The 60948-nt window shown below is 51.9% G+C and overlaps 2 protein-coding genes, 1 long non-coding RNA gene and 1 other non-coding gene across 5 annotated transcripts; 3 read left to right on the top strand and 1 right to left on the bottom strand.

Moving 5' to 3' along the window:
• Nucleotides 1–1290: 1290 nt before the first annotated feature.
• Nucleotides 1291–12093, top strand: Pcyox1l (prenylcysteine oxidase 1 like). 2 transcript variants are annotated; one of them, XM_052742275.1, is made up of 6 exons: nt 1292–1496; nt 5436–5642; nt 6748–6922; nt 9793–10004; nt 10226–10366; nt 10834–12093. In XM_052742275.1, the coding sequence occupies exons 1-6, from the start codon at nt 1409–1411 to the stop codon at nt 11493–11495; spliced, it is 1485 nt and encodes a 494-aa protein (XP_052598235.1). In that variant the 5' UTR covers nt 1292–1408; the 3' UTR covers nt 11496–12093. The 2 variants fall into 2 exon arrangements, with proteins under 2 accessions (XP_052598236.1, XP_052598235.1); XM_052742276.1 differs by lacking the exon at nt 10226–10366 and having other exon boundaries at nt 1291–1496.
• A 190-nt stretch (nt 12094–12283) lies between these two features.
• On the bottom strand, nt 12284–19877 carry Il17b (interleukin 17B; the record flags this gene model as incomplete). The annotated part of the gene is made up of 2 exons (XM_052742765.1): nt 12284–17359; nt 19471–19877. Coding segments are annotated over 2 exons (639 nt in total), but the record flags the coding sequence as incomplete, so codon positions are not given.
• LOC128113139 (U6 spliceosomal RNA) lies at nt 19037–19143 on the top strand. Its single transcript, XR_008219359.1, has one exon. It is a non-coding gene; the product is annotated as a U6 spliceosomal RNA (small nuclear RNA).
• Nucleotides 19878–42249: 22372 nt separating the features above from the next.
• LOC128112880 (uncharacterized) lies at nt 42250–59246 on the top strand. The gene is made up of 4 exons (XR_008219216.1): nt 42250–42424; nt 54410–54526; nt 56767–56904; nt 58918–59246. It is a non-coding gene; the product is annotated as an uncharacterized LOC128112880 (long non-coding RNA).
• Nucleotides 59247–60948: the final 1702 nt, after the last annotated feature.

The following is a 60948-nucleotide window of genomic DNA, read 5'->3' as shown; positions in this document are numbered from 1 at the left end:
AGGCAGAGGCAGGTGGATCTCTGTGAGTTTGAGGCCAGCCTGGTCTACAGAGCGAGTTCCAAGACAGCCAGGGCTATACAGCGAAACCCTATCTTGAAAAACAAAACAAAAAACTAGTGGGGAAAGCAGAGCTCTAGATTCAACAATCACAAAAGACCCCAGTGTTACAAAGTGGAGAGATAAGATGAATTTTAAATATGATAAAACAACAGCACTGTAAGTGGTCAGCACATAAGAATACCTGACACAAAATGATAAGTAAATGCTTGTTTAAAATATGGAAGAGAGGCTGGATGGTTGGAGATGGTTGGGCAGTTAAGAGCATTTGTTGCTCTTGCACATCAGGGATCCAGGTTCAGTTCCCAGCATCCACGTGGTGGTTCACATCCATGTGTAGTAAATCTGGCTCCAGGGGATCCAGTGCCCTCTTCTGACCTTGGAGGACATCAGGCTGCACGTGGTGCACATGCAGACATGCAGGCAAACTCATCAATTTTAAAATACGCAGCATGGTGGCTCAGACCTGCAGTCCCAGCAACACAGAGCCTGAGAATCACCATGAGTTCTGGCCAGCCTGGGTTACCAAGTGGGACCCTGTCTCCAAAAATAGGAGGGAGCGGGGCGAGCATGTACATAATCCTAGCATTTGAGAGGTGAAGGCAGGAGGATCAGGAATTCAAGATCATCCTCCACTGCTAGTGAGGGCCAGGCCAGCCAAAACTACATGAGAGCTAGAGTCTAAATAAGTAAACAAATAACTAAGTAAAAACAAAGGAAGGGAGAGACGGTAGAGGGCAGGTGGAAGATGTAGAGACTGGAAGCAAAAACAGAATCAAAACGAAGAATCCAACACAAACGTGCTTGTTTCAGCACTTTTACAAGGAAGCGCTTGACTAAGCGGGTCGCCAGCTCGGTCAGCAATTCACAGCCCTTGAGGGACTAACAAGCCCCCAAAGGGATTTCCCCTCTGTTTTCTCACGTGATCATCACAACCTAGAAAGGCAGAGCCTAGATATTCTGCGCCCCCTGGAACCAGACACCAAGAAGGCACATCACGAAGCTGGTAACTGTGGTTGAACTCCCTTCCTGGGTATCTCCTCACTGGGCCCTGGTCCTGATGTTGAGCTCCAAAGACGCGCACACCTGCGCCTGAGCAGAATGAGCCAGCCAATGAAGAACCTGCATCCAAGGAGGAGGGACAGGGACGCTGCCAATGACGGAGCCCTCCCTGAGACAGATGTAGCTAATGGAGATCTCGTACTGCAGAGGGACGGTTGCTCGACCAATGAAAGGCTGGGACCGACCCGGCTGCAAGGCCAGCCGGCCAGTGGGACGCCAGGGCGGGGCGCGCAGTCGAGCGCCAACCGCGAGCGGGGATCCGCAGCGTGCAGCCCGGTCACCACCCGCCATGGCCCGCGCTGCCCCGCTGCTCACCATGCTGGCCACGCTTCTCACCGCCGCCGCTGCAGGCGGAGACGCCCCGCCCGGAAAAATCGGTGCGGGAAGGATGCGGTGGGGTGCTCACTGAGGAGGACGGGAGGGAAGAGGCTTTGCAGCTGACGCGGGGGGGGGGGGGGCAGGGGAGGACGGCTCGGGAGAGGAGCTGGATGCAGGAGACACTAGGAGCCGGTGGGCGCGGAAGGAGAGTGCACAGGGGAGGTGCTGATGGGGAGGGTGGCGTGGTCACGGGGAGAGGACCACCTGGGAAGGAGGAGGCCCGGGCAGGAATAGCCACTGACAGCTGTCCGCATGGTCACGGAGCATTTGCTTCTTGAGAAGCTCTCGGGTAACAAGACAGGAGCTGGGCGGTGGCGTTCGCAGGGGTCGGCTGAGGGCCCCCGTGTGTGGCAGCAGGCTATGGCTGTGGCTCCTTCAGGACGCCAGGCCCTTTCCTGGGATGAGAAAGTTCCGTGTCTGGAGGTTTGGCAGGTTCCGCGGGCTCTAAGAAGGCTTCCTAGAAGTAACATCTAACCAGAACTTCCGGTCTGTAGAAGGTAGTTCCTTCCGCGGGATAGAACAATAGCTTGCTGGGGGTGGATTTGCTGAGTGACAGAGTGAGGACTTTTTTTCTTTCCCTCTCTGGCTTGCTAGACAAGCATTCTACTGCACAGCCCCGCAGCCCAGTATGGAGAACTCTTAATGGCAGTCATTTTTCTTTATTATCATTTGTGTGGTTTTACCCCAACATTTTATTCCGAAGTTCTTCAGACATGCAGCAAAGTTGAAAGAACTTTACAATCTCATCCGTGTGCCCACCACCCACTCTGCTATTTGCTACTAACACTACTCACATTTTGGTGCATTTCAAAATAAATTGCAGGCACCAGGACACTTCACTAAATACACAATTGTGTAGTCACTCCCTGGTTCCATGTTTGTACACAACTTTTTTTTCCTCTTTGTTTTGTTTTAACTCTGCATGACTCAAAGGTTCTCAAATCTCTTTGCACATGAATTCCCACAACCAGAAATGCTCAGTTCCTAGTTGTGGGGAGGGCAGAGTAAATAATTCCACTAGACTGCCTCCATGGACTCCAGTTGACAGGAGTGCCTTGGGACATCTGAGAGAACATTGATTTGTCAGGGCCAGTACAGTGCTAAAGCTTAATTGTGTAAGAAAACTACAACAGGCCGCAGAGGGTTAAGGCCGAGCGAAGCATACTGGAAATGGATTTATGACTAAGAGTCCTCGGAAGAGAGAATCCTGGGGGGCTCCAGTATTAAGAGGAGGCCTAATGGAGGTTGACTTGAAGCGGACTTGGAAGGATAGGGAAGAGTTGGGCAGGCAGGGACCAGGGGTGTGCAGTACTTTTTCTTGGGGAGAGGCAGCAAGGACTCCCCGCCTCCCCCAGTAGAACCAAATGGTGATTCCGTAGCTTGCGGCCTACTTTCTTCCAGCTTGTCCCCAGACACACCTCCCCCAAGTCTTCCGGATCGATGACAAGCTGCCCTTTAGCTTTCCTGAAAGCCTTCATCCCCTTGGTGGTTTGGACTGGACTAGGAAGGAGGACAGAGTGCTTCCTGTTAAAGGTCACAGTCCTTGGGCTCCGTCGGGATCCTATCTCAGTGCTTCTGAGGGGCCGGAGGACCCTTTCGAGTCCCCCTCGATGCCCTGCCCATGCTGTTCTTTCTCCTCTCACTGGCATGCAGGTTTTTCTCTAGGGTCCCGCTCAAATGCTCTCTCTCTGCGAAGCCTGTATCTGTTGCTTCCTTCTCAGGACTCCCTGAAAGCCTGTTGTCCTGCTTGGTTATGGATTGTTCCAGCTGATTGTGCATGGGTCTTCCCCCATTGGCTGCTTAGGCTCCTGGGAACCAACACCCTCCTTGGTTCGTCTCAGAGCCTTGGCACATCTTATAGGACACAGAGCAGTGTCTGTTCTGTCTGTTCCATAAGCCTGCTCACAGTGATGTGCCATCTTCCTTATAGCCTGGGGGAGTGGGGGTTGAATGTGGCACCCCCAGACCTTGCAATGTCAATTTGTTTGGAGAAAATAGGTAGTTTGGGACTCTCCAGAGAAAGAGGAGGGGAAGAGAGCAGCATGGTTGAGAAAAAAAAGTGAAGGATATTCCTGGAAGTGATTCTTAAGTACTGAGAAAAAGGTGTTGGTTATTTCAACATGCAATAGATATCTCCTGGACTTTGTTATCTGCCAGGATCTGGGGATAGCATAATCCTGCTTCCTCCCTGTCCTCAAGCCATTTGAATATGGTGTGACAAAGGCAGAGTGAGCTGCTGGAACATGCATGAGAAACAGATACCTGTCTCTCCTTAGAAGGTGTCTCTGGCAAGCTGTGCTAAAGACATCCCGGGGATTTCTCCTGGGGACTGGAGAAGTCTTCATCTTCTTGCCTGGCTGGAGGGGAGTACTGGGCTGTCAGTGAGAGGAAAGCCGTGTTTCAGGTGTTGGGCAGACAGAATTGCACTGAGGCAATAGCCCAGCCCAAGGGTTTCATAACTAGTTCACTCTCCTCCCTCAGCGATATTTGTTGACAACTATCTGTCTAGACAGAGATTCCTAGCAGCATCAGGTGGTAGGCTGGACTTCGACCAAAAGGCCTGTAAAGGGCCAGAGAGTAAATACTTTGGGTTTTACAGGCCATTTTAAGGTATTTTCCTGCTGATAGAAAGTAAAAGAAAGGGTGTGGCTTTGTGGGCGGATGTCGTCAGCACCAGGAGGCTGAGAGGGAGACTCACTTGAGCCCAGGAGTTCAAGGCTAGCCTAAGCAGCATGGTGAAACCCTATCTCAAAAAAGAAAAGAAAGGCCGGTCGGTGGTGGCGCATGCCTTTAATCCCAGTACGTGGGAGGCAGAGGCAGTTGGATCTCTGTGAGTTCGAGGCCAACCTGGGCTACAGAGTGAGTTCTAGGAAAGGCTCAAAGCTACGCAGAGAAACCCTGTCTCAAAAAACCAAAAAGAAAAGAAAAGAAAGAAAGCCTGCTGTACATGGTGGCAGATTCCTTTAATCTCAGCACTAGGGAGGCAGAGGTGGGCAGATCTCTATGAGTTCAAGTTCAGCCTGGTCTATAGAGGGAAGCCTTGTCTCAAAAAAAAAAAAAAAGAAAGACAGACCTGTGCTATAAAACATCTAAAACAAGCCTATACTTGGATTCTGGCCTATGGGCTGTAGTTTGTTGATCCTGAATTGAGGAAAGGAATGGTTTCCAGCCCACCAACGGAAGTGCGTGGTCAGTAACTGCTTTCACCAATTAATTCTTAAATAAGAAAAATGGAGGGTGTGATTCTTGAACATTGATTGATGTATAGAGGGGCTGCATGCCTGCCATGGCACTCGTGTGAAGATCAGGGGACAGCTTGCAGGAGTCGGTTCTCTCCTTCCACTACGTAGGTTCCAGGGGTCAAACTCAGGTCAAGAAATAGACTTGACATCGAGCCATCTAACTGGCCCAATTTATACATTCTCTCTTTGTCTCTGTCTCTCTCTCTGTCTCTCTCTCTGTCTGTCTGTCTTTTGGTTTGGTTTTTCAGACAGGGTTTCTCTATGTAGCCCTGGCTGTCCCAGAGCTCTCTGTAGACAAGACTGGCCTTGAACTGAGAGATCTGCTTGCCTTTGCCTCCCGAGAGCTTGGATCAAAGGCGTGCACCACCACCACCACCCGGGCTCAATTTATTCTCTTTTAAGAGCATTCTGAATGTTGAGATTCTTTCCTTCTCTCTTGCCGATAGGGTCTTCCTTTGTCTGATGAGGATGGCAGTAGGTGTGTTGGGTGCGGAATGAGAGGGCAGCCTTTGATTGTTAGGCTTAGAGCATCTGAAAACTCAGACTGTGAACTCCCCCTTTGAAACTCCATAAGCCTGCCACGTACGTGCAGGTGCCAGCAGCCCCCGCTCTGCCCGGGGTAGCGCGTGAGTAACCAGCCTCTCTCCCATTGTGCCTTCTCTCCTGCCCTGCTTTGTTTGCTGGGCTTGCCGACAGCTGTTATTGGAGCTGGGATCGGGGGCTCTGCTGTGGCCCATTTCCTTCAGCAACACTTTGGACCCCGGGTGCAAATTGTCGTCTATGAGAAAGGGGCTGTGGGTGGCCGCCTGGCCACCATCTCCGTCAACAAGCAGAACTACGAGAGCGGGGCAGCCTCCTTCCATTCCCTGAGCCTCCACATGCAGGACTTCGTCAAGCTGCTAGGTGAGTGTCCAGCGCTGGGGTCTAGTGCCCGGTGCCTGAGGCGCTTCCCAGACTCCCCCCCGATCCTTACGGTCAGATAGTCATTTAGCTCCATCTCCTCGTTTTACAGATGGAGCAGCTGAGACCAGAGAGGGGAAAGAACTTGCCTGAGGTACACAGTGAGTTAGTTGCAGAGCCGGGATTAGAACTGAGGTTTGACTCCCAGGCCAGTCTTTCCCTTTCAGTGTACTGCCTCTTAGTTATTGCAACCATATCTGTGTCCACATCCCGTTGCCCACCAGATCCTTGGTACTCTACTAGGTGGTATGTGGACAGTTCCTCAAACCCAATCAGCCTTCAGGATGAGAGACAGATCTCTCTGTAGAGAGGCTGGAGCTCAAATCATTAGTATCCTTCTCCTAACATGATAAAGTTGGGGCTCAAAGCCAGCATCATCTAAACTCCAAATACACATGCTGTCTGCTGAAGAAGTTCGGGTTCTCAGAAGTGGTCCTGCAGGACCACGTCTTGTAGATCTGCCAAGTGCATACATGCAAGCTCATTGGCTCCAGCAGGGTTTACCAGAGCAGAAGGTTGAAATGCCCTCTCTGCCCTCCCTCTCTGTACTTGGGATGAAACAGAATGCCGTGGAAGTCTACAGTGGACTGCCCAGGATGCAGGGTGTTGTATATGTTATGTCGGGGTAGAAGGAACTAAATCTTGGCCATATACATATTCATGAGTGGAGTGTTCTTTGAGTTGCAGATTGCTGAGAAGCTAGAAGGAGCTAGTGTGAGTTCAGGGACCCAGATCAAAGCTAGCCCTGCCCTGTGAGCCCTTTAACATTCTGGAATGGTAGCATTTCCCTCCCTCTTGGGTGAGCAGATCCCTGTTGAAAGAAATACAAAATGGTACACTGTTTGCATTTTCTTGTTCACTGGGAAGGGCAAACGTTTTTCTCAGTGTATTCATTAGCATGCTACTTATAGACAAGAAGCACAAAGGCACAAGATAGACAGACAGCTCCAGCCATGTGCGTCAGGAAGGCCCCAGTGCAAAAAGCTCAAGTACTGCTGGGCCTCCTGGGGGCCGTGAAGGGGAGCTGAGGGGCTGCTGGTCTCTGCAGGGCTGAGACAGCGGCGCGAGGTGGTGGGCAGGAGCGCCATCTTCGGCGGGGAGCACTTCGTGCTGGAGGAAACCGACTGGTACCTGCTGAACCTCTTCCGCCTCTGGTGGCACTACGGCATCAGCTTCCTGAGGCTGCAGATGTGGGTGGAGGAAGTCATGGAGAAGTTCATGAGGTAGGGCCGGGCGGAGCTGCAGAATGACGGTAGGAGGCCAGAGAAGGTCTTAGGAAGGAGTTGACTGATTGGGAATTGTGAAAGAGGATTGAAGGGAGTAGACAGACGCAAGGACCCTGAACGATTTGGCGCAGGCTCGGTGTAAGCCCCGGCCTGAGGAGTGTGTGGTTCAGGGTCCCGGGCTTTCGAATCTTAATCTTTATTCCTTCCTCCTACTTAATGCATGGGTTGCAAACTCAGTCACTTACAAAGGCTAAAATGGGGTTAAGTAAGCGAGGCTCCTGGGTGGAAGAGAGCAGGGGGGGTGGGGGTGGGGGAGGAGTAGCCTGAACAGTAAGGCCATCTGAGGGAGGCAGCAGCTGCAGCACACTGTGGCCAGCCACCAGGGATCGTGTCATGAAATATTCCAGCTTTTCGGTGTTTATCACCAATTGATTTTGTGACCCAACCAAGTAAAACATTCATGTAGATCTGGGGGTCACCCATTTGCAAGCTTTCTGTCCCCACCTTGTCTCTCTAGGACAGTGGTTCTCAACTTTCCTAGTGTCGTGACCCTTTAATGCAGTTCCTCATGTTGTGGTGACCCCCAGCCGTAAAGTTATTTTGTTGTTACTTCATAACTGTAATTTTGTTACTGTTGTGAATCGTAATGTAAATATCCAATATGCAGGATAGCTGATAAGGGGTCCAAGGGGTCAAGGCCCACAGTTTGAGAACCCCTGCTCTAGAACAATTCTCTTAGCTCTTCTTTTCTCTTGAGTGCCAGGCCTATCACCTGGCACTCCCTATCACCTCCAGATACAGAGGACACGTGGTCTGCACCTGCTCTGTCCTCACATGCCAAGCAGCCAGCCACTCCTCTTCCGTAGGCCCCCTGCTTCCTGGAGCCCTGAGCAGAGGCTGTCCCTCTGCCCCCATCACGGACTCTCCTCAGTGTCAGATGCCCAGGTGTGGTCCCATGGCATGCTTCTCTGCTTTCTCCCATTCTCTACTCCCTCCCCGCTCTGTGATTAGCCCATACGAGGTGACACGTCTTCGTTACGTTCTCCAGATGTCCCTCAAAGTTTCTGTACTCTTTCCTTTTAAACTTATTCCTTGATAGCTTTACACATGTATGGAATGCGTTCTGGTCACAGTCATCCCTCCTCCCTCTCTTACGCTCCTTCCACTCCCAACGAGGCCCCTTCCCACCATCAGGTCTTCTGTTTTTTTTTTGTTTGTTTGTTTTGTTTGTTTGTTTGTTTGTTTTTGGTTTTTCAAGACAGGGTTTCTCTGTGTAGCTTTGCGCCTTTTCTGGAACTCGCTTTGGAGACCAGGCTGGCCTCGAACTCACAGAGATCTGCCTGCCTCTGCCTCCCGAATGCTGGGATTAAAGGCGTGCGCCACCGCCGCCCGGCTAGGTCTTCTGTTTTGATTTTGGTTGGCTTTGCCATCCACTGGGTTTAACCATGGCTGCTCCTCTGGAGCGTGGGAACCTCGCCGTCGAAGACGATGACTTCCTCTTCTCCAGCAGCCCTTGCCTGTCTTAGCTTCCTTGGGTGAGCCGGGGCCCCTTGAGCCCCTCACCACCTATGACTGAATGTTCATAGGGCTCCATCTTGTGCAGGCCCTATGCAGGCAACTACAGTTGCTGTGAGTTTGGGAGTGCCACAGCCGTGCCATGCCCATAACACTGTTGCACAGCCCTTCTCCCCACCACCCAGCTCCCCCCCCCCTTTCTGCCTTTGTTTAACACAGAGTCTCACTGTGTAGTCCCGACTGGCCTCAAACTCACAATACCTCTGTGACACCATCCAAATTCCTGGGCTTGCACTACTTCCGTTATATACTCAGTCATACTCGGTCCCTTCTTCTCTCTGCTTTTCTCTCTTGTCGGTTTTAAGTGGCTCTGCCATGCTGACCATCTCCTGTTGTAGAAGTAAGTTCTACCAGTCTTCTTCCAGTCCTGCATCCCTGTCTTCTTCCAGTCCACATCCCTGTCTTCTTCCAGTCCACATCCCTGTCTTCTTCCAGTCCACATCCCTGTCTTCTTCCAGTACACATCCCTGTCTTCTTCCAGTCCACATCCCTGTCTTCTTCCAGTCCACATCCCTGTCTTCTTCCAGTCCACATCCCTGTCTTCTTCCAGTCCACATCCCTGTCTTCTTCCAGTCCACATCCCTGTCTTCTTCCAGTCCACATCCCTGTCTTCTTCCAGTCCTGCATCCCTGTCTTCTTCCAGTCCTGCATCCCTGTCTTCTTCCAGTCCTGCATCCATGTCTTCTTCCAGTCCACATCCCTGTCTTCTTCCAGTCCACATCCCTGTCCACCCTCTGGACACTTCTGTCTAGTGGCCCAGTTGAAAACCAGCCCAGAAAAGACAGCAGTTCAAAGACAAGCTAGTCCAGAATATATCCGCAGGTAGTTCCCATCTGTGCTAGTTCTGGGGCCGGCATGAATGATAGAGAGACCAGACAGGAGCTCTGAGCAAGTGCGAGTCTGCCAGATCAAGCCAGAGGGGAGGACAGTGGTGTGGTATGAGGCTATTACCATCAGGCCCAGCTTGGTCTTTGAAGCCAGGACAAACTAGAAGCTAGTTTAAAAAAAAAAAAAAAAAAAAAAAAAGCCGCTCATGTTCAGAGACATATCAGCGCCGTGTGGGGGAAGTGTGATGTAATTGGCATCTAGCCACACTAGGAAGCAAGGTTCTTTGGGATCCTATTTTTCTTTATCTCTGCACTGTCCCTGGCCACCAGTGAGGAGGTACAGACAAGCCCACTGTCGCCACAGAACAGGCCAAAGGGGTAAAGTGGCAGGCCTAGAGGACCTCATGCTGGGTGGTCAGCCCCAAAGCCCTCTTGCACGAGACTCCAGTCCCACGTGTCTCCTAGGATCTACAAGTACCAGGCTCATGGCTATGCCTTCTCGGGCGTAGAAGAACTGCTCAACTCACTGGGGGAGACCACCTTTGTCAACATGACCCAGCGTTCGGTGGCCGAGTCCCTGCTCCAGGTGGGGGTCACACAGCGCTTTATTGATGATGTTGTCTCCGCTGTCCTACGGGCCAACTACGGCCAGTCAGCATCCATGCCAGCCTTTGCCGGTGAGTGTACAGCCCTCAGCCTGCCCGTCCACCCTGCCCACATACTCAGAACAAGCCGGGCCCTATGAAAACCTTGTTCTGGCTTATTACCCCCACCCCGTTCTTTCTTTTCTCTCTTTTTTTTTAAAATCACATTGTATTTTATGTGTGTTGCCTGTGCTCATGGTTGGGAGGAGTCTTGTCTTGGCAGGAAGGCCCAAGATCTTTCCTACCTTCCCCAGGAGCCATGTCACTAGCTGGGGCTCAGGGCAACCTGTGGTCCGTGGAAGGGGGCAACAAGCTAGTTTGTTCAGGTTTGCTGAAGCTTGCCAAGGCCAACGTGATCCATGCCACAGTGACCTCTGTGACCCTGCACACTACAGGTGAGTGAACGGAACAGGAGTTAGGCCCATCCTGTTCCTAGCCAGCCCTCCTCCTTCCTCTTCTGTACCTCAACCCTGGTGGTTCCTGCTGAGAAGTATTTCTCAGAAAAATCAGTGGAAGGCCCAGCAACACTAGAGGGCACTGTCGTGGTTCGTGTAGAAGCTAGGAAGCTTCCTTCAATGTTATCTGCTATTCCTTTGACCACTGAGAATTTGAGTGGCATCCTTGCCTCTGCCAGTCAGCAGCAGAACCAGAAGAAGGACTTAGGCCTTCTAACGTCCAGACCAGTGCTCACCCAGCAGCAGCAGCAGCAGCAGCAGCAGCAGCAATATGGAAAGAAGGGACAGCCGAGCTGCCCCTGACACCAGACTCTCACTACACCCCCGGGGCTGGGTCCCAAATGGAAGGGAGATCAGTGGGTAGAAGCCAAGGAATAAATGGATGTTTGTGTTCTCTCTCCTGCTAGAAGGGAAAGCCCTGTACCAAGTGGGGTATGAAAGTGACAAGGGTAACAGCTCTGACTTCTACGACATCGTGGTCGTTGCCACGCCCCTGCACCTGGACAACAGCAGCCACAACCTCACCTTCGAAGGCTTCACTCCGCCCATTGATGACATTCAGGGCTCTTTCCAGCCCACCGTGGTCTCCCTGGTCCATGGCTACCTCAACTCTTCCTACTTCGGTTTCCCCGACCCTAAGCTTTTCCCCTTCGCCAACATACTCACCACAGATTTCCCCAGCTTCTTCTGCACTCTGGACAACATCTGTCCTGTCAACATCTCAGCCAGCTTCCGGCGGAAGCAGCCCCAGGAAGCGGCAGTGTGGCGAGTGCAGTCCCCGAAGCCCCTCTTCCGGACTGAGCTGAAGACCCTCTTCCGTTCCTATTACTCAGTCCAGACAGCCGAGTGGCAGGCCCACCCCCTCTATGGCTCCCGCCGCAGCCTCCCCAAGTTCGCGCTCCATGACCAGCTCTTCTACCTCAACGCCTTGGAGTGGGCAGCTAGCTCCGTGGAGATGATGGCTGTAGCTGCTAAGAACGTGGCCTTATTGGCTTATAACCGCTGGTACCAGGACCTGGACAAGATTGACCAAAAGGACTTGATCCATAAGGTCAAGACTGAACTGTGAGGGTGTCCAGAGAGACTCCAGGAACTCTGTCCCACACTGAAGATGGAGCCCACCCCAGCAGCAAAGGACCGCCTAAGCCACATTCGTGGGCTGCTCTGCTCTCTCTGCCCTGTGTATGGAGCAGATGTTCCCCGCTGTGGGTCCGGGTGATTCACTATCTGCCTAAGGATCCTTAGAAGCTGCCTTTTTTGTTTTCTTGGGGTTTTTTTTTTTTTGGTGTTTTTTTGTTTTTGTTTTTTTGTTTTTGGAGACAGGATTTCTCTGTTTGGCCTTGGCTGTCCTGGAACTCTCTCTGTAGACCAGGCTGGCCTCGAACTCACAGAGATTCGCCTGGCTCTGCCTCCTGAGTGCTGGGATTAAAGGCGTGCGCCGCCGCCGCCGCCGCCGCCGCCGCCGCCGCCGCCGCCGCCACCACCACCACCACCACCCGGCAGCCTTTTTTGTTTTTTAAGGGAGAGATTAAGAAAAGGGAAGGAAATTCAAGTCAGTGTTTGGGGGTATTTTTTTGTTTTGTTTTTGTTTTTCGTTTTTTTTTTTGTTTGCTTTTGTTTTTTGTTATAATTTTTCAAGAAGAAATAAAAATTCATCCTCCAAGCTACTTCCGACTTCATTTTCTCACTAGAAGCCCAGATGACTGTGAGAAGGAATATAAAGCAGAGAACTCAATTTTCTTTCGTTTCTGTCTTCCATTACCACCTCCCCAAATGCACAGCCTACAGGAAAACATTTACAACCAGCTATTTAAAAGAGAAAGCAAGATCAGAAAATGTAAGCATTTGGACGGGCCATTTGGTGTGGGTCCTAGTTCAGAACTTCTTTCGAGACCATCTCCACACCTCCTAGCAGCAATGCGTATGACTGTTACGACATTTACCTGAACACTGCTGTCAGTAGAGCTCTGGGCTACCTGTCAATCGGGCAGGCAAAAAAAAAAAATGGAAGTAAGCTGAACTATAGGAAGAAAGGAAGCTTTTGACAGCCCCTGGAGGGATTGGCCGCTCTCTTTATGTAAGGGTACAGGAGTCGTGTGATGGATCTATCTTGCAAAGGAGGCAAGTCCTTGGGTGGTAGAGAGTGTTCCTACCTCACCTCCAAACTTTCCCCCGGCAGGGGAAAGGAAGGTGTGGGATGGAGTTCTTCGGGGGTTAATCTGGCGCTTTCTCTGGCACTAGCTTCGTAGACAGAATTGTACTTGGTTTTCCCTGTGACCTGGAAAGATCAGTAGATTGGAGCTGGAGATGCAGTTCAGTAGTAGAGCGCTTGCTTGGCATCTGTGGGGCCTTGGTTTTGGCACCGCCAAACCATTACATAATTAGACAAGATAAATATTGAGGATCACAGGCGTAGCTCAGTGGAGGGCATGGATTTGGAATGCATGAAGCCCCCGGCTCAAGTCTCAGCACCACCACACCCCCAAATCAGTTTTTGGAGTGGAACTTGTCTTCATTCCTTTGGACCTGTGCGTTTCTGCGGAGGGAACACACAGAGGAGTGGAGCCAGTGTGGGCCACCCATCCGCACTCACACACACGCACACACACACACACACACACACACACACACACACACACACACACAAACCACTCAGACTTGTTAAGCTGCGCTTTAGGGGAGAGGCTTGGGTACACAGAGAAAACATGGCCACCAGAGGATCCTAGCCCAGAAACTTGCCCAACAGACAGTCCTGAGATTCATCTGGCTGTTTCCTGCCAGGAAGACAAGAGCTCACAGTGAGAACGTAACTTGTCTGAGGTCTCTGCTAAGTTTTATAGAACAACCCAGATGTGGAGCTTCGCCTAAATTGAGTTCAGCATAGAGCAGAAAAACCCCTCCCATGCAGTTAGGCTCACACTGGAATGAAGGTTCGTGTTTACCAGGTGATGGTGATGGCAGTGAAGAGATGGTCTTTAGGGTACAAGTGATCTGTGTGTGGTGGATATTACAGGAGCCATAAGACTGGCACATCAGTAAAACAAGTCTTGGTTGAAGTAGAAAAACCACAAATGAAAACTCTAAACAATGAAAACATTACTGGGTAAAATGATTCGAGGCCATGTGCTGAGCACAAGGCAATCCCCCGGTCCTTCTTACAGCCAAAGACTGCAGTGTCGACAGGTCCCCCAGTGGGAGGGTCTCCCACAGCCACTGAGCTGAATTTCTAATGTAGGCCATGGGGACCAGCCCTGCACTGATACTTGTGGCCAGAGAAGGGCCAAGTGCTGATTGGTTGGGCTTCAGACACCGGACCAGTAATGGGATCATAGAGTAAACTGATTTTCGTAGAATAACAGGCTCTGATAATGGTCTTATCCAAATGTCACGACTGTGGAGGGACCTATGCCTCCCCCAACCCCCAAGTTCAGTGACGTCAAAACGTGATGGTACTCAACGGACTCTGAAATACAGATGGTACAGGCTGTCTTTGTATGCTCGGTATTGGGCCCGAGGACCAAAAACAATGCAAAACATACTCTGCTAACTCCACTCTCTTGGGTCCCTAAGGAGGATGTGGCGTAGACAGGGCAGGTCCTCTGCTGGGCTGGGGCTTCATGTTAAGGCTGAGCTGGCTGTACTACCGAGCCATCCTTTGCCTGAGTAGGCAGGCCTAAACAGCTCCAATCCAAAGCCACTCCCAAGTGGCTTGAGGCCCACTTGCCCAAGCCTTCAAGTCTTCTGGTCTCATCCTTTGCAGGACAGATCCCAGAAAGGGGAAGACAGGCCAACCGAAAGCTTTGTCCCAGGGCTCACCTTGGCCGTCTTGGGCCAGAACAGACATTCCCTCCCCAGAATTCCCTAGAGAGGCCTGTGAGTCTGAGCAGCAAAACGGAAGAGGCACCACCCTTACCGTCTGTTGTCCTCAGTAGAATGAGTATTTAAAACCCTGCACACAGGACTCAGAGCATGGCTCAGTCAATAGAGTCCTTGCCTAGCATATACAAAGCCCTGAATCATGGTCATCACTGCCAGTAATCCCAGCATTCAGTGGGTAAGGCAGGAGGATCAGAAGTTCAAGGCCATCCTTGGCTACATAGTAAGTTTGAGGCCAACCTGGGGTACGTGAGATTCTGTCTCAGAAAAGAAAGAAAAAAAAGGAATCCACAAAACTGCACAGATATTCTGCTTTCTAGAGCAGATGACCCAAGCCGAATCTTTGGTAGTAAGGTGTTAAGGAATGCCTTATTCCACCCACTCATGAAACAGCACTGAAGGGGGCAGGAGTAGGTGCCCTGGAAGCCTCTGCATTTATTTATATGTATCGTGTCATAGGAAGTGTGTGTTTAGCTTTAGACCTAAGTAAGTTTCTGGATCCACTGTGGACTTATTTTTCCCAAGGCTTGAGCTCCCCTGCTCAGGCCCAAGAGACCAAGTTTCAGGCCAGTAAGAGGGCTCAGTGGGCTGAGACAGGTGCTGGCAGGCCTGAAGACTTAGTTCTACCCCAGGACCCACGGAGTGAAGGAAAGAACGGACTCCCAGAATTGACCTGTGTGTTTCACATGCACATGTGGTATGCATCCATGCACACATTCTCTCTCCCTCTCTACCGAAATGTTAATAATAATAATAATAATAATAATAATAATACACTGTTTTTAAGAAGAGGCCATACCTTTAAGTCCCAGGATTGTAGAGACTGGACAAGAGGCTGAAGATAATGAAATCTCATCTGCTCATTTCACAGATGAGGACCCAGAAATAGGGGAAACCATCACCCTTGTATAACAACCATATACTAAGCATTCTAAGATTCTAATGCTCCCTCTATAAGGCTAGCCCCTTCTCGCCCAGAAGAGGATTTCCTTCCTACCCATACTACCTGTGCTCTCCCAGGGCTCCTGCAGCTCAACTTCTCCCAGAGTGACTTCCAGTAAAGCCTTGAAAATTGTTGGGCCCATCGCGTGGGCCTAGAACCCAGAGAGCACAGGGCTTGAGGATAGATGGCTCAGTGGTAAAGCACGTACTTAGCGTATATAAAGCCTGAGTTCAATACCCTGCACTTAGGGGCACGCACAGAAACCCAGAGAGCATCTGTGGGAGCTTTAGAGACAAGTAAGCCCTGCAGAAGTGGCTGCTAAAGGGATCGGCATGAGCTGGCACGTGGAGTCTATTTTCCATGTGTCTGGAACCAGGCCAAAACTTCCCAGGGTAATTTTAACCAGTATACACTCTACAACAATACCAAAAAAGGTAAGTTACTTTCCAGCCCAGACAGGCACATACCTAACCATTGGCTTTTCGTGAATTCGACAATTAAAGCATTCCACCCTGACGCTCTTGTAGGCACATGAGCTCAAACAGCCAAGTGAAGTGTTCCTGCAGTGGGCTGGCTGTTGACCCCTTGCAGGATGTTACCTCAGAAGTGCTAGCTCATCTCACCCACAGAAAATAGCCCAAGCCCCTCAGCTGTTCTGGGGGGAGGCAAGGTATTTTTAGAGCCCGGGACAGCTGATTGGGGATTTGCTTGGGATTAGAAGGCCCAGAGGGTCAAAATTCAGTTACCAGGGGAAAGAGCTAGCATCAGGGGGCAAAACTCAGTATGGGCTTTAGGATAACTCCATATTGCCTATGGTGGTCAGTAGAATGTTTTCATATGACCCAGTGGTTCTCAGAGCGTGGTCACAGATGGCAGCATCAGGACCCACAATAGTAGGAATTAAAAGCCATGCCATTCAAGTGAAAAAATAACAAACCCCACCTAAGTCAGCACCTCTGAGTACCAGGCCGTAAATCTGAATAAGCTTCCCGGGTGACTGACTGACGTTTTGAGGATCACAGATATTGGTACCCCAGCAATGCAGAGAAGTGGCTGGATGAAAAATGACCAATCCAGTTTGCCTTGCATCTTTTGAGTGTTTAAAGCCAGAGTTCCTCTTCCAGGGGGGAAAAAGTGAAGATTTTGGAGCCTCTCTGGCAACCAGAGGCCCTTTGGGGGAGGTTAGGTCTTTTCTGCAAAGGATCTTGGGGCTGAGGGCAACCCTTCCAATCTGTGACAAGGGTCGTCTCCACAGCGTCTAGCAGAGACCAAACCCGAGTTCGGCACTGCAGAACCTGGAGCCAGCCTCTTTGGAGTGTATGTCTTAGTAACTTGGGTTAGTTGGGTAGCAAATTGGCTTATGACAATCATGTTCCAGTCACACAGCTGCTACAAAGAAGAACGCAAAGGAAGTCTGCCACCTTCTTAAATGATAGAAGTGGAAGCAGTATTTGTTTCCTGAGAGAGTCTCGTGTATCCGAGGCTATACTCATAGCCAAGGGTGGCCTTCAATTTCCTGACCTACCCACCTCCAGAGTACTGGAATTACGGATGTGTACCACCCATTGGTTTTATGTGGTGCTGGAGATGGAACTCGGGGTTCCACTTGTGCTGGGCAGACACTCTTAACTGAACTACATCCCCAGCCCAGCATTTCTAACAGCCTGGCTCACTCTTTGGAAGCCGAGTCCTGGGAAATACTCAGGCTGATCTGGAATTTGTGTCCCAGGGATCTCCAACCCCGACACAATTTTAGTTTCCTAGTCACAAGAAGCAAGCCCGATGCCTTCCTTTATAAAGGACAGCGTTTACTGTTTATCGGCCTGGCGGGGCACAGTGGGCGCAGGGAGGAAGGAGTTGCGGTGGCCACTGGGTTGATGGTTCAGAAGATGCAGGTGCAACCCACAGCGATGGTCTCCATGACGACGCGGTGGCGACAGGGACCGGGGCGCGGAGCTGGCGGACAGAGGCGGCGACGCACTGGCACCTGGCTAAACACTGGCACGCTCACCATGCTGCGGTCCTCCTGCATGGTGAAGGGGTTCACACAGCCCAGACATAGGCACCGCGCTTCGGGCAAGTCCGCAGGGATGCGGCTGGGGTCGTGGTTGATGCTGCAGGGGAGCGGGGGGAGCGGGAGAGAGCAGGGTGAATGCCACCGTGAGCAACAAAGGGCGCTGCTCAGGCTATCCCCAGGGGGTCCTGCGGAGTTAGGGTTAGGGCTAGCGGCCAGGGTGTGTTGTAATGAACTCTGCCTTCCCAAAAAAGGAGCCTCAGATCTGGAAGCTAGTCACTGCCGGTCAGGTTTTATGTCACCAGCTTCCTCTTTTCACCCAGTAAGATACCACAGGGACCATGGAAAAACCCAAGTCCTCTGTCTTCTCTACCTTATTTTTATACTGTGGGGAATTAATCTACAGGGGTAAAATGTACACACGTGGATGTAGACTCTGCCTTGGAAGAGGACCTGGCCTGTGTTCTATTGTTTTACTGAACCTTGGAGACTCAACAAGCTTTGGGGTGTTGTGGTTTGATTTGCACTGATTCAGTTTTTCTTTCTTTCTTTCTTTCTTTCTTTCTTTCTTTCTTTCTTTCTTTCTTTCTTTCTTTCTTTCTTTCTTTCTTTCCTTTCCTTTCCTTTTCTTCCTTCTTTCCTTCCTTCCTTCTTTCCTTCCTTCCTTTCTTTCTTTTTTGTTTTGTTTGGGTTGGGGGTTTTTGTTTTTCATTTTTGAGACCAGGTCTTGTTTTGCAGCTCAGGGTGACCTCCTGCCTGTGATTCTCTTGTCCCAGCCTTCCCAGTGCTGGAATTACACCATGCTCAGCTCAACAAGTGTTGTGTTTTTTTATTCTATTATCTATCTATTTATTAATTTATTTATTTGAGATCAGAGGAGACCTTGCAAGGAGCTAGAGATCAACTTGTGGGAGTCAGTTGTCTCCTTCCCCTGTGTGAATTCTGGGGGTTGTATTTTTACACACATATTATGTTAAAAGCATATCTGTCTTAGACTTTAGACACTCATTGGTGAGAGCCTTCTGGGGTTGTCCCAGACCTAGACTATCTGCTCTGGGCCCTTTCTTCTCTGTCTCAATTTCCTCCTCAGTTAAACACGATGAGAGGTAAGAGAATTAGACCTGGGAACACACGCTGTCAGTCACCTCACTCTGCTTGGGAGCGCCTTGGAAATAAATTTGAAGTCCCTTGAATGAGCCTACAGTTTTACAATCTCCCTGACTGACACATGGGCACCACCACGTAGGAGCGAGCGGTGGTCTGCAGGATGCTGACTGACTCCATTGCCACATTCTTGGTCTATGCCACTCGACACAGTAGCCACTGGCTACATGTGCCAACCTACATTGGACTCCGTCTATACCAGTGCTTCAGTCTCATCCCAGTGGTTCAGTAGTCACCTGGCTACCACAGTGGGCTGTGTCACAGGAAGTCCTGGCCAACAGTGCTATTCTAGAGTCTTGGGGATATAAGCACCATAGCTGGTAGAGCTCTGGGCTCAGTTTGAGTGAGCTAACCGTTTCTTCATTCCATCTGATCCATGTACCTTGGACCCCTTCTGCCTGCGGACCTAGGAGGTGGAGCTAAATACACAGGCATTGCTTCTGTAACCCAGAGCAACAAAGTGATTTCCCCAAGCCAAAGCGGGGCCATACACCCTAAGTATAGAGAAGCAGGTGCAACACCCATGATCCAGGCATCAATCCTAGGGAATCTGACCGGGTGAGCACAGAAACCCTGAGGTAGTTCTGAGCCGGACTTTAAGAAGGCGCCTCTCATGCTCGCTTTGGCAGCACATATACTAAAATTGGAACAATACAGAGAAGATTAGCATGGCCCCTGCGCAAGGATGACACACAAATTCGTGTAGTGTTCCATATTTAAAAAAAAAAAAAAAAGGCGCCTCTTTGGCATGAAAGAGATGTGAGCATGGCCATCAAGTGTGAACCACAGTGCTGGACAAAGTACTTTAGAAGCCCTCCAATTGAGACCTGGAGGATAAAAAGACGGTGCTGTGTATGTCCATCTGAAGTACACACCACCATTACTTCCAACTGGGGAAACTGAGGCTCAGCAAAGCTATTCAACTGACTGACAGCCTCACAGGTGGTAAGATCCTGAAAGTGGGATTAAAATTCACCTGAATCCAAGGTCTTGAACACAGTGCCTGGGACAGGGGAAATGGGGGCCTGCTGTGCCCAGCCTACCTACCTGTATCCCCAAGGAGACAGGCTTCTCTTGTTAGACAGCCACAGCTGCAGGTTGACCTCGCATTTCCTCTTGGCTGGCTCAGAGCTGTTCCTCAGCTGGGCCACCATCTCTCCGAGGTTCCTCTCATACTCTTCCATTCGAGCATAGGGCTTTCCTCGCGATACCAGGTCCAGTGGCACCTGGTGAGGCCCAGGGGCCAAGGGGCCAGGTCTTCCTTGCCCCTTCCTTTTGCCCTTGGTGTTCCGGGGCTGGCTTGGCCCCAGGAAGATAGAGAGGGCAAGAAGGAGCAGCTGAGAAAGAAGGCTATTGGTCAAAGGCCAGAACTGAGTCTCTCTGCGCCAAGGCTTAGGCTTAGGGCAAAGAGGAGAGAGGCCTCTGCATTGGCCACCTTGTATCTGGACACTTGTTTTGTGTTAGGCACTAATGACGCCCCACCCCCTGCCCCCTGCCTCTTGAAGTCCTTAAAATCAGTTATCTCCTGAAAATCCCCCTACCCACCCTAGTTAATCGATCTGCAGACCACAGTTGGTTCCCAGGACAGCTCCACTGCCTCCTAACTGGCTTTCCCAAGCCTGTCTGGCTTCTAATCAACTCACCCCATCAAGGACAACAGCAGCCGTTGAAAAGCGCATCTGACAATATCACCTTCTCCCTTGATGCCCTTTCTGAAGCCTTGGGGGTATCCTGTGCTCCCCGCCCCCTTGCCTGCTCTGAGCTTGTGCTCAGAGGGATTTGCCCAGGCCTCTGCCCACCGAGTTCTGCCTTTTTCTTTCACCTTCTGAACACCTTGCCCAGCTGTGGACTCTAGGTCACCGCCTCAGCAATACTTCTGGACATCTTGGAGTCGGCATACCCCACATGTCCCTAACACATCTGCGGTTGTACTTGGGCATGTGATTCTTTGATATCCCCTTAGCCGCTCCCCCAGGGACAGACTCCCTGAGAGCTCCTTTCCACACATCCCTCGTGTCTGCATCTCCATGGCATCAGAGTCTGTGGAGCACATGCAGATTGAGCGGACTCCATCCACTACGGTGCCTGCCCCGAAACCTCAGTCCCGTTAACTGTGGGGGGTGGAGTAGGAGGGTAACAGGAGTGACAAGCGCAGGGGTGGCCGGAGGAGGGCAGGGCTCTCCCTCGGTCTGGGTCAGCAAGGTGGCTTTCGGGAGACTCGTCCAATGGAAGAAGAAGAAGAAGAAATCGTGAGCAGAGGAAGCCTAGAGTCTTCCAGGGACGTGGAAGACTGAGAAGGGGGTTGAGCTGCTTATAGACTTTGCTGAAAGGAAGCGAACTGAAACGGAGTGGGTGAGGAGAAGGAACACCGCACGGAGCTGGCGCGTGGTTCCTGTGAGACTCCGTTTCCAGATCTCACACACACACACACACACACACACACACACACACACACACACACACACACCCCACCCCCTCCTCGGCAGCAGACAGCCTGCCTCACTCCTGTTCTTGCTCACTTTTTCTCACTATTTTTCTGAGTCTTACCAGACTCTCTGGCTTCCCTGTACCTCTTGGCCCACAGGGACCGGGCCTGGTTTATGATCCAGGCTGCCCAGCAAGCCTTGACCCCGGGAAACAAGTTCCAGCATAGCCCCCCCTTGGCAGATCCGCTGGTTGGCGTAAGAGCCGCAGCAATGAAATCAGGCTGCTAAGTTCTTCCCTTTGACCCTACATTCTGCTGCAGAAATCCTTCCCTCACTGCAGGCGTTCTCCGCCAAGCTTCCCACGCGTTCCTCAACTCATCTTGCAGGGGAAGCATAAACCAGACTCAACATCCCCTCCCTCAATTTCCAGATGGGAAACAAAGACAGAGGGATTTGCCCAAGATCACGCCCTCTGCCCAGATCCCAGAAGCCAGGGCTGGAAAAACTCTAGTGCCCACGTCTGTCCGATTGCCCCAGACGCTTCTTCCTGAAAGAGTTCCAGTGTGACCAGGCCGTGCCCAGAGCTGGAGCCCAAGCCTTGGGGCCATGACTGCAGGCTGAGACCAGGCTCTGTTTCTCTCTGGCCCTGAAGGAGAGGACAGAGCTGGGCCCTGCAGATTCCAAGCCAAACACAGGCAGCCATTAATCAATGGGAAAGAACAGCTAAGGGAACACCACCTACCAGGCTGTGTGGCCAGTCCATCCCACCAAGGCAGGCAGCAGGCCCTGCAGCTGCCGCCCGCCAGGAACCCCAGATGCCTCAGTGAGAATGGCAGCAGCAACAGGGTGGACCGAGGCAATTATAGCTCCACAGGGGGCTGCTGGGGGGTGTGGGTGGGTGGGCTCACTGTCAGCTGGGGGCCCAAGGCTCCCAGCTGGCTGGGCCTTAGTACAGTGGCAGGCGGTGAGGGGTGTGGGGGTAGGCCAGGAGCCAGGTCCTGAGGTGCCCAGGGCTGTTGACCAAAGGACAATGCCCTGTGTGTCTGGTGGGGCCCTGGCTGATGGCACCTCCGCCTGTGGCCTGCGGCCGGCTGACCAGCCAGCACCCACAGCGCCAGTTAAGACAATCAGCTTCGTTTGCTTTTTGGGGATAGCCGGGGTGGAGGGGTGGGAGGGTGGGGATGGGCCACTGGTTGGTCAAAAGAGAAAAATGTACTGAGACTGTGTTGGCTCAGAGCCAAGACAGTACTATCTCCCAGGAAAACAACCTCAGTTTCTCCAACCAGCCTCAGGTGAGCTCAGTTGCTCACCCTCTAGTTCACAGGCAAGGAAACTGAGGCCTGAGCAAGAAGGGAATTTGCCTGGCATTCCACAGTAAATCAGCAGTGGCAGAGCTGGGATCTGGGCCTGGTTCCTATCCAGAACTCAACACACCACCCTACACTGTTTGTGTTGGGGTATTTTCTGCACAGTTCTAGCTCACTGTGAGCATGTTTCTGAGTCTGTGTCCTCCACCCCAGGCCAAGGTGCAGATGCCTAGAAGCTTCATGGCCAACTGTTACAGCCTTCATGGAGTAACATGTGCCATCTTCCATGAGAGAGCTCCGCTTTCAGGGCCTGTCCCCTGTATGACTGACTGCTTACGGCCTTCCTTCTCTCTCAACCTCAGTGCCATTTTGTGTATAGTGAGAATTACATCCCGGGAATAGTGGCCCTGCTGACTCCTACTTAATGCCTAAGTCTGTTTTCCACATCTCTTGAGGCTGCTACAAAGAATAAAAATAAGCTATATCATAACTGATAATGCTTGGCACAAAGTAAGTGCTCAATAAACACCGTTTATTATAAAATGATGCTGTGGGCTGGAGAGATGGCTCAGAGGTTAAGAGCACTGACTGCTCTTCCAGAGGTCCTGAGTTCAATTCCCAGCAACCACATGGTGGCTCACAACCATCTGTAATGAGATCTAGCACCCTCTTCTGTATACACAATAAATAAATAAATCTAAAAAAATAATGATGTAATAACTGTAGTTATTATGTTTCTTATTATATACAACAGCGGTCTTAGTATTGGGGCTCATGTGTCTTTGCACCTCTCCCTTGTACTCCTCAAACCAACCCTGCTGGCTGAGACACTGCATGTAACCTTCCTACAGCAGGCCACAGCTTCATGAGTTCAGGTGACCCCCAAGGTCCATGGGGCCCCCAAAGCTAAACTGACTATCCTCTGTGGCTAAGGCTGCTCACCTTGAGTGAACAGTCAACTGAATGTGAGCAAGCAGCAAATACGCTCCCTGGGAGGCGCGCGGGGGTGTGGGGGGCGGGGGGGGGGGGAGTGGGCAGCCGAGGAGGAATGAGTGGGCAAGCTCCTCTGCCTTGTCTTGCTGAGGGCCAGTCTTGGCCATTTACCAGAACTGGTGAGAGGAGGGGAGGGGCAGGGGGGTGAGAGGCTCCTGAATGTCACAAGATTAATCTGTGCAGGGCAGGTTTCCACAGCATAACTGAGGAGCTGGCTGGGGCGTGAGCTCCTTGAGAGATACCACCATATTTGGTCAAATACTAGACAGGGCTCTGTTCTGTCCTTGGAAACTCCAGAGGGCGGGAGACTCTGAAAATACCTCCTTGGGCAACAAGCCCCTACCCCCAGCCCTGACTGTCCCAGCCCCTCTTTGAAATGAAAGGACCTGGCTGAGGGGTGTCTGGGGGCAGCCTGGCTAGCGCTTCGCTTTCTTCTGCAGCTGCAGCGGGGTCCACAATAAGGTGAAGAAATCGAAAGAACGTACTGGAATATGGAGGTTCCTCGGCCTTTCAGAACCCCAGAAATATCCATCCCTTCCTTGCTAGTACTTGGACCCCTTTTTCTAGTCCTTGAGGATGGAACAGCTGCTCAGGACCCAACTACAGGGTACACTAATAGAGATTCCCAAATAACAGAGCCTGGTGGTCCAGCCCGTGGTTACATCGCTTGGGAAGTGGAAGCAAAAGTATCAGGAGTTCAGGGACATCTTCAGCTACACATCAAATTCAAGGCCAGCCTGGGAAACCAGAGACCTAGTCTCAGAACGTAACAAGAAGAGAAGATGGGTGTTGGTTCATTTCCAGTGTTTTAGTCCAGAGATCTTGACGTAGGAAACCCAGGAGTCTTCATGTTAATACAAGCCAGTCTGGACGCAACAGAGGTCATTACTCCTCACACAGGCTACTCCCCGTCCAGCGTGAAAGCTCGGGGAAGGTGGGCCTTCCCAGGCTCACAGGGGCTTTCCCAGGCTCACACGGCATTTGTGCTGGAGCTGGAAGCAGAAATAGCTCCCTGGTTCTATCCACTGACCCTCCCTCAATGCTTATGCTGACAGCCTTGGGCCACGCTGAGCCTCCCTCCTTGCTACTCTGTAGGGGGCTGAGAAACTAAGTCAGTCCTTCTGAGAGCTCACATTGCTCACAATGGGCCCCAGGGGCAGCAGAGTGACTGTCACCAGTTTCTGTATTCCTGGGCTGTCTTAGACTGGAAGGAAGCCTCTTCCTCCAGCCTTGACATTGAGAGAGCACGGAAGAGTCATCGTTAGTGATGCCCAGAGTGCAGACCTGCGGAGGTCGGTGCAAGGCCAGAGAAGAAGGTGAAGAAAATCCCAGGAATTCAGGGGCTCCTCTGCCTCACGTACAAGGACGGAGTCCTTGGGTCTTTATGAATAAGGGTTAGAAGCACAGGTGAAGATGCATGGGTGGGCAGCCAGCAGAAGCAGCGATGCCTGAATTTCTGGCACCTCTGCTACACACCTCCTGGGAGCCTCGCTGCACTCACCACTAGATGGCACCAAGAGAAAGCCAGACAGCCCTGAAGAGCAGCCCTGGCCCATTCCTTCCTTCTGGGGTAGATGATGAAGCTAAGCAGGAGCTCCGGTAGGTGGGCAAGGCCTGTGCCTGCCCCTGGCTACGGAGTAACACTGCTATTGAGGAGCAGTGTTAACATGTCTTCCGCACCAGAGCAGGGATGGCCAGCCAGTCTGTGGTGGGCACTGACTGAGAATTTGCTTGCTTCTTTCCTTCCTTCCTTCCTTCCTTCCTTCCTTTTCTTTTCTTTTTTTTCCCCCTTTGGTTTTTTTCAAGACAGGGTTTCTCTGTGTAGCCCTGGCTGTCCTGGAACACCTCTGTAGACAGAGATCTGTCTGCCTCTGCCTCCCGGGTGCTGGGATTAAAGGCATGGTCCACCACTACCTGTTTGTGACTGGGAGTTTCTATCTGCTGACCCCAAGGACCTGCTTCCCTTTGAGCATCTACAATGCACTAGGCCTTTAGTATGTGAAGCATGGTACCATGGTCTCAGAAAATAGTAACTACGAGGCTGGGGCAATCGTTCAGTTGATAAAACGCTTGCCACATAAACATCAGGGCTTTGGCTCAACCCCAGAAGCTAAGTGCAGAAGTCAGGAGTGCTGGTATGCACTCTAATCCCAGTGCTGGGGAGGCAGAAACCAGCAGACCCCTAGACCTTGCTGGCCAGCTAGCCCAGCCTACTTGGAAAGTCCTTAGCCAATGAGAGAGCCTGTCTCAAAAAAGCAAGATGGATGGCCTCTGAGGTTGACCTCTGGCCTCCTCCACATGCACCAGCACACATGTGCACACACACATGCACATACATACAAGAGTAGGAGGAGGGTGTAGGGGGAAGAAAACAATAACTAGGAAGAAGAAGAATTGCTGATTAATGCCCACCTCCTGGGTGCCAGGCAGGGGCTAACTCCTCCCAGGATATTGTTTCATGGGACAATCCCAACACATGAGTGATGCGGTCCTACTTTACTCTCTGTTGGTAACTGGGGAAACTGAGGCTTGGAACGTCTGCTTAACCACTTGCCCAAAGTCACAGAAGATAGAAAGCAAGTTTGTTTTTATCCTTACATCTCCTGCTGTGGTGCAGGTAGAAGACACTGGCCCTGAAGAGGAGGGCTGCCCATCGAAGAGGACCTGTAGCACCTCAGCCTCACCCAGCATTCTCGAGCAACCCAGATGGGACAGACTTAGGAGCTCATGAAAGGAACTCCAGTTCTTGGGAGCCCTGAGAGCTCCCCAGCTCGGGGGCAGTTTAACTACAACATTCCTGACACAGAGAAAGCACTTGCTAGAAATGTGATCCATTCAATCAAACCAGTTGTAACACGGGATCACGCTGGGACTCCGGATGAGAGATCGGAGCTATGGGGACCCAGAGGAGTAGGCACTTCCTCCAGGGTAGTTAAGACTCCACAGGTTGATGGATTTTAGTCCTGGTCCTGTCTTCCTCGGCATAGCTGTGTGACTTTGGGAAGAAAGCTGGTTAACACGAGCCTTTCTTTCTTCCCTACAAGAGAAATAACAACTTGGGGCTGGGCATGTAGCTCAGGTTGGTGGGGTGCTTGCACAGAGCCCTGGGTTCAATCTGGGTATGTTGGCTCATGCCTGTAATCCCAGCATTCAGAAGGCAGAGGCAGGAGGACTAGACCTTTAAGGCCATCCTCAACTACATAGTAAATTTGAGGCCAGCCTAGGCTATAAGAGACCCTGTCTCAAAACAGTGCTTGTCCGCTGGATCACTGTAAGGATCGGACAAGGATGCATATTAAAGTGCTTTGTGCCACGCCTTGGCAAAAGTGCGTGTCCAACTAACGAGAGCAGAAACTGGAATTGCCGTTATTAAAATGAGCTTTCACCTGGACTTTCAAGGATGCTTTTGGAGTGTTCCTAAGTCGAAATTCGACATTATCAGGTGGGGATGAGGCAGGAACCATTGGAAGAATGCAGAGACTTCTCTAGTCAATGTGCCCACCCCAGAACCTCAGCCAGGCCAGGAGGCTCTGACGGATGTGGGCCCAGATCCTGATCCAGGGAATCTCGATAGGCAGGAAGAGGCTTACAGGCTCTTTTGCTGGCAAGAGCCCCCTAAGCGCGTCCCTCCAGGAGGTCCTGCCCCTCTACCATGCTGTTTTCTCCTCCCTCCTGGGTAGGAATCCTTCTCCTAAGCCCTTATTTGCACAAATGCCTGGCTCACTGCTCACCCCAGCCAAGAGGGTCTATTTTAAGCTCCGGAGACAGGAACATTGTTGGTGGGAATAGCCCTAGCCAGCCAGCTCCCAGTTCTCAAAAAAGGGAAAGGCTGGGTGAATGAGACATGTAGAGGGACAGCCACGTCAGCAGGACCCTGGGCCTGGGCCAGACACTAGCATCTGCACCCCGAAGGGGTGGATGTCAAGCCAGTGTGAGTTGGAGTCGGTTCTCTGGTGACCAACTCCGAGATGCCCATCGGCCAGTGTCCAGCGGTGAAAATACCAAGGCCGTGCTTCTAGGCTGCAGATTGTCTGTGTGCTCCGCTTTGTGTCTTATTAGCACACACCACCCGAAGACATCCCCCACCCTCCCCGCCGCCGGGCAGGGACACCTTGCCAGCTCTTCCAGTGTAGGGGCTTTGCTGGTGACCTCCTTGCCTTCCAGGGACATTCTTCTCTCAGGATACACATTCCGTCTTTGATGTAACAGGCTCTTTGTATTTGGTCTCTTTGGACTGTTTTTGTTGTAAATTTGTTTCTTGCGCGCTTTCATGGGTGTTTTCCTGCTCTTTTAATTTTCGTAAAGACTAATGGCTGAACCAAAGTAACCAGGACCTCAGTCGGAGGCATGCAGCAGCTGGGCTATTGGAGTCACCTGGGGCTGGCACCCCAACCTCCACCAAAGGGCAGGGAGGAATGAAAATGAGCTCACATGTGTGACATGCCTCTAAGTGTATGCCATGAGTGGTCTAGGTACTATTGGCTTGTGCATATTGTTCTTAGCTCTGTCCTATCAGGTAGCATGGCATTATTCTAGTCAGTTCCGTTCTAGAACCTTCTAGTTCCCAGAGAGACCCCCAAATAGAAGGAACCACCCCAAGGAAGAGTGGGCACCCCATGTTGTTTCAACAGAGGCAAGAAGCCTGCCCGGGGACACTGTGTATTAGACAGGTAAGGGGATCAGGCTTCCCAAGCTTTAGAGGCTCCCAGCATGGAAAAGTCCTGGTCTCCTGTATGAACCCTGGGACCCGATAAGCATGGTCCTCCTGCCTGCACTTGCTCAGGCCTAGGGCAGGAAGGAGCAGAATATAAACAGCCTGTGTGCATAGTTCAAACACCAGGCCCCCAGCTCACCCCGACATCCGCACCTCAGACCCAAGGGGATGTTTACCATCTGCTAGAGTCTTCAGGCCTCTGACAGCCACCTCCAAAGTCAACACTCAACCTCCCCTGCTCCTGGGTGGGTCTGTGTCTCTTTGGGGTGGGAGGCTCCACTACCCAGCAAAAAAAAAAAAAAAAAGGAAAGAGAACAGCCCCAGAGCCCAAGCCCCTGGCTAGTGAAGGGAACCAGCCAGGCTGTGGGGACAGGGGAAGAGATGGGCTAGCCAGCATCTCCTGCTGGCTCACAACAGGGAGTCTTGGAGTGAGGTGGCCTGGGGTGGAGAGCCGTGCCTTTAGCAGGTCAGATTTGATAGTAGGGCTCTAGCTGGGGAGACTGGCACTGAGCTGTTTTATTGGAGGTGGCTCTGTAGTGTGGATCTGGGGGCGTATGGCCTTGAGGGTAGTGTCTCAGTGCTTTGCTGTGGTTCTGGAGCACCTTTAGGGAGCACTGCTTCCAGGCTCCGGGAGCACTGCTTCCAGGCAATGAGTGTATCTTATTCGCCTGCCCTGGAGAGCCTGGGGCCAGGATGATCATTCAGACTTGCTCACAGTCTCCCCAGGGGCACCTCACAGCCCACCACTTGGAAAACAGACAACCGCTCTGAGCACAGTCTTACCCTTGGGCAAGGAGCCTTGGTAGCCATTGCTAAGGCTTCTGCCCCATCCTACTGACCTCCAGAAAGTTCGTAGGTGCTTAGGGCTACAGTGACTCGTGATCCAGTCTCCCTGGCTGTGTGGTCTGGAGGAAATAGTGATGGTTAAATGTAACCGATGGTTAGTGGGCTGTGTCCTTCAAGGCTTGAGCTTACAGGCAGTGAAGAGCTCTGGAGAGTTCTCGAGGGGTGGCCTACCCACTTCACTTAGCAAATGCGTATTAAGCAACTGCGATGTGCTCAACGTGGTCTAGGCATTGGGAAACAGCAATGGAATCCTAAACGTGTGCTCCAGGGGACAGTGGTAGATGTGACAATGGCCCTGCTTCAGGAGCAGCAATGCATCTTGGGAGAGCTCTTGCTGAACACTTCTCCTCAGCCTTCTGCATCTCCCATATCCAGAGCAGCTGCTGCATCTTCTGAGAAGCCTGTGACCCTGGGCTCAGCTCCCATGGAGAAAAGTGCTGTCCCCAGAATGTGAAGTCTCACCCCACTTTCCATGGGAGGAGGTCAGTTCTCTCGATATCAGGAGGGATATCTAGAAAAGCCAGCCTGGGTGATGTTGGCCACTCCATTCCCAGAGCCTGGCTCCCAGGAAAGAAATCCTGTCATGGCTCTGAGGTCGGAAGGAGCTTCGCAGCCCCTGGCTCTGGAACACACAAGATGTCCCTGCCCAGGTCATAGACAGAGGCAGGTGAGCACTGCTCGGAGAGGTAGGAGTGACACTCCTCACAGGCATGCAGCACACTCCGTTTTAAAAGCAGGCATTCCTGTGACTTCATTTCCTCAGTACAGGAAGTGATGTCACTGTAAATACTTAGAAGAAGAAAGAGTCCCAAGGAAGAGAAACAACTTGCCCCTGGCCACACGGTGAGGGAGAGGGAGACAGTGCTTGCCGTGAAAGCTGGCCCACAGCTTCCCTAATCTTTGCCCTGGGTTACAGGAAGGTAAGGGACACCAGGCCGGCTGAGGTCAGAGGCATGTGACCTGTCGTCGTCAGATGGCTTTCACCGAGGGCCAAAGGCCAGACAAATGCTTTCAAACTGTGTTCACAGCTGCCTGTACTGTGTCCACATCTGCACGGCAGAGGAGTTATCCGTCAGAGGGCTTCATGCCTGAGAGCCAGGACACTGAGTCAGCTCTGTAGGGATGCACAGGTCAGGCTGACCCGGCCCTGTCTTCCCAGTGTGCTCTCTTGGAGACGGCATGGTTTGTCTGTTACACATGGCTATGTTCAGAGGACTTTCTCTTCCATACTAGTATTCCCTTGCCTTCACGCCATTATCTCAGCCCCGAAGCTAGGTCTGGCTGGGCATTCCAGATTCACGTGTCTTCTTAAGGAAACTGCAGATCCCCTCTTCAGCTCTCAAGCACCACAGGACCATCAAAGGGCATTTTTCTGGCACTGCTAGCGAATGTCTTTTGGTCTTTGGTGTCTGAACCTTCTTTGTGCTGCCCATACGTTGACTGAGAGTGTGCAGAACAAAGCTGATGCCTCTGTCCATGCTAAGCGGTCACAGTCAGGATAAGAGCAGTTGTGCTGCAGCAACAAGCAGCCCCCAAAGCTAAGAGGGTGGGTGCAGCCAAGGCACCCTCATCACCTATGCGACATGACCTCTACAGGTCACAGAGCCCCTTTCATCAGAAGCATTCAGAGATGCAGAGATGAAAAGTCCTCTCATACTCATGACCACAAGCATCACAGCAGGCTTGGAGATTTGTAGACAACTAATCCACAGAGACCAAGGATAGGTTTGGGAATATCTATTCCAACCACACACTTCATTTGGGCAAAATTCATCTCTCTCTCTCTCTCTCTCTCTCTCTCTCCCTCCCTCCCTCCCTCCCTCCCTCCCTCTCTCTCTAGTGCAATGCAGGGAATCATACCAGGGTCTAGCATATGAGAGGCAAGCAAGCACTCTACCACTGGGCTTCACCCTCAGTCCTCCTTTTGTTTTTTGGTTTTGGGGGGGGGTTGTTTGTTTGTTTGTTTGTGTTTTTGTTTTTTGTTTTTCGAGACAGGGTGTCTCTGTGTAGTTTTGATGCCTGTCCTGGATCTCTCTCTGTAGACCAGGCTGGCCTCGAACTCACAGAGATCCGCCTGCCTCTGCCTCCCGAGTGCTGGGATTAAAGGCGTGCACCACGGCCACCCGGTACCCAGCCCTCCTTTCTCTCTCTGTTAGTTTCTCATCTGTAAAATGAGGATGATGAGGAAGTACCCACCTCGCTGCTTGGTTGGAAGTTGAGCTGGCAGAATGGAGGTTATCAGTACAAGACTCTGGTTCACAGAGCTTTCTGTCAGCTCTCATGCTAGCAGTACAGTGCTACCCCGGCTTCACTGGGTGATGGTCTCTGCACAGAGCAGCCCTGGCCCTCCCCATGGTCCCCGTCAGTTCTTTTCCTAACAGTGCCTGTCCTGTTTTCATTTGTTTTGTTTTTCACTTCCTCTCACTGGAGGGAGACTGGGGACTGAATACTGAGGCAGAGAAAGGTGTGCCTATGTGTCTTTCCAACCCCCTACCAGTGGGATGCAGCTCAAGTTCATTACCAAGGTCTTCGGTGTCAAGAGAAGGAAAGTGGAATTTGGGAAAGAATCCTTACTTGAGATGAAACAGTGGTAAACACAGAAACCAACTAGCCTTTGTTGGAGGTGGAAAAGACTTTGAAAGCAACACCCATCGACTCTTTTTTTTTTTTTTTTTTTTTTTTTAAGGATGGACAAACAGAAGGCCAGAGAGGGCAAAAGACTGATTCAGTGTCACACAGAATTCAGTGTCAGAGTTAGGACCAGAGCCCACTTCCTTTACTCCAAAGCTTGGGACCTTCCATGTACCACCTAAAGGGACAACATGTTTCACCATCAAGACAGAGCAGGAGGAGACCGCCGTGGAACTATGGCATGTCCACTGTTCACAGGGCTCTACTCCAGCGCAGTTATAAAGCTAAGAGCCTTATAAACATTACCTTATTAAGGCTTCTTGGAAGCCCAAGGTCACTGCTCCTCTGGGTCATGGGACACCAGTTACATGTCCAGTGAACAGAGGACCATGTAACATTTTTCACTCGGTTTAGCAAACCTGGCTTCTAATTATAGGGTTTGTTTAACAGTCCTGAGTGGTTTATGAAGGGAGGCTTGGAGTCAGCTGCAGACCGAAAGGCAGGCTGAGGGCGTCAAATGGAAAGACTGGGCAGGGTGGGGGTGTCTGGAGGGAGGGGAGCCCCTGCAGCATGGTAGCAGATAGGCAGGCACAGACTGTGTGCAAATCAGGCAGGACGGGGTGGTACTTTTCTCTAATCTCACTAGCCAGGTAGCTTTCAATTAAAAACCCTTTCTTCCAAATCCCCTCTGTTAGCATAACCCTCGGGCACCTGGCGAGAAACATGGAGCTGTCCTACAGCAAGCAGGTAGAGTAATCACCTGTGGTGATACCACCTCCCCATGAATAAGCTTCTTATTCACCGAGACAGGGAGCAGACACTGATAGGGAGGGAGACGGGGGAGTTATTATGAAGGTGACTAGCATTCTGCTCCTCTGCAGCCGATCTGGGACACGGAGAACTTGCCAGAATGCCCCCCACCCTCATGCCAAGAATCTGAGGGCCAGCCCATCTACTGAGTTGTCACAACCCTCCTCATCCAGGATCACACTGCTCAGTGTACACCCTCACGTCTGAGACCCTGCAAATCCTTGCCATGTCTCAAGTCTCCCAAACTGCACAGCACCTCCATTCCTGAGTTAGCATACACAAGCACATACACGCAGACACCCCAGAATCTCTCAAACAGAAATGTTCCACCCGTGCTTAAAGCTAAGGTAGCGTTTTTCCAAAGTGGGAGTTATTCTACATTTGGGAATAATATAAGGGGTTTCTGTTTTTACTTCTATGCTAGATTCTACTTTTTAAATTGGGTTATTTATTAATATAATAGCACTTTATAAAATGTGTAAACAATGGAGTGGAGAGATGGCTCAGAGGTTAAAAGCGCTTGCTGCTCTTGCAGAGGATCAGAGTTCAGTCCCTAGCATCCATGTCTGATGATTCTAAGCTGCTTGTAACTCCGGAAAACCCAATGCCTTCTTCTGGCCTCCATGGGCACCCACACACACAGCGTATGTTCACTTAGACACACACACATAAAAAAAAACTTTAAAGTATGAATAAAGACCAGCAAGATGGCTCAACTGGGAGAATACTTGTTACCAAGGCTGACAACCTGAGTTCAATCCCCAAGACCCACATAAAAGTGGAAGGAGAGAACCTTCTACCCACTAGGCAAGCACCCTGCCAATGAACTGCATTCCCAGCCAATATCCTTTGGCCTCATCCTCTCCAGTGCTGAAATCAAACACACACAGACACACACACACACACACACACACACACACACACACACACACACACACACACACACACACGATCGGGAGGCGGCTAATGATTTTTTTTAAAGCCTTTCTCGCCCTATCCTGGACCCTTGTAAATTGTTTCCAAGAAGTGTCCTAGACTTCCCAGTAGGAACTGAGCTCAGTGTGCCATGGGCATCACTTAAGGGACGTTTAATTAGTAACTGCTGTGTACCGGCCTGCCTTCTCCAGGACACGGTGAGAATCCCTCAAAGCAGGCACTCGGTCTTTATCTTTGCAGCACCTAACCTGTCCATTATGAGGTCCAGACAGGAGTCTGTCTCAGTCCCAATAAAGGCATGAACAAATGCATGAGTGCATTAACTCCACCCCATCCTGAAATCCTCCGTGCTTCATGATGTCACATAGCTCTCATGTCCCATAACGCCGTCCTCTCTACGGTGAGGTTGCTGCTGACTGCATCTGCCAATGACATTGCTTCTCTCCCGACCCTTCCCTCTTTCATTTCCCAGAATCCATCCTCAGAAAACAAGACAGATGTTCCTGGATCCAGACACACCTAGAGCTGAATCTATCCAAAGACTTCAGTCACAAGGGCCCATCATGTCCCTGTAACTCCAGTACTAGGGGATCTGATGCCCTCTTCTGCCCTGTGTGGGTACTGCACACACGGCACACATATATATGCAGACAAAACACTCATTCACATAAAGAAAATCTTCAAAATATCAAAATTATTATAACAGAACAACAAAGCTGGGTATAATAACCTTGTGGAAAGAATTTACAAAATTAGTTCTCAGCATGTGGAATTAGAGTCTAATCTAGAGAATGTGAGAGCTCTGAGCACCACAGTGTCTTGAGTGAATTGTGTGTGATGGAGCTTTCTACCTAGTAGTGTTGCTTAAGAGACTTTTCCTGGGGAGAAGCAATGAAAACACACACACACACACACACACACACACACACACACACACACACACACACATCTACTCACCCCAGAAAGGGGACCTATGACTGACCGAAGTAATGATTGGACCAAAGTCCATCTTGCTGGACCAGTGCATTTTTATCATGGTCACTAACAGGAGTTTGGCTGAGGGGTTACTTACAGGAGGAGGGATGAGTCAAAAGCAGCTGTATCACTGAAAAGCTCCGTGCAGCCTGGATGATAACTCACAAAAGCTACAACCCTGCAGGCAGCAGCAGAGGTCTGAGAGAGCTCTCCCAATGTGCCTAGTCAACAGTCCCCGTCCCTCACAGCGGCTTACTCCTGGAGCGCCGGGCCAGGACCCTGGAGAATCTTCTAAGTCTTTCCCTTTGCCTCCTCCGTCCACTTACCCAGATATTGAGTTTGTGTCTATCTCTGAGTCTCAAGCCCTCCCCTCCCTCCCCTCCTTCCCCTCCCTCCCCTCCCTCCCCTCCCTCCCCTCCCTCCCCCACCCGACAGGGAATGTTTCAACTCTGAGGAAACTGTTACTCAACAGGTAGGTCTGATTAGTGGCGGCTGTTACCTGTCCGTCATGGGGCTTTAACCCTCTACCTCTCTTGGTTTCGGAGAACAGGGAAATTTCTACAACCCCAGGCTCATGTGCTCCGTGATGTGAAGGTTGCTGCTGTAGAGTGATGAGATGGATGGACGGCATGGTAGGCAGAAGGTATCTGGTTTGGTGGAAGAGTCTTTGTAACATCCTTTCCGACCTGCTCAATCTAGCATCTAAACTGGAAACCACCTCACCCAGATTCCTGAGCTCTGGAGGAGGTCACTGTGTTGAAGCTGCTGGAAGCATTGGCACATGGTCATGTCTGTAGAATTGTCTCCTCACTCATGTCCAGGGTTGAATTGCATACCCTCCTCAAATCAATATATTGAAGTCTTAATCCTCGACACCTCAGAACTTGGTCCTGTGATATGAATATGGAATATGCTTTGAACTATGAGCTAAAATGAAGTCTTTCTCCCTTGTTGCTTTTGGCAAAGGATAGAGAACTAAGACATTGACTTTATTTGGAAGTAGGGCTTTTCAGGTGTGACTAGGATGAACTCACATAACAGACACAGAAGTGAGGCCATGTGGACATGGAGGCAGAAATTGGAGTGATGCATCTCCAAGTCAAGGAACTCCAAAGATTGCTTACTCCTGGGAAGCTAAGCAAGAATGTGGCCCACCTTCCTTCTCACAGCCTTAGATGATTTCAGACACCTTACATACATATGTGCACACAGGCACAGCCCACCACCCCACACACTTGGAAGATGAAAGCCAGGAGAGTTGCTGGTATCATATTCAAAAGCTAGAGACCCAAAGAGTTGCTGATTTCATTCCAGGAGGCCGCAGGACAGGACTGGGAGATTCAAGCTCTGAGGGCAGGAGACGGATCTCAGCTGAGGAAGGGGTGGGGGTGGACTCACCCTTTCTTCTTTCCATCCCATTTACATTTCATTGGATTAGAAGATACTCAGCCATTCTAGTGAAAGCAGGTTTCCTTTACTCGGTTCCTGATAGAAATAGCATCCTATGGCACACTAGAATTAGTGTTTTACTGGATATCCGGGCATCACTTAGTCTAGCCAAGTTGAGTCAGAAGACTAACCATGACACCCTGATGGCAAGAGTGGCCTTGGCCTGGCAGGACAACTCTATTGTCATCCCACTTGAACATTCTTTCAACATATTCATTCTAACAGCGCATTTTTGTGCACACTCAACCACATGCACACTCACCTATATAACTGAGGTGTTTTAAATTTGTGTCGTGTGTTTAAATTATTTGTGTCGTGTGTGTGTGTGTGTGTGTGTGTGTGTGTGTGTGTGTGTGTGTGTGCATATCTGTGCACCACATGCATGCAGTACCCTCAGGGCCAGAAGAGGGCATCAGATGCCCTGGGACTGGAGTTATAGATGGTTGTGAGCCATCATGTGGGTGTTGGGAATTGAACCCATGTCTTCTGGAAGAGCAGCCAATGCTCTTAACCACTGAGATCTCTTTCTAGCCCTTGTGATGTGTTCTTTTGCACTATTTGGAGTGCAGTTAATGTGTCAGGGTTGCTCCTGGGGGTTCAAATATTCAAGGCCCTGCCTCATGCTGGTAATAGCAGTAAGTCAGACACACAGCCCTTCTGCCTTTTCCAGTGCTCTTACCACCTCCTGCTTGCACACAACACTCCAGTCCTGCCCAGTCTTGATGGGCGGTGTGCTGCCCTCTGGGCAGTGTTAGCCCCATTGGTCCTGTAAGTCCATTCACTGCGGTGGAAAGACATGAAGGACCAAGCTAGGCCAAACTCAGCAAGTTACTGCCTGAGTTGTGGGTCAAGTTCAGGACTCCCAGAGGGGTCACAGGGATGACAGCCAGTGTTCCTACTAGACCAGGAAAGGGCTGCATGCCAACTCACCAGGGCCTTTTAATGCAATCCATTCCTATTTCCTGTCAGCATCGCATGCCAGGCTGTCCCAAAGTTTGGGAGAACTATGCTACACATTGTTCCCTCCATCTCCACAACCAGTCTTCCTTGGCGAGCAGCACAAAGCATTTGTTACTCCTTCTCCGGGACAATGGGGCAGCTCACCCACCCCTGCCATTCCCAGAGATGTTCCCTCAGGCGCTGTAAGGGAGATTCTGTCTTGGCTTGTTTGTGCAGGAGACTCAGGGAGAGAAAAAACCAATTCAACCTGGCTGCTCACACACTTACCCACCTCACCCACACACAGATACATCGTTTTTACTCCAGTGAGATTATACCATGTATCTTCTTCACCATGTACTGCAGAAAACCTCATTAATATGTTTTGGGGAGCTTTCTAGTGTAATGTCTTTGAGAAGTCATACATCCTCTGCTCTTCCAATTGACTGCTAATGGGAGTACACTTGTGAGAGGATGGTTGGATCACAAAGTAAGTAATTATAATAATTTTGAGTCGGGTAGTGGTGGCACACATCTTTAATCCCAGCACTCGGGAGGCAGAGCCAGGCAGATCTCTGTGAGTTCAAGGCCAGCCTGGGCTACAGAATGAGTTCCAGGAAAGGCACAAAGCTACACAGAGAAACACTGTCTTGAAAAAACAAACAAAACAAAAACAAAAACAAAACAAACGAACAAACAGAAAATTTGTTAGGCTGGGAGGTGGTGGCACACATCTTTAATTCTAGGACTCAGGAGGCAGAGCTGGTGGATCTCTGAGTTTTTAGCCAGCCTAAACTATAGAGTGAGTTCCAGGACAGCCAGGGCTACACAGAGAAACCCTGTCTTGAAAAATCAACAACAACAAAAAACAAGAAACAACTTGTTGGGACAGTACGGTAGCTCAACAGATAAAGGCATATAGTGATAACCTGATTTGGACCTCTGGAATGAGAGAACAGACTCCCAGAAGTTGTCCTCTGACCTCTATATGTGCATTGTGGTATACACACACACACACACACACACACACACACACAAATTTTAGCAACTTAAGGAAAAAGAGGTTTATTTTGGCTCACAATTTGAAAGTACAGTCCATCAGAGAGAGGAAGTCATGGGAGCAGGAAGCACAGGCTGGTCACATTGTGTCCACAGTCAGGAAGCACAAGGCTGGTCACATTGTGTCCACAGTCAGGAAGCACAGGCTGGTCACATTGTATCTGCAGTCAGGAAGCACAGGCTGGTCACATTGTGTCCACAGTCAGGAAGCACAGGCTGGTCACATTGTATCTGCAGTCAGGAAGCACAGGCTGGTCACATTGTGTCCACAGTCAGGAAGCACAGGCTGGTCACATTGTATCTGCAGTCAGGAAGCACAGGCTGGTCACATTGTGTCCACAGTCAGGTTGGTGGTCATCATGTTTTCTCTCTCTCTCTCTTTTTTTTTTTTGGTTTTTCGAGACAGGGTTTCTCTGTGTAGCTTTGCACTTTTCCTGGAACTCACTTTGGAGACCAGGCTGGCCTTGAACTCAGCAGTGAAGAAGGCATGTGGCCTCACCTCCCAGATCCAAACATCAGTGAAGAAGGCATGTGGCCTCACCTCCCAGATCCAAACATCAATGGAGAAGGCATGTGGCCTCACCTCCCAGATCCAAACATCAGTGAAGAAGGCATGTGGCCTCACCTCCCAGATCCAAACATCAGTGAAGAAGGCATGTGGCCTCACCTCCCAGTTCCAAACATCAATGAAGAAAGCTGGCCTGGAACTTGCTATGGAGACTTGGCAGACCTTAAATTCATAGAGTTCTGCCTTCCTCTGCCTCCTAAGTGCTGTGACTTAGACATGCGTCTCTATGCCTGGTTTGTTTGGGTGTTTTTGTTGTTGTTGTTCATTGTGGTGATGGGGTTTCAGTTTTGATTTGAGATTTGAGATGGTCTCGCTATAGAACCCAAGCTGGCCTGCATCTACGGCCCGAGCAAGTTATGGCAATTTGAATGAGAAATGTTCCTAGTAGGCTCAGGTATTTGAACACTTGATCCCCAGTTGGTAGTGCTGTTTGGGGAGATGGTGTGGCCTTGCTGGGGGAAGTACATCACTGGGGGTGGGCTTCGAGAGTGCATGACCTCACTTCTAGTGTGCTCCCAGTGCTTCCTGTTTATGACTGAAGATGTGATCTTCCAGCTTCCTATCCCTGCCACTGTGCCTACCGAGTACTGTCATGCCCCCCTGCCAGGATGGACTCTTATCCCGTTGGGACTGTGAGCCAAAATGAACTCTCCATAAGTCACACTGGGGACATGGTGCTTCATTGCAGCAACAGAAAAATAACACGTAGGCCTTAAGCTCTTAGGGATCCTCCTGCCTCAGTCTCCTGAGAACTGATAGAGTGTGTGCCACTGCAATGTTTCAGAGCTTAACTTTTTTTTTTTTTTTTTTTTGGCTTGTTTGTTTTTGAGATAGGGTCTCTCCACATAGTCCTGGCTGTCCTGGAACTCACGCTGTAGACCAGGCTGGCCTCAAACTCAGAGATCCACTTGCCTCTGCCTGCTGAGTGCTGTTACCTTAGGGGTAATGGACACTGCTTAAAACATAATTTTTCTCACCTCTGAGTTGTACCCTTGGGGAGGATTAGTAGGAAGTCAAGGCTAAAAGCAATAGAAAGACCGGAGGGGGTTGAAATACAAAATGAAATTCATATTCCTTCTGGCTCTGAGGGTCTCAGAGCCAGAAGACACTTTCCAAGCTATTATCCAGCCCCTACTTGCATTCTGTAGTGGCAGAGAACTGCGTTTTATTGAGAAAGCCTACCAGCTATATCACCCCTCACGTCTCCATTGATTATTTCAAGGTCTTTTCTGGGCTGGGGGGGGCGGGGGCGGCTCCAGTGCTAGAGTGCTGGTTTAGTGCACCCAAGCCGTGGGTTGGATCCCTAACATTGCATAAACCTGTGTGTGATGGCACACTCCTGTAATCCGAGCGCTTGGGAGGCAGATGAAGCACCAGGAGGTGAAGGCCAGCATTGTCTACAGGGCAACCAGCCTGGGCTACGTGAGACCCTGTTTTCAAAAAATAGTCTCTCCTTTGTCTCTGCCTGTACAAACTAGAGCACCTCTTAAGTCCTTTTGCAGAGTTAGAGGCAGCCCTGTCTTCCCTGCCTCTTTAGTCTGAGTCATGACAATGGATTTTGGGGGGTGGGGACAGGGGGTAGCAAAGTCCTTGTCCATCACCCAGCCTGGCCTCCAATTCCTGGACTAATGCTGGCCTCCTGGCAGCTGGGACAGTAGGTGTGCACCACCGTACCTGACTTCACAGTGGATTTTCTGACAGTCACGCTGTTGAACTCACAGGTACTGCAGAGCTCTTGGGTGGGTGCAATGGTGGGTCCCCACAGCTCACACTGCCGATTTTTCTTTTCTGTCACAAGCATCTCCAATGTTTGCACAGCGCATGCCTGAAGTAGCAAGATCTCCGGAATAGGTTTTCCACGGTGATTCAGTTGGACTGGTTTTGCCTTCCCTCTGGGCTCCGTAGGTAGCACTTTATTCCACTCGACTGGAACCCAGGGGGCTGGAGAGAGGAAGCGTCACTCACAGCATCCTTGTCAGATGGTTACCTCCCATGCAGAGACTGGGGAAGGGGACATCATGAGCCTTCTCCACCCACCACCTCTCACTTGCCTTCCAATGAATGCACATGTGACATCTTCTCCCAGCCTGAGAAAGGAAGCAGGGACATCAGGAGTGACTGCTGTGTGCCGGACCCTTGGGAGTTGAGTGCCCCATCAGCTCCATTCTAAGGAGGAGGAAGGCTAGCTTCACAGACATTAGCCCCTCAGGCTTCAAGGGGTAGAGCTGACCCCAGCCCCCTCCCCTTCTCCTGCTCACTCCATTCCCCAGGATGCACTGCACTGCCATCCTGCCAAGCCTCCTGGCCACACAAAGAGGGAGTGGCTAGGATCCTACTGTCCCAAAGGCAAAACTTGAGAGTGCCAGAGGTAACTTTTCTCACACTCAGAGCTGGGTATAGTAAAGGCAGAAAGAAGCACAGGCTGGCCCCCCTTCAGAAAACTCTTCCCTCAAGGACCAGTTGGTAGGTGAGGAGTGTTTTATTCTCCTAGCTGATTGGGAGCCAATTAAGATCCATAGTGAGGGCCAGGCATGGTGGTGCACCCCCTTTAATACTAGCACTCAGGAGGCACTGGCAGGTGGATCTCTGTGAGTTCAAGGTCATTCTGGTCTACATAGTGAGTACAGGACAGCCAAGACTATGTAGACAGACCCTGTCTCAAAAAAAAAAATCAGCAGTGTGTCTGACTTGTCAACCTCGTACCCTAGGGATGCCCTGGTTGGACCCACACAGGATGTCATGAGTCTGTTAATAGCAGGAACGTGAACAGTAGGAGCAGATCACAGAGTGTGGCCCCCAGGAAAGGGAAAGACCCTTTCCAGGGACAGAGCGATGGCCCTCGGCAGAAAGGGCATGGCTGACCACTGGGAGGAGCTCTCTGCTGGCCTCCAAGCTGAGCATCGGGCTGGCCACGGCCTCTTTTTTTTTTTTTTTTTTTTTTTTTGGTTTTTTTTCGAGACAAGGTTTCTCTGTGTAGCTTTGCGCCTTTCCTGGAACTCGCTTTGGAGACCAGGCTGGCCTCGAACTCACAGAGATCCGCCTGGCTCTGCCTCCCGAGTGCTGGGATTAAAGGCGTGCGCCACCACCGCCCGGCTGGCCACGGCCTCTTATGCAGCCCTTCCATCTGCATTTCTGACCAACACTGTAGGAAGCCTGGGGACTCAGGGCTTGTCTAGAAGTCATCCACTCCTAGAAGGGCCTGTGGTGAACCAGGCAGGCAAATGGGTAAAACAGTGTGTGGTGAGTCATAGGAAGATGCAAGCCGGCCATGTGGTAGGGAATCCTGAGGCACGACGTCTCAGAGATGGTGTCTGAGAGTAGAGAAGAAGCGGGGAGAAGAGCTAAGGCCTTGGGCTGTGTGTGGTGGCACAAACCTGTAAACCCAACATGGAGACCTGAGAGTCCTAGACCACCTAGGCCATAGAGTGAGGCACTGGAAAAGAAAAAGCTGCCCTTGTTCCTTAGGGTGAGAGTCCCCAGCAGGGCATGCCTGACGTGAAGCGCCTGCCTATCTGGGCAGCCTCACTGTGTGGGTCCCGGACCTCCTCTGCACAGGGAGAGGAGTGGCCGCTCAAGGTCCTGGATTTCTGGAGAAGAGATTGGCCTTCCCTGGGGCCTGCCATGTGTCACCATTCCCATCACCCGCTGAGTCCCAGAAACCTCAACTGGTGTCTTTCTCTTGGGGGATTCTCAAAACATCCCAGGGCCCGCTGTCCAGTCCTGGGACCCGGGGCAGCAAGAAAGGAAGGAAATTCTCACACACAGCTCTCTCCCAGGAGTTTGCTGAGTTCCCAGGCTGACAACTGGCAACCCTCAGAAGTCCGTCCCCCGCTCCCTTCCTCCTCTCCTCCCTGCCTCCTCCTCCCCCGGCTGCCCTTCTCCAGTTTAATAACTTCCACATGGGCTCTGGCGGCTGGAGCCAAGCCCTCAGCATTGTCTGAAACCTCCAAATTTAGAAGAAATATGAAAATTGTCAACCACTCCTTCCTTAGGGGGTAAAAGAAACATTCGGCACCAGGGGCAGGTCAAGGCGAGGCAGTCACGTGGCTGGCGCCCTGGCCAATGGGGGGCCCAGGGAGGCCTCAGCACCCGCCTTGCCCCAACACCAGGCTCGCTTCTTCAGCTCATATAAGGTAAAAGGCAGCGAGGCCTCCGTGGCCAGAGAGCCACGGGCAAGGGGCTGAGCAGAGGGGGGTCCGATGCCAGTTGCTTAAAAATGCCCCTGTAGCATCAAGAGGTGCCAGAGCCGAGTCAACTTAGTTGAGAAGCAGGGACACCCATAACCATACCCCAAATAGGCTGAGCCTCCACCTCCGAAGAGTCATCCCTGGACCAGAAAACAGCCAAGGTAAGGACCAGCCACAGACATGGGTCCCTGAGCGAGCCTCGGGGGTTTCCTCCCAGGGGCTCTCATCCCTGCTGTCTGCTAACTGCTCTGTGCCTTCTGCCTTTCTGGATCTCAGTTTCCCTATTTGTACCAGGGCTGGATCCGGTGATCACTAAGCGTTGGCCCAGCCCTGACCAGCTCCAGTCCTATGGGCCTGTTAGCTGCTTCTGTTGAATGAGGAATGAGGGGCTGGGCTGATGTCCTTGGCAGGCCACACTCCCACGGTGCCACATCTGGGCATCTACCTTGACGGCACTCTGCTTTGCTGTACCAGATGTTCACACCACAGCTCCAAGAACCTGGGGCTCCTGTTAAGGAAAACTGTTTCCAAACAACGGTTCCAAAAGCCAAAGCTGGGGAAGCCGTGTGTGCTCAGGCCCCCAGGGAGTAGGAGGCAAAGGGCAGGAAGGATGGGGTGCTGGCTGTGTGTGGACAAAGGGGAAGACTAGGAAGGGAGAGTGGAGAGGTAGGGCCTGAGCTCCATCCTAGATCTGCACTCGGTGCTGGACTGTACGGCTCTGGGCAGGTACCCATCCCTCTCTGGGCCAGATTGCCCCCACCGGGATGTGTAAGGAAGCTAGTGGACCAAATGATCTGGAGATGCAGGGTGTGGCTTCTGAGCTCAGGAGATTCCTGGGCTGCACCCACTTTTTGGCCACAGACTCTTTGAGTCCAAGCAGTTGGTCAAAGCCCTGGGAGCTGTTGGAGGCTGAGCTTAAGGTGATGGAGAGCATCCCCAGGGTGTCTAGCTGAATCCCTAGATCTGGTTTCCCCAGGGTGCTAGGCTGTCTCTGGTGGGCACAGGGATGATGTCTGATGCAATAAGCTACAAGTGCAGGACCTCAGGGCAGGAATGGGGTGAAGAAATCACAGAAGGGTTTCCAGGGCCTTGGAAGGAAGGCCTGTGATGGGCCCCGTGGGGGCCAGGCAGAGCTCAGATCGGAACACGCTGGCAGCATCCAACTCCTTGGACCTACACATTGGCCACATCTGGGCCCAGAACGGAACACAGTCCTCTAGCTTCAGACTGGGCAACATCTATTCCTTCTTGCACCTGGTCACCCAAGGCCGTATGGTTCGGAAGGAAGCACTGAACTCCAGCTGATAGGGCCCAACTCTGGCTTGTTTACATGTCAAAGTGCTTGGCCCAGTCATCTGACCTGTCAGCATAGGCTTCTCCCTCCATGGAATAGGTACAGCCTAAGTTCTGACTCCACATGGCCATCGCAAGGACTAAGAGACATATGCCTCAGTTTTGTTTAGGGAGAGGAAATGAGACCCAGAGAGGAAATGCCCAGAGTGCCCTAGAGAGAGAAAGCTCTGGAAAGAGAGAGGTAGAATGAATCCCAGTCAGAGGCAAGGGGCAAAGAGAAACCAGCTTGAGATCACCCTCTGTTTGGAGTTAGGCATCAGCATTGAGAGCCCCCAGAGCTGTATGTAGAGCAATCTGAGACCTTCAGGACACAGTTGGGCAATGGCAAGCCCGGAGTCAAATCATAGCTCTAGGTGCATCAGCGGACAAAAGAGCCGGGGCAGAATGTGTGTCTGCCCAGCCAGGGGATCCTTCAGGTATCGTGAGTAAAAAAATATATTGCCTTCGTTTGTTGAACATTTAGGAGATCCAGGAATCTGAGAGTTTTATATGAATTAATTCAGTGAAGCATTGCAGGACGTGGGGAGCTAGGTGCAATTATTCCTATTTCACAGAGAGGTCAGACACTGTATATGTGAGTTGGCTGCCCCAGGCTGCTGTCTCCACCAACAGCCCCCAACTCCCTGCTCTGCTTATGGCCACCATAGACTTCCTAGCAAGTGTCCAATAAATCTCATGGACAGAATACGTATGGGGGCATTCCCAGGAGCCAGACATCAGCTAAATGGTTGCATTATTGTAGTTCTCCCAAGGTTCTTCTTAGGAGAGATCAAATGATTCCAATGTCCCTGGTTATAGCGTAAACCACAGCCCACCCAAGCTCTCGCCACTAGAAATTAGGTAGGAGGCATGAGTCCGGCCTCCGCCCACATGCTCTTCACCTGGTCCCCCTGAGTGCTATGATGAGGAAGCCAGGCGTGGAGGAGACTCCCGTCTCAGAATTTGTACTGGGGCTTGATGAAAGCCTCCAAGAGGCTACTGCTGTTACTCAACCATGCAATGGTCCCAGAACAGAGAAGACAGTCACTGCTTCCCTAGCTCTGTGGCCAACCTCAGTGCTTTCTCCTGCTGGCTAGTGCTAGAGAACAGCTAATACATACAGCTCTCTTGAAGAGAAAGTTCTGGACCCTGAGCTGCCACAGACCCGAGCAGCTTTAAGTGACTCCCCAGGTGAGACTTCTCTGAGGAGTAGGTCTCCAAGGTCCTTGACGGTGGCCTTGCCACATCATTCAGTTTTCCATCAGAACTGCTCCTGGGACTCAGGTCCTGGGGTGGCTTAAAGAACCACGAGAAAGCTGGGCATGGTGGTGCATGCCTTTAATCCTAGTACTCAGAAGTGAGAGGCAAGAGGATCTCAGGGAGTTCAAGGCCAACCTGGTCTACATATGAGTGACAGGTCAGCCAGAGCTGCATCCTGGAAGAAGAAGGAGAAGAGGAGGAGGGGCATGAGAAATGCTCTCTGGTTTTTGTTCGGTTTTAAACATACCCTCCTGAGCACAGGGGCCAGAATTTCTCCAGTTTACACCTGGAGTGGGGCTGCTGGGCCCTGGGTGTGGCCTGAAGACAGCATGAGAAGTCATTGTCTGTCTGTCTGTCTTTCTATCTTCTCTCTCTTTCTCTCTCTCTCTCTCTCTTTCTTTCTTTCTTTCTTCTTTCTCTCATCATGCTATTTCTACACGTCTTACTGAGCAGATCCCTCCCCTTGACCACACTAGAAATGACAAGAGTTCTTGACATATATTACATACTATATTTTGTATACATCAAATATTGTAAAGAAGAGGGTTGAGGATGCAGCTCAGTAGAAGAGCATTTGCCTGGCATGTGTGAGGCCCTTGGTTCATTCCTCGTACCACAAAGGAAGGAAGGGAAGGAGGAGGGGTGTGGAGGAAGGAAAGAAAGGAGGCAGGCAGGCACACTCGTGTGTATTCTGCAGGCTTCTGGTCCTCATCCACGTGGATACCTAGGAATTTGTACTATTAGAGCAGCCATATCACACAGACTCTCAGGAAGACCCTGGTAGGGGTGAGGGGGGCTGAGCGGCAGTCATCCTGGTGTACCCTGGGTCCAATGCCTGGGGGTGAGCTGCAAGGCTTGGGTGGATAGAGTCAGGGAGCAGCCGCTGCTCACAGCCTGTTTAGACAAACCCCACAGGGATCTGGCCGCAGCACACATTGTAAGAGCTCTGGGGTCAGCCATTTTCCTGCTTGCAAAACAATCTGTTGGTGGCAGCCGCACAAACACCACAAACCTTTCCTCCGATTTGAAATGTGCCTGACGCACAGCGGGCCTTGCCCACTCTCCTGGCCCACACGGCCCAGCTCCTTCAAGCCACTTTTGGGTCTGTTTGAGGATACAGAGTTCTGCAGGGGTGGAGGTGAGGGTGGAGGTCCCCCGTGTCCAAGATGAAGAAACGAGGCAGAGATGATCAAAATGCTATAAGAACGATGTGAAGTCACGGGAAGCTGGGATCACAGGGCCAGGTCCTGCCCAGGCTGCTTGGCTTTGAATCTTGCATTTGCCTGGAAGCAGCTGTGGTTCCATGAGCCTCCGTCACTCCATCTGTAACGTAGGGAGATTAAGCTACTGAATATCAAGGATAGTTTGTTGAGCTGTTTGGATTAGAGGAGCTGAAGCCCAAGGAGCAATGACTGGCCCACGGGGACTACGCAAGGAAAAGCAGCTGTGACAACCCCTGGACAGCTTCTCGGGGAGGGGATGCCCTGCTGAGTCCTAGCTGCTTGGATGCTGAGGAATAATATGCTCTCGTCCTTCAAAAATAAAAATTCTCAGGGCTGGAGAGATGGCTTAGTGGTTAAAAGCACTGGCTGTTCTTCCAGAGGATCGGGGTTCGATTCCCAGCACCCACATGGCAGCTCACACCTGTCTGTAACTCCAGTTCCAAGACTTCTGACACCTTCACACAGATATACATGTAAGCAAAACACAAATGAACATGAAATAAAGATAATAATAATAATAAACTGTGAGAGAGAGAGAGAGAGAGAGAGAGAGAGAGAGAGAGAGAGAGAGAGAGAGAAAGAAAACAGTAATTCTCAAGCCAAGCATGTTAGCACATGCCTATAATACCAGCACTCAGGAGAATCGAGAATTCATGGCCATACTCAGCTACATAGTGAGTTCAAGGCCAGCCTGGGCTACATGAGATCCTGTCTCAAAAAAACAGTTATCACATTGTAGGCCTATGGTGGAGTGCTAGCTTGGCATGCTCAAGGTCCTGTGTTCCAATCCCAGCACTTCAGTCTCCCACACAACCAAACTGCTATGTATCAAGGCCTTCTTGCCCGTACCCTGAGGTAAGTACCTTTATCTCTTGGGTCAGACAGAGGCTCAGAGAGGTCTGGTTATTGGGTCAAAGTCACACAGGTTAGTGGGCAAAATTGAGACTCAACCCCAAATCTGGATGACTCCATATGCTTAACTGCTATCTCCTAGAACCAGCCAAGAGGGCTATGAATCGGAAAGAACCAGTTCCAGCCTTATGGGACCCTTGACCTTTAGGGGAGGAAGCTCTATGCCTTCCAAATTAAGAATAACTATAACTAGGAAATTTAGACAGAGTTCCCACTGTCAACCACAGCCCAGCTGAGGACAGAAAAGGCAGACTCTGGCCAGACTATTCCAGTGAGCACCTGTCAGGTGGTTTGTGTCTGCTTGGAGTCCTCTTCAGCCCTGGACTGCCCCTTTCCCCACAGGGCCCTTCCTTGCAGAAGGAACAGTGAGCTAGGCCAACACTAGGAAAGGTGATGCCCCCCCCTGCCCCGCACCTCCCCAAGAGCCATGTCAAGTCTGTATTCCTGTGGACCCTAACTGCATCACAGGGATGCAGCTAGCAAGAACCCTGCCCCACTTAACCAACTCTCTCTGCCCTCCCTCCTCTGCTTCCCCCAGCCAAACAGGAATGGGAAGGAGTCAAAACAGGCCATTGGCCCGCATTGCATAAGTAGTGGCTATGATACCACCCCTCACTTGCCAGCAGATCTCAGGCATACAGCCACCAACCTGAAGAGCCTAGGGTATCCCCTGAGGTGAACTGAACAAGGGTCTGGTCCTGGCTCTGTAGCCATTGTGCTTAGGGCGGTGCCCCACCCTGCCGAGCTCCTCAGGTCCTGATGCGCCATTTGGGATGGGAGGGGGACAGCTCATGGCCGGTCCATGTAGACACCAAGACTCCATCTGAGAGGAAACTTCCAGATGGAGGAGTCAAGGGGGCCAGGGTGGAGAGGAGATGGGACGGTGAGGACTAGACTCTGGGAGGCAAAATGGCAAGATTTTCAGAACTCCAAGTGGCTCCAGGAGTCAGCACGCTCTTTGGTTTCTGTCGCTCCTTTCATTTGTTTGTCCCCTTTCCCCCAAAACGCCATCATACCAAGGGCCCCAGAGGAGTGGGAAGATGAGGGAATGTGGCCATAGGATAATATCAGATGTCAGGTGAGGGAACCGAAGAGTCAGGACAGGGGACAAGCGGGCTCCAGTTACCATCTTCAAACATCTCGAGACCTTACCGAGGAGCAGGAATTCTGCAGCCCAGAGGACAGGGCATGCATGAAGCCCCAGAGATGGCCTTGGCATCGGCACTCTGGAGAGGAGTCTCCAATAGTCTGTTTAAAGGGGGTGGGGAGTGATTTGGAGGTAGTGAGCTTCTTATCCCAAGAAGCATGCAAGATTAATAATGACAACACAGAAAAAAAGTGAGCTATCAGAGTCCCTGTGGGGCCTTTCCCACAGCCTGCAACTTCACATGCGCTCCCAGGCTGCCATGGGACAACCATGGAACATAAGTCCCCAACTGCCAGCATGTCAGATCCTAGCCAGATATGACGTCAATTCTGCCCTGACTTTCAGGCTGCCATGGGACAACCATGGAACGTAAGTCCCTGACTCTCTGCATGTCATATCCTAGCCAGATGTGACGTCAGTTCTGCCCTGACTTTGCACAGGGGCTTTCTAGGCTCCCCTACCCCCTACTTCCTCTTTTTCTACTGTGATCTTTTGCTCTTCCCAGGGGACTCCAGGCTTGACCAGAGAGACCTGGAGCCTATTTACGAGAACAAGGTCCCTGGGGACCATTCATTCCAATGGCCTCCCACCCTGCAGGAGTGAGACCCGTGGGGGCAGAGTCTCTGTGAGCCCGTTCACACGCTCCAGAGAGTCTGCATGGAGATTCCAGCAGGGTCACAGGAGAGCGCCTGACTTACGATCCAGATGCCTCAGTTTTTCCTTCTGCTCGCTCCCCCCCCCCCCCCCCCCCCCCCCCCCCCCCCGCAGTAGTTGTGACAGGAAGCTGGGGAGGAAAACAAGCAGCTTCCCTGGGCTGAGTCACAAAAGTCAGTATAGTGAGCTGGGGGCACAGGAGCGATTCCAGGTATTCCACTACCTTCTAGAGCCTGGGGAGATGAACAGTCTGGGGAAGATGCCCAGGGACCAGTCAGACCTGGGGAGAGTCCTGGAGCAGTAGAAACATACACCACACAGGCCAACAGACAGGGCAGGGATGCTCAGCACTAGAGCCTTCCTGAACCCAGGTTAAAGCTGGGCACAGAGAGTCCAGATTTCCCTGAATAAAGGCAGATAGTGTGAGGCTTAGGCTTTGGGGGATCATGAGTGATAAGCCTCTGCCTCAGGCTGGCTATCACTAAAACACACTTTATGATGCGTGAGTAGCGCCTGGTAATCTGGTAGCTTCCTGGTAAAATAGTCCTTGTGTATAGGCATCAGAGCTCCATCTCCTCATGTCAGCGATAAAGAAGCTGAGGAGAGACTGCTCCAAGACCACACTGTCTATATAGATGCATCCTTTAGACCGCCTTTGTCTTCTAGCCAATGTTGGAGGTCATGAGGCTCCGCATATCAAAGGCAGGGACAGAGGAGAGTCGGGTACCCAACCAGAACATGTCATGGTCCATTGTCAGCTATTAGTAACCTATTGCCAGTTCCTGCTGTCCTGTCTCCTAAGTCCCTTTATGTGGCCCGAGATGGTCCCCAAGCTATTGGAACTACAAATGGGAGGAGGCCTCCTGGGACAGGGAAGCCCTTGGTTCTGTTTGGCCATGCCTAGCTCTCTACATGACTGACCTTGAACAAGAGGTACCTTCTGGCCTCAGTGTGTTCAGTGAGGTCTAGATCCAAGGAGCCAGAAAAGAAAGCAGAGGATCCCCCCCCCCCCCCCCGCCTCCATGATGTACTACCCCACTTATCTTAGATTTCCCCAGGAGATTTGGCACAGGAAGTAGGTGGGCCACAAAAAGAAAATCGCAGTCTACAGATTCTTCTATGCCCAAGCTTTACTTTCCAGCCAAAAACTTCCCAGAGAGAGAAAAATCGTGGAAGCCAGCATGGTGTGGCGACTCACGCCTGCGATCCACCACTCAGAAATCTGAGGAAGACTGCTATGAATTCAGGGCTAGCCTGGGATACATAGTGAGTTCAAGGTGCCTGAACCATGCAATATGAAACCCTAGTGGTGGTGGTGGGGGGGGGGGGGGGGTTCTGGGAAGCTCTTTAAAATTATCTCAGTCAGCCAGGCATAGTGGCTCGGACTTTTAGTCCCAGCACTTGGGAGGAAGAAAGGCAGGTAGATAGATCTCTGTGAATCCGAGACCAGCCTGGTCTACACAGTGAGTTCTATGACAGCCAGAGCTGCACAGTGAGATGCTATCTTGAAAACAATAATAATAAAATAAAATTAATTGAATAAATGAAATTATCTCAGTGAGGGAAGCTAAGACCGGAAAAGGTCAGCACAGTGTTCAAGGCAACAAAGCAAGTCCCAACTGGAAGAGGCCCAGGGTCTCTGACTCCCAAGTCAGTGTTCTTCCCATGGTCTACAGTGCTTTCCAGAATGATGGGCACAAAAGCCATCCTGGTATGAACCTGGTATGAACCTGGGGCTCCCGCACAAGAAGTCTACTCTCCTTCCCTGTCTGGGACTCCATTTCTTCCTGGAAACAGGGGAACCAGAGGCAGCAGGACCCAATACCAGCATCCGGCAGATACTCAGGGCTTCCCCAGGACCCAATACCAGCGTCCGGCAGACCCCGAAAGGCTTTCCCAGGTGGACCCTGTCGCCCTCCTCTCAGCCCTTCCTTCACAGACAGCAGGGGACTCTGGCCAGGAGATCCCACCAAGTTGCACCCCCACCGGCCCTGTCCCACCCTAGACCCTATGGTTGGACTCCGTCCAGAGTTATAGGCTCCGGCCCAGCTTCCCTCCTAGAATTTTTTCTTACCATAAAAGGGCAAGTGTGCCTTTCTCAGCCCTGCTGCCAGCCCTGCTGGGGGAAAGGCTGAGTTATTTTTAGAAGATGGAGGATTTATTCCTAACCCAAGATGGAGCTGTCCCTTTGCACCACAGCCTCTTTCCCAGCTGCTGCTGTCTCCCTTCCCTTTCCCCTCCTTTGTGGCCTTCAGTGTCTCCTCCCCACCCCCCACCCCCCACCCCCCACCCCTGCCAACACACCACACCACACACACACACACACACACACACACACACACACACACACACGCATGCATGTGTCTCTTTTCTCTCTCCTCTCCCCAGATCCTTTCACAGCCTGCTTCCCTCCTCTTGCCCTCCCTCAGATCTCCTTTCTAGTCACTGGAGAAAGTGACGCATCTGTCCCCCACCCCCTCCTGAAACAGTATTTACAACATACATTCCAAACATCCGCCATCTGGCTTCTAGGAAGGGCCAAAAGCTATTTGGAGAAGGAAGTCATGATTATTCCATCTTCAAAGCCAGGGAACTTAAGGCCCTCTGCACCCCCACCTTCCTCCCACAGGCCCCCTGTGTGGACCGATGACATCTCTCAGTCAACAGATGCGGTCAGGACCTTAGCGGGATGTCTGTTGGATCCCTGACTTCAAGCTCTTCCTTTGCATCCCTTGCTTCGCCTCTGTGGCCCAGTGTTCTCATCTGAACCAGGGCGTGAGACCAGCAGGGCGCACCGCACGTGTTTTCAGGGCCTGGTGCAGCTCACTGAGACGCCTGCTTTGAGCTGAGCAGGGAGGAAAGGGGGATGAGCACAGGCAGGACTTGGGAGAGTCCTGACACCATGAAGTCCCTTCCTCTCCCACCACGTCCTGCACATGTGACTCCTGACAGGCAGAGTGGGGGAGACCTATGCACATAAGCTGCAGGAGCTTTATCCCTGCTCGCTAATTTCCTTGTCCTAAATAGTCCAGAAGAAACCAGTATCTGTTCTCCAGGAAGCGTGACCGTTCCTACAAAGCCCTGCAGTCCTGGAGATTCCTTTTCTTTGCAAAGCATGAAAGACGGGCTGGGGAGGTGGCTCATGTGGGAAAGTGCTCCCCGTGCTTGAGGACCTGGATTTCGATTCCCAGCACCCACATAAAAGCGAGGTGCTCTGACAGCACCTATAATCCCAGTGCTGAGGAGGCCAAGACAGAAGGATCCTTAGACCTTGCTAGACAATCAGTAGTGAGGTGACTCAGTGGTTAAGAATACCGGCTGTATCTTACAGAGGACCCGTGTTCGATTCCCACATTCCCAGCCCCCCGCATGATGGTTTACAACCATCTGTAACTCTAGTCCCAGGGGATCCAACACCTTCTGGTGCCCCCTGAGGGCATTGCACTTACACACACACACACACACACACACACACACACACACACACACACACAGACATGCTTAAATACACTTTTAAAAAATGTTAGAGAACAATACAAGACACCTAATGCCAGTCTCTGGTCTTCACACTCACTGGTACATACATGTACTCCTAACCCAAGATGGAGCTGTCCCTTTGCACCACAGGCCCCTCCCCCAGCAGCTGCTGTCTCCCTTCCCTTTCCCCTCCTTTGTGGCCATCAGTATCCCCACCACCACAGACACGCACACGCAGGAGCACACAAACATATACACAAACCCGAAAGAGGCAAATAAGACAGAGCACGACCTTTATAACGGTAGGGGGTGGGGTGGGGTTGTGTGTCTGTTTAAACAGATACTCAACAACCAAGCGAGAAATGGCATAGGAAAGAGACAGCTGCACCCACAAGCAAACTGTTGCTTCCAGTGTCTGGTGGCCTTGCCAGGGCCCTGACGACTTCTGTCCACACTAAAAATGCTGTGTTCTCAGCCTCCTTCCCTCCAAGACAAGCAGGACAATCCGAGCTTCGACGGAGCCAGGACAGTGCGTGCTGGACTGCATGGGGCCATCTGGGACTCCTAGACTAATGAGCTCTGTGACTGTGACCTTGAGGGGGTACTTGGTTCCTTCGTTTGTAAAATCCCACTAAGAAGGCTCCTAATGAGAACTGGACAAACATTCTCAGCAAGGGAGAGGTGCGTCAAGAGTTCCCCACTCTTCTCCCCCATCCTGCTTGGAGCCAAGGGAAGCTGTGCAGAAACCAACTCCTCTTTTCAGATTTTGCTCTCATTGGAAATTAGGGATCCAGGTGTTTAGGCCCTTCCTCTCACCCCCCGACCCTCCCTAGGATCTGAGCTGCTGGAGACAAGGCTTGGGGGATCCAGAGGAGCCAGGGGCCCCTTTCTCTTCCCTCCGTTCCCTTTTCCCTGCATTGCTGGTTTTCACCTCAGGCTACATTCCCAGGGCTTGCTCAAGAGTCCCAGAACACCATTCCCTGGGGAGGAAGTAGGGAGCGTGTGAGGTTGGTGAACTTTACAGGGTGACCAGGGACTGAGGGCGCTCTGGGAACAGAAGCCAAGGGAAGCTGGGCACAAGGGAACATGAGAAGGGACCAGGCGGTGGTGGCGGCTCCTGTAGTCAGCATCCACACCTCCAGATGCCCCTCCTGCCCCTGCACTTACCATGCATGCTAATGATAGAAACCGCAGCCATTTTAGTCTTGGCTTGCCATGCGCCTCGAACTGTGCTCATAGCTGCTGCCCCTGACTGTCAAAACCAAGGATGTGAGGTCAGAAGCCACGTGAAGACAAGGATCCTCGAACACAGCCAGGAAGGGTTAGGGATGAGATTCCAAAGCCCGGCCCACCTCTCCTGTATTCTGTCTAAGCATGTAGTGGTAACGGGCTCCCAGCGTCCAGAGCCATGGAACCTGTGTGTGGGAGGGGGCTCACAAAGGGAAGCTAAGATACGGAGTCTCTCCCAAGAGAGCAGCTGTGACTTGTTCCCTGGGAGACGGTCCTGGCTCTGGCAATGACCTTGACCACGTGAACTTTGCTTTGTGGTCATCCGAGTTCAGGGGATAGCTAGCCGAGCCTGGCTCCTGGTCTGCCTTGAATACTGGTCAGTGGATTACCCAGCGGAAACTACAAGGCCTCGTTCACTCCCCTCCCGCCTCAGCAGTTGCTGTACCGTTCTGAGGCCATTCTACAAGGCCAGGAGCCTTGTGCTAGGAAGAGGTTGCAGTCTTGGTCACCGAGTCAGCCCCCGGTTGTGGCCTTCCCCAACACATTTGTGATGTGAGAGGTGGGACCACCGGCCATCAGCGCCTCTGGGCAACGCCCTTGCAGAGCAGAGTTTTTGCTGACGGGTCCAGCTGCATTGGAAGGGAAGGTGATCCCTCCTCCTCACAGAGCTGAGAGTTTCCCTGAAGTCTACCATTGGAAGCAAGGTGGGCACCGCAGGGATCATGGCCATGTAGGGCTCAAGGGACAAAATTCCACGAGGCTTGACAAACCTCAGCAAGTCAGCCCAAGGCTTCTGGGCTAGGAGTGGTCCAGGCCCTTTCTCAGTCTCAGAGAGCAATAGCAGGAGCAGGCCCTGGGGGTTCAGCACTTTGGTCACAGCATGCTGTGAACCAGATTTTTGTTCTTTTCAGGCAAGAGTGGCAGCTAGTAGGGTGTCCCCCCTACACTGGAGAATGAAGACCCCCTCCAAAGAGAAATCCTCCCGAGAACCAGGAAAGGACAGCAGTAGTAGCCCTGCTCCCAGAACTGTAAGTATTCCCTTCCATGGCCCCCATAGACACCCCAACTCAGGGAGCTCTAGGAATAACCTGGGACCCTCAGACAAGCTCCCCATCCCAGTGCTCAATGTTCGGGAAACCAGGCCTAGGAGTCTCAAAAGCAGAGCCTAGCCACAGGGCGGCCTTTCAGTAATGTCGGAGGCTGGGATGGAGGAGGAATAAATGGAAGCAAAGACGAGGGGACCCAACAGGTGTGGGAACCCTTCCCATCCCGCTCCATTCTCTTCGAACAGCAACAGGACGTCGGTTCGGCTTGAGGAAGACACAGACAACAGTCATCTTCCTTAGAGACGGGAGAGTTTTGTAGGAGGGGTACCTGGGGTCCTGGGGCTCTGGGCAAGGACTACACTATTGAGAACAGTACCTCCCAGGGATGGAGGTGATCCTTCAGTCCTGCCAGGGTCAGAGCATGCAGAGTGCCGCATTCGGTATCACACAGGAAAGGAGGGGGCCTCTGTAACACAGCTAGGGAAACTGAGGTCCAGCAGGGAGGAGGGGCACACTCCGAATTGCAAGGTGAGGGAGGCAGTGTAGAGAAGTCTGGCACGGATCTATCAGGGATGGAATAAACAGAGGGAAAAAACCAGAGGTGGGAGAAGAGAGAGGGGACGCAGGGCAGCAGAAAGGAACTAGTCTGTGGATGGGAGGTATGGCTTATGTAACACGGCCCACCTGTTCACCCCTGTGTAGCCTCCTCATGTGTGCGAACGTGCACCCCAACACGGCACACAGCCGGTCTCCACTTGGGAGCCAATGAGCTACAGAGACTGTTGTAAACAAATTGGATTGGGAGGCTGTCCTCCTCTGCGACCCTCTGGCGGACATTAAGCAGGCCTGTAGAGTGGCCAGCTGCACTCTCTCTGGCATGGGGACAGTCAGCCCTGAGCCCCCAACCCCTCCCCCACCCAGCCCCAGGAAGGAGCCTTGGAGAAGATGCCAGGATGATGGATGGGGTGAGGGAGGTTCCAGGGCCGGCCTGAGAGCACACAGGATGTTAGTGCTTGTGTGAGGCACATTTCTGAGCTGTTCCCAGCAGCCCACCCCCTCCACCCCCTTGGGCTCCCCCTCTGCAGCCTCTCCCACGGTCACTGCTGCTGGCCTGGGACTTGGGCCTAGCCTGAGGTTCCAAGCAGAGCCCAGGGCCTAGGCCCTGAACACATCTGCCCCCTCAGTCCCACAGCAGGATGGAGGGGAAAGAGCTGAGGAGGCGTCACAGGGAGACACTGGAGGTCACTTTACAGGGCAGAAGGGACCTGTGAGCGGGAGAACAAAGCCAGCTCCGTGGTTTCTTACCCATCGCTTCAACTGATCCTTAGACCAGGCCGCAGAGCTGGAATTGTGATCAGGGTACAGCTGTGACCAGCAAGGCTCATTCATTCGGCATTTCCACACATCCCTCCTCTGAGGCCCTAATCTGCACCGGGCCCTGTGGCATATGCTGAGGACAGCCAGTCAACAGCCTATTGCCCATCCCTGTGGCATATGCTGAGGACACCCAGTCAGCAGCTTATCGCCTACCTGGTGGAACTGTTCCCCTTGGGCTGTGTGTGGAGCATCAACGTTTTCCTGGTTTCCCAGGGGCACACCTCCAACACAATCAACTTCCTACGGGAGCATGGGTGATGACTAAATTCGCCCCTTTATGCTGTGTTAATGCCATCAGCCCACTCTGAGCTCTGGGGCCGGATACCAGGCCCTGATACCAGACAGCCCTGAGTTAAATCCCACCTCGTTTCCTGTTCCGTTGCCTCGCTGGGCCTGTTTTCCCTTCTGCAAAAGGGGGGGTGCAATTGCTCTCACCCCATGGGGCTGGTTATGTACTCCTCTTCCGTACTATCATTTTACACAGAGAGAAAGAGAGGTCCCAAGAAGGAAAGGACTCTGAGATGGGAGTTAAATTTGGACCAGACTGTTCCCTCCCACCTGCTGCACCCATCAGAGAGTAAGATGGCTGCTCAGTTTGTATAGATGATTCCCGGGATATGTGCTGGGCCTTGCCCAGCTTCTCAGCAGCAGCCCAGGTGACCAGTGGTGCCTGAGGTGAGGAATGACGGGCAGGGTTCCTGGCTCGGAGCAGTCTTGCCATATAAGGGCAGGAGCCACCGAGGAGCGGAGCGAGCGAGCGAGCGTCCAGCCTGGGCCTGAGACTATCCAGACAGCCACTGTTTATTTTCTGCTTCAGCCTTCCCTCCTCTCACCCCCACTCCCAGGAGCTTCCCAACAGACACAGAAGCCAGAGATCCCCTAGCCTGGAGACATTCTCTGAAGACGTGGGAAAAGGAGAGAAAGCGGGTCACCCCCTGCAGCAGGCCTCCAAAGCTGCTGAGAGACAACACCAAGAGCACCAGGTAAGATCCGGGAGTCCGCCTGGGTCAGCCACCTCTTTTAACGGAACGGGGAACCAAGCCCCAGAGATGAAGGGACCCAGTGAGAAACAGCTGTGCTGACTGGAGATCGAGCCTGGACCCCCAAGCCCTCCTCGTCTTCTGGGCCATGGAGCTTCTCTTGGCGTAAATGATGCAGAAAGGCTACATATCTCTTCTCAGTGAAGCCCGGCTTGAAGGAGGCTGGGGGTGGGGGTGGGGGTCCGGACAAGCTCTGCCTACCAGCCCAGCACGTGTACACGTATGTTTCTGGGGCCAGAGAGCCAGAAGGCGCACCTTCCCGCCCCGCTGCTCCTCCCCGCCATCCCAGTCCCCACCCCAACCCTTCCAGAAGGCCTTTTGAGCTACCCAGTGGGTGGAGGAAGGAACCTCCCTGACCACAAGCTCCTGGCAGTCCTCTCACAGGCTCTCTGGAGTTCTGCCGAGTCTGCCCCCATGCCCTGCTCAGGGGCTCTCCTAGTCCTCGGTCTTCTGTGCCCTGCAAGGGTGAGCACAATATTGGAGCTGTGCCAGCCAAGAGTGCGGGGACGTAGTCCCCCAGCACGCAGAAGCGGTACTGGGTCTGCTGAAGGAGCTAGCACAACTATGAGAGCCTGTCCTAGACCCAGAGGATGGAGAAATTGAGACCTCAGGCATGGAGGTTAAGGGGAAGGGCCAGGCCTGGCGGCTGCTCTGAGTTAAGAAACCCAGCATGGTGCCTTGGACTCTCAGGAAAATCCTATTTCTCTGGAGCCTTGGAGACCTATGGGGATATGCGCAGTTAGACAGTCACCAGGTTGATTATTCTAGAATCACAGGGACAGAAGTAGACAGTCTTTCTCCAAGGACGGGACAAGGACAAAGACCCTTCCTGGCTGAACGTCTACCCCTCAGTACCGTCTGGCCATTGACTTCTCCTTAAGAAAGATGGACCACCTTCTGTGCAGATCCTGTTGCACACCCAGACGATATCAGATCTTTGGGTGCCTGCGCCCACCCCCCACTCCTCGTCCCCCACCCAAGGTGATCTTCCCCAGCCCCACAAGCTGTCCAGCAGGTAGCACGGGCCCTGACATCCTGCCCCAAACCTAGCCATCAGATGTCCTGCTTTTCACTTCTGTCTGCAATTGTATTTTAGAGTGTGAGGTGAATCTTTTTACACACCTAAATAGGAATGCCTGTTATAAGTGGGAAACTGGCACTATTCATAGTTTAAAACAATGGTAGGAGAATGCAGCATCAGTGCCACACGGTCGCCTGCCAGGCCCCGAGCCAGGCCCCGAGCCAGGCTTTCTTCCCCACACACAGGACCCCAGGCTGCCAGGCACTGTGGCCCATGCCTGTGATCTCAGCATTCCAGAAGTGGAGGTGGGAGAATCAGGACTTCTACACACTGAACGAGTTTGAGGCTAGCCTGAGCTACATATGTCTCTGTTTCTGGAAAGAAACAACAAAAGAAAGGAGACTAAGGGGAGAGGGTGGCAGACCAAGTGGCAGGGGACAACTCAGACGGTGTGTCACCATCTGACTCCCAGCAATCACCCACTCCGTCTGCATGCCCCCAGAAAGCAAAGACCGAAGGGCTTTGGGCACGGTTGCACCCCGGGGAAGGCAGAGACTCAGTGGGACTCCTGGCAGCCCCGCTCTGCTGTGTCCCACTTCCCCTACTAGCTACATGCTGAAATGTCCCTTGGTCGGGGATGTCTCTCCCAGGGTCCGTGGGATCTGTGTGGAGTGGAGTGGAAAGGACCGGATGCTCTGACTCGTAGAGAGTCCCGTGTCCGGATCTCCTGGTAAGAGGGCTGTGGAAAGTTTCTGAGGCTGGCGACACCTGAGGGCAGAAGTACCCTGGCCTTAGTGACAAATCAGAGAGCATTTTCCCACTGCTCCTGCACCACACCCCCAAATTGGGGTTGCTGCTAGATTCCTGTTGGTGGCCTACAAGCTATGGGCTTCCTAAAAATAGAAATGGGCTTTTTTTTTTCTGTTCTTTCCCAGCCCCCAGGAAAGGCTGCCTACCCTCTTCAGACAACCCTGAAAGTATGTGTCATCCAGCATCAAGGCCACCACAGTCACCATGAAGCAAAGGTCTTCTGGGGGCCCTGGGATCTTGGCAAGAGCAGGATGAGTGGGTGGTTTGGGGTGGGAGCGCTCCGCTCACCTGGAAGTTCCCATACAAGCCATGCCCACAGAAGTAAATGAATTATCCACGTGGCATGCCTTTAATCCCAGCACTTGGGAGGCAGAGCCGGGTGAATCTCTGTGAGTTCAAGGCCAGCCTGGGCTACCAAATGAGTTCCAGGAAAGGCGCAAAGCTACACAGATAAACCCTGTCTCAAAAAAAAAAAAAAAAAAAAAAAAAAAAAAAGAGTTGGGAAGAAACAGAGTTCACAGGGTGGACAAGCACCTGAAGAAGGTGTCCTGGGGTCTAAAGAAGTGAGGGACGGTTTCTCACAAGTGCTCATTTCCCTAGAGTGCATACAGAGATGGGTTTGGGACAAGAGCAGGAGCCACAAGGTGAGTGGGCCCAGAGAGGTTATCTAACGTGTGCAGGACCCTGGGTTCCATTCCCTGTACTGCAGAGAAAGAAAGAAAAAAAAAAGTCATTGCACACTTTAACTGGGTGGGCTCTACCTCAAGAAAGCTAACTTAAAGAAAAAGGAAATGCAAGTGGACATTTCAGTCGCAGAGGGCTCCAGGGCAAGGGAAGAACGGGACGGGACGGACAGGAGGCCACGGGACCCGCCCACACGCCTTCTCCTGCCCAGGAGGACGGTGGCAGCGTGAGCGCGGAGCGCCTGTCTCCCGGCCTGGGGTGCAGTGCTGCATCTCTGGTCAGTTGGGAGTCTGAGATGAAGCACTGTAGCTCAGGAAGAGAGAAGTTGTTCTGCAGCCATCTCCGGGACATGCGTGGTAAGTGTTGACGTGGGGTGACAGGCCCTATAGGTTGTCCCTAGGCTCCCCGTCAGCGGTCCGTGGTGACGGTCCTCGGCTCGCGCTGCACCAGTGGGCGCTGGTCCGTTCAGTGGCGGCCGGTACCGACACCCTGCCTCCACTTTCTCTTCCTGAGCCCAAAGAACACACTGCTAACAAATCACGGCATCTATCCGTTCTGGGAGGGTTCCGGCACACCCTCAGATTCCTTCTCAACACTGCTGACTCGAATCCCCACTACAAATGACTCTGGACTAAAACCCGTTCATCTCCGGAGACCATCAGACAATCCCTAACAGCTCTTCCATCCCGGAGGGAGCGGCCCAGGCTCCTGGCAGCCCCACACATGGTAGATGACACCATCATGTGGCAATGTCAAAATGTTGCACATCCCTGTTGGGCTTGGGGTCAAAGTCCTCACTCTCTGAGCCTCTAACCCTGGCTCTGTGCTATTGGCTAAACCAGCCCAGGCATGTCACAAATGTCTACCCTGTCCTAGAGGCCTCGGAGACGCAAGGGGCAGCAGAGGAGAGCCACTGGGATCCACCCAGTGATAGTTAACCTCCCACGCCTGGTCAGAAGAAGGTGACCCACTTCACGGAGGAGAAAACTAAGTCTTAGTTAAGTGGCTGGCCTTAGGTCACACGTGGACGTGCTGAGCTGGGGTCCAACTTCTTATCCCCTGTGAGACTATGGGACCGGGGAGTGGGAGAGTGTAGGAGAACAGAACACACTCCACTCTGGTCCTGTGTACTCTCTGCTGTAGTGACAGAGTCAGGACCACACACTTGTAAGAGGCCGGTGGCCTCGATTTCTTCTGCATGCTGGCTCCTCACCCAGTAGGTGCTATTTGATGGCACTTTACAAGCAAGGCCCAGAGTTTAAGTGACCCGCTGGTCACCAGTGAGAAAGATGCCAGAGCGTGGGAACTGACTTCACCCAAACTGGCTTAAACTCACCCTCCTGGCCAGAGCACTTGTGGCCTATGGCAATGGGGCGGGTGAGGGGACACTGGTCCCAGATGTTTTCTGATCAGTTCTGATCAACATCAGCAGGCTGGCCTTTGACCACAGGGAAGGTACTTTCCAAGCCACT

The sequence above is a fragment of the Peromyscus californicus genome, unplaced genomic scaffold, assembly GCF_007827085.1.
Source record: "Peromyscus californicus insignis strain IS unplaced genomic scaffold, ASM782708v3 Scaffold_17__1_contigs__length_78620276, whole genome shotgun sequence".
Taxonomy (NCBI): domain Eukaryota; kingdom Metazoa; phylum Chordata; class Mammalia; order Rodentia; family Cricetidae; genus Peromyscus; species Peromyscus californicus.
This window is presented reverse-complemented; position numbering and strand designations above follow the sequence as displayed.

What these genes read in the sequence shown, in the direction of transcription:
- Pcyox1l (XM_052742275.1), top strand. Translation starts at nt 1,409, where the DNA reads ATGGCCCGCGCTGCCCCGCTGCTCACCATGCTGGCCACGCTTCTCACC. An exon ending in GGACTTCGTCAAGCTGCTAG is followed by an intron (nt 5,643 to 6,747) that starts GTGAGTGTCCAG and finishes TGGTCTCTGCAG; the next exon opens with GGCTGAGACAGCGGCGCGAG. An exon ending in ATCCATGCCAGCCTTTGCCG is followed by an intron (nt 10,005 to 10,225) that starts GTGAGTGTACAG and finishes TACCTTCCCCAG; the next exon opens with GAGCCATGTCACTAGCTGGG.